The following is a 72,089-nucleotide window of genomic DNA, read 5'->3' as shown; positions in this document are numbered from 1 at the left end:
CATGTATATTAGGTTCGGGTGACCTTGATCGATATCAAAAAAACATCGATATTTTCAACGTGAATATCGTTATTAGATGTTTGATATTCCCGTATTCGATATTTTGATCTCGATATTGGCAAGGAACAATTTTTCTGCGTTTTTCCCGAAGCATGGAACGAAAAACGATTATAGCTCATCTTATTTATAAAAGTTATGTTCAAATTTCCCGGCAATGTATGAATATATGTAGCTGATAATTAATGCAAATGTCAGTATATAAATGTGAGTTTCGCACCTCTGTATCGATATCAGCAAAAACCAATATTTTCGTGTCAATATTTTCAGTCCTCCCGATAGTCAATGACACGATATTCGGCATTTCTCAATAATGCTCGAACCTAATTTTCATAGCCCAGACTCTATGTACAAATAGGTAATTTAGATTTGGTTATTTCCCACCTGTTCCTCCCTGTAGCATAATAATAATAATAATTATATTTATTTGCTATGGTTACAATACACATAAGAGCACAAATTTTACATTAGTGGTGAAAAAAGTACATATTACAAAATACATATTAATTATATACATACATTATATACATAAAACATATTAATTATAAGTGAATTGCATATAAAAATAAATAAATAGCATATTACAGAAGATAATTCAGTTTCGGTTTATCAAGTTGAATTTGATTGAAACATGAAAACGTGAATATGTCATTTAATAAGGTATTTTTATCATAATAATAAATAAAAAAATTGACACTTGATATCATTTTATAACATTTAATGAATAATAAACCAAGAAATGGTCAAGAAAAAAAGAGGAAAACCGTCGTAAATTCTATCGGGTATTAAATTTTGGATTACATGACTATGAATTATAGATTATTGAATTACGTTTTGCGGGATAGGTGAGAATGAAGTTTGGATTTGAAGGACTGCACAATTGAAATATTCTTTAAGTTGATGGGGAGGGAATTCCATAATTTTGTTGAGCTTACGAGGGAGAGGTGATGGCACAAGTCGAGCGTGATGTGGGAGAAAGAGGGTCGTACACAGGATCCGTTTTACCCAGCGTCTGGCGGCAGGTCGGGCGGTCGACGATCGCCGAGGGCCCCGACCTTAGAGGGCCCCTCGCATCGCTCAAGCATCTCTTGAAGCCTATATGAAAGGCGTAATGCAGAAAGACCCAGATTATCCTGAACCGAAGTTTTTTTTGCAGTTTTAAAATTCTGCGTTTATATTTGTTGCTTTATTTACAACATACGCAGTGTGAAAATTTTATTTAAAAAAAATAGAGGTGTCAGAAGATGAAAGATAGCCTGATGCTTTTTTGAAAAGGTCGTACGGAAAAAAATTTTCTTTTTTTTTATTTTTACGGAAAAAATTCACTAAATATATAATGGAGCCAAAATACATTATAAAATTTTGTAAGCAATGGAATTCTAATTTTTAAAGAGTCTATTGATTTGATCTGAGGTTTCCGTGGCGTTTCTTCATATGAGTCTTGGATTCCGGGCGTTCCTCCGCGTTTAGATGTCCATAAGTGACGACAGTTTCTCCAGCCATCCTGCTGGTGTCTTTAGGTCAGAAGTACCGATGCATAAAATTTGGTTAACCGAAATTTATATACATGATGATGTGATGTATTAGATTCATGACTTCTCAATGCTATTCCTCGCAATTACAAAACATTGAAATGCAAAATATTGGGATAAAATTGGATCGCATTGCACTCATCACCGCGCCGCGGACATTTTTGAGAACCGATAAAAATGCGACCGAAGTGACAGCAGAAATCAGCATCCTCTGAGATGGAATTGGGCCTCCTCTATGCAGTCCCTTTGCTTTCACCCAAGAGGCCGCGGTTCGATTCCCCGGTATGGTAACTTTTATGCCGGCCTCGGTGTCGGCGGGGTAAAGTCTTCACCTGCTAAACCGAAGATCGTGGGTTTGACTCCCGTCTACATAGGTTGCTCCCATCCAGGGCATGGATATTAGTGTATTTTCAATTGCTAAAAGTTATGAAAACCCTGATTTAAATGCCAAAGAGCGCTTTTCGGCAGTGTGGCAATAAATAAATAAAATGTAGCCTTATCTCAATTTTTAAACATTTATCTTAGTATTTTCCGTGAGGTAAAATTTCAAATTTGAGATACAGGATCGCCTTGGCAGGTTGGCGCTGTATATGCACTCGGAAAATTTCAAGACTCATCTTACCCCATAAAGTGTGTATCTAACTACATTCGGCACTTTCTTACATGAAAAAATAGGTATTGGGTAATATTTTGTTCAAATAGAAAAGGAGAAAAACCCTTCTTAATGATAAATGCAATTTATTGGTGGTAGTTTAAAAGTTGTAGAGCAAAGAATCTTCTTTCGAATTTGGGCTAAAATTGCCATAGTTTACGGTACTGGGTTCAAAGCCTTGTTGCAGCCTGTGGGCATCTCCAAACAAAAATCTTTAAGATGCAGGATAGCATAGGTAAAAGAGCTTGCTCACCTACCCTGTATGTATGTATTTCATATGTCTGTCTGTGGTGTACGCTACCCTCTTCGATAAAGTTTTAATTTTATCCCTTTACAGTTGACAAATTCAAAATCTGCCACCCAAAAGAGAAGGAATTCCAGAAGTGTTTCAAGTCCTCATTTGAAGATGCCCTGGCATTCATAGCCAAAGGTAAGGTATCAGAGTTATGAGGTAAGAACAATTCATTGGAGCAATGCAATTTTTTAATCAACTTCTTTTTAAGGGAGCCGCGAGTTCAACATAGTGCCATTGGAGCCTCTACATGTGCCCAAGTTGCATGTTGGAGATAGCAATGGACCTGTTGGTTTTGGCCTTACCTTTGATCGGTGCGATATTCATGGACTGAGTAACTTGAAGGATGTCTCTGCCAAGTAAGTTCCTATATGCCTATTTTTTTCATTACCAACAATGGTTCTCTGAAGAAAATTAACTGCTGAAATGGTTAAGTCACTTTAAAATTTGAAAATTTTCTTAAAAAAGGCTTCAGTAACTTAAGCCATCCTTATAGTTTTATCAGAAACTTTTAGAAATTATTTAAGTTACTTTAAGGTTTTAGAAGTAAGTACTTAAGATCGACAATTATGACAATGTGCATGAATTCAAATTCCCTAAATTTTTTCTGATCCTATCCTGATAACAATCTGCCATTTACCCTTCCCTTTTCTCACTTTGTTTCATTGTGATGCACTGTTTTTTAAGTTGAGTAATACAAAATTCTTTATAAATACATATTCAAATTCTTTTTTAAATACATTACTTTAAAATGAATACGTATAAAAACAGTAACTTGTAAACTTCATTTCAGCCAACTGAAAGAATAAAAAACAAAGACCCTCAGCCAACTGACAGCATATCAGTTGTTTTGATTCACACTCCATGGCAAAGATTGTTCTCTGACCTTATTGACGAGATTTCTTTGCTTTTCCCTGATTATCCTGATATTCTTCCAGTTAGTTCAGGAAGGCTTACATGAAAAAGGAAATGCTTTCATCACTAAAACGATTTTTTTTCTCACTATTAGGGCTGATCTTGAGAAGAACACTTTTGAAATTGTATTGACAGTTCCTCACATAATCATCACTGGAAAGTATCATATTGATGGAAGAATTTTGCTGCTTCCAATCAGAGGCCAAGGAGATATCAATATGACTTGTGGTAAGTATGGTGTTCACGGGAAAAAAGATGCAACACACCGTTATCCAAATCATTAGGATCTATCATCATTTTGATTGCAATAATTAGCTCAGCGTGTGAAAGGTTTTCATCTAATTAATTGTTTCTTTATATCCAATTCAAATGGATAAGTTAGAACAAAAAAAGAGAGAGTATAACGTTCAATAATGGTGAAGAACTCAAAGATATGAATGTGTGTTTCATTCAATACTCACATTCAACTATTTACATCATTACGGAGGAGGAAGGCCTTAGGCTGAGGTCAGAAGACAAACCAATAAATGTCGGCCTCAGTAGTGGCGGGGATTAAAGGTTGTGGGTTCGAGTCCTGCCTGGATAGGTCGCCCCTTCCAGGATAAGTAAACGTCCGTTGTTGATTGTTTAAACCCCCAAATTGTTTAAACCCTCATTGTGCTGTTTTTGGGGGTGATTGAGATAAATATATGTAATTGAAATAGTATATGTACTTGGAAAACAGTAATGGTTGAATTTATTGCTTTGTGAGCTTTCCCTGCTGTTTTTTCTCTCTCTACTAAGCTAGGCTTTTTAAACCAAATAAAAATACATCTATTGAAAACTCTGCACTCTCCCCACAGCTTCATTCGGTAAAACCTCAAATGATTTTAACACTCCTGCATCATTCTCAAGAAGAAATGCAACTTTTTTTCTCATGGAATATGTTTATGATGCTTTTCAAACAGCATGGCATATGTAACTACCTATTTCTAAATTCTCAATAAAATCTGGTTTAGCACCATTCATCATCATCATGAGTCAATAATCCTAAGATTTGTTTGATGTACGTAGTTCTCCTCTCAATTCTCCCATCACCTAATCTTTCTTGTCTACATATTTCTTCTCTTTCACATCCTTCTTTACCTGTTTCACATATGTATTACATTCGAGGTCTTCCTTTTCCATTCTCACCATCTACTTGTCCCTCAATGATTGTCTTCACCAGGACATCATGTCTCAAGTTTTTTCTGTTGTCTTGTCAAGGTTTTCTTGAGGTTTCTCTTCTCTCCTACTCTTCTTAGGACTTCCTCTTTACTTACTGGGTCATTGCATTACCTTTATCCATTGTTATTCCATTAACCTTTATCTATTACTTATAGAATACCTGCTTTAAAATCAGGCCTGAGTTGAATGTGACTTGCTAAAATGATAAAATTTAATGAATGAGTTTCAAAATGTGATTTATTGTGTCCATTGATTAAAGTTTCAAAATTTTCTTTTATCCTTGCACTAAAACTACTAATTAATATCTTTCCTCTTATCTTGACCTCGTTTAATTCATGGTAAAAATAGTTCTCGGAGGAACAATCAACTCTAACTATATATCGTAACATTTATTTATTTAAAAATATTGTATATCATTGTATTTTATATTGTTCTCGTGTTTTATTTCATAGCCCTGATGATAGTTAAAAATAAACAGAAACGTTGGCTGAAACTTTTTTGCATCACATTGACCTATACTCCGAGAACTATTTTTACTAAAACTACTTTAAATTTGTGCCACATTAAAACAATCACAGCCCCCTGTGTTACATGTTAGCATATACCTACACACCAAATTTTTCTTCATTTTCTAGACTACCTACAGAGCTGAAAAATAATTTACGCACCATTGACAAATTAAAGAAACTTACATTCATATATTGGCCTGTTTCAAAATATTATTTAACTGGACTTAAAAAATGTCTAAAAGAGAAACTTTCCTCCATTCCTTGAAGATATAAGTTATGGAATGTATTTTGAAAGAAAATTCCTAAAAAAAAGTTGAAGTTCGAAGAAAATTCAGTTTTTTCTGTGTTTATTTTTTAAAATTTGGTTATGACATCATGCAATTTTTTCTAGAAAAATAAATACAGTTTAAATCTTCTGAGTAATATTACCTGCATAATTTTCTTCAGATAACCCAGTAATTGAGTGGAAAATCATGGGAAAACTTATTGAAAAGGCTGGAAAAACATACTTTGATGTGCAAAACTTCAAGTTACATCACAAGATACCCGGTGGTTCCATTCATCTGAGCAACCTTTTTGATGGAGATGAACGATTAGGTAAGTTTGATAGGATTTTAAAATGTTCCATGCCTTTGAGGTATATGTATATGAATTATTGCTATTTCCAGAAAGAAAGAGTGGTAAATTTTTTTTAATATAAAAGAAATTTGCAATGAAAAACTGATTCTCCATCACCAAACTAAGTGTTTGTGTTACATATCATATGCCCATCACTTCCTTAGCCAATCTCCCAGGCTCCGACCTATAGCTGCAATAGAACCCAATAAGTTATTTTTCAAGAGGATATATAACTTTTTTGAAACTCGAGCTATCATTTTGAAATAGTCAGCATTGATAAAATTGTTTGCTAACATTTGCCTTAATCTCAAATTTGAAAATTTTACCTTTGTATTTTCTCAGATGTGAAACTTTACATTCGAAATACAGATGAATAGGTGTGCTCTGTACACCTTGAAAATTTCCCGATGGTATTTGAGTTTATGAACAGGAAATTCAAAGTGAAGAAATATGTCTGGTTGAGGTATCCATTGCTAGAGTCTTAAAGATATTTTTCAATTTATTTGTCTTCCTCCTCAATGCAATGTAAGCAAACTTGATTTTTTATGGAGACCTATTTTTAATTCAGAACGTAAGCTTATGTGGTTCTGATATCCGGTCAAAGAAGGGAAATATCTCTTCCTGATCCTTTTATCCTGTTGGTTATGCATGTTAATGCATGGCAATGTTTGATGAAATATACATCTTCAGAATACTTTGCCTACCCGAAAGGACTCGGGAAGTCTTCCATATCATGATTTCATGGAAAAAAACTATACGCATTTCTTTCCGACTTAGACAACAACACTTCTTGGTGTGAAAAGCTCGAGTTTCTCTTATTTTTCATGCATGTCTTATGTTTTAAATTCTCCCTAAATTACTTAAATAATTGTCGTAATACATATTTATGTAAATAACGAACCTTTTCCTCGTCATAAAAATATGTGTTGTCAAAAGTGCTACATTTCAAACATCTAAAGAGACTAATTTTCTATTGTCCACAGGAGAAACAATGAATAGGTTCCTCAACGAAAATTTCAATGAAGTCCTTGGAATACTGTTGAAAGACTTTGATGAAACTATGGGAGAAGTAATGAAAGGTCTGGCCAAGAGGATATTCGATCAGCTACCTTACAACGAAATTTTCCCAAATGCCTAGTCAATCATTTAATAAAATATTTATTTAATATTCTATTTATTTCTTATGTGTGTAACTTTTTTACTTTAAAGTATGCAATAACCGTGAAGTCAAACTTAATATTCATACGCATCTATGCCCTGGTTGCTGAAAACTCACCACTGAGCTCAGGCCCGTGCTGCGCCACTGGGACGCCAGGACGTATCCTGGTGCACAGCCTGGAAATCTTTGGCGCCCTCCTGTTCCAAAACTGAAAAATTTTATTGTCAGAATACCAACATGAAGCAGTTAACTTGATTTCAATGATATATTATTTAACAGCACAATTAACACCATCTTGAGTAAATAAAAAAATTTATAAATACCCCAACGCCATCTGGTACTCCTCCCCATTCATAGTGCTGCCACTCTCTGGCCATGGCCGTTCACCACCCTAAGAAAGGGTCCACCACGGCCTGCCTGAGCTCTTGGTTGGCAATCTGGCGTCACCTCGCTGCCTCGGAGGCTAGGTGGGGAGGTATGAGTGAGGAAGGAAAAGAAAGGAGTAAGGTAGATAGATTTTGTTGGCTATTCAAACACTTGCACATTTTTTTCTTGAAATTTGCCACCAAGCACTGTACCCACTTGACCACAATGCTTCAAGAAGTATTATTGAAGTATTCTACTGATTAACACATTCCTTGCTGACCGTTTTTTTGAAGAAAATGCCCTGTGGCTGACTTTTTGGCAAAAATTTGTATTTTTTTATTATTATTTTAACTTCGTGATCTTATGATTTGTGATGCCTGGTACATGTTTTTGCACTTTTTTTCCAAAAATAACCCTTCATTTGTTGAAAATTTGAAATTTAAATTTTCAAAGTATCCTGTCAAACTTTTGATACCTTCCCGCAGCACACCTATATTTTCCCATATTTCTTTGCTCTTTGTCAGTACTGTAGCGAAAACCCGTTCAGACTTTATCACTTTCTGAAAAAAACTAATGGAAATAGTAATGCAGGTAACATTATTTTTTTATCTGGAAATGATACATTTAAATACGATTTTTAATGTTTTATCGCTCTAAAGAAAATATTGCGAGTATTACCAATATTTCCAGCAAAATGTTGCTCCCTATGATGGAAAAATTATACTGAACGATATGATATCCTCAGGATAAGATTTTATAATGATATGCATTTGTCTATAAATGAAAAGGAAAATTTGTATAAACGAAGAATTATTGCTATGAATTATATTGTTTTACAAATCAGAAATTGACTAGCATGATTTGAATAATTTTTCATTTAATAATTATAATTAATAAATTTTCATTAAATAATTATTATGCGTCAAATAATATCATTTTTAAAAAGAAATATTTAAATAGAAAATATAAAAGGCATTAAAAAATATTTTTCTCCCGCTGAGTAAATAATTTTTTGCATAACAAATTCTTGTGATACTTCTGGAAACAGTCAAGACACAATCGAGGCTCAGCCAGGCAGGTGGGGCTATAATATGATGTGTCCTGGTGGACATTCTTCTTGAAGCACTGCCTACATCTCTTCTGTTTTCTGTCTTTTGTGTTTTTCATATAATCAGGGAAATGTCCAGATAAGCCCTTGGTTTTGGATCAGGCGGGCTAGGATGACGGTCTTTTCAAAGGAGCGGAAGGTCAAGAAAGCACAGATATTGCCATAAGAGATTCTATGATTTGAATTTGAAAGTCAATGAGAGGAATTTTCCAAAAATTTTCTTAGAATAAAAAATGGGAAAGTAAGACATTATTTGATCCCAATGATCGATGCCACAATTGTAATTGCTGTATTCAATCACCGCCTGAGGCTTTCTTGGCGTGCACCCTTGTCTTTTCGCGTATTCAATCATTTTTTTGCACTGAATTCAGCGCTGATCATCCGTTCTTCCCTCTAATCCTTTAACCTAAGGATACAGATTTCATCCTCTGAAAAGGCCTCCACCAACTCACCTTTCTTTATACCTGGCAGAGCACTGCAAGAGGATTACCTTTCTTGCTGCTCCTCAGTGTCCCCGCCACGTTAGTTTTCCCTTTTGGATGGAATCTAGAACTGGCTACACTGTTATAAAAGTTATTCATATAAAAGGATTGGCCACAGTCAAAATGATTCTCCTTCATTTGTTTACCTTCTTCTTTGAATGCCCTTTTCCAGACACTTCTGAGTTGGAAGATGCTTGGTATTCGAGGTCTTGCAGCACCAAACCCTTTGCTTTTGTCAACACACACAACAATTTTTTTGCGTACCTTTAGCGCTTTCCCATCATATATTTACTACATATATCCCAGCCTAGCTCTCCATGGAACTATAGAATCTTCCAAACTCAAGTCACGTGACGGGGTACTACTTTGTCCATTGTTTCCTTCAATGCGTCTATAACGGGGCTAATTTTGAATAATCAGTGGGTCAGAGGAGTGTTAGAGTCAGAGAACGTAGATAGGTTCTCGTTGATTTAAAGGGCTTGGAGAATTGACATGAATTGATCGCATGACTTCTCTCTCCTGAAGCAATGCAAGTCATATAAAGGATGAGCTTTTCAATTATTGGAAATATGGGAAATTTTGATAATTCTTGTATGAAAAATAAGGCCAAAAAGTGGGGATATTCTTCTATGGTTAAATATTTCCATCTAGTAATTTTCCTTCAGGACACGAATTGCCCATTTTATATCCTCGGATGTATATATCCTCGGGCCGGATCAGTTTCTCTGAGTTCGGGGGCATGAGACTGGGTGAGTGGAAATTGTTCTCTTAGGCATTTTTTTGTTGGGAAGGATGCCAAATAAAATGCTTGTAAGTATTTTGAATATTATGGAAATAATCAAGTAATGAGTCTCTAATTCAAATGCTAGTGAACATAAGGATGGGGAAGTCTAGCTATTGTGCATGAAATGTAAATAGTAAAAATAAATTGCAATGTGGAACCAGGACTTCACTGAAGTTATTGTAAAATTCATGCAAATATGGTTATTATTTCAAGCGTAGCAGCAAATAAACATAGGGATAGCAACAAATTTTGCCATGATGATATCAAGGCAAATAAAATTCACTCGGAAACTTTAAAGGCATAAGAACGGAAACATTTATTATTTATCGTAAGGATTAAAATACGCAAAACTGGAATATGTCCGAAATTAGGCAACCAGCTAAGCAATTTACCACGATAGCGTTAATTGACGCTAAAAATAAAAATAACAACAAGGGAAAAATATTTGTATTCCTTCTTGCAAAAACCAATTAAATAAACACAATTTAATCAATGCGTGAAACGTCATAAAGAAAGATAAAATACCTTGTAGTAAAGTATCTTACCTATCCTCGTCAACTACAAAAGGATCTTTTTTTATTTTGCTTTGAATATTTGTAAAAGTTTTTTTTTAAGATACAAGAACAATTCTGAAAATATGTTACTGTTTTCTGCATTATAAAATGAAAGTAATAATGAAATAGATTGTAAAAACCCACCCCCAAAGACATCCTTGCAGAGCAATACCAAGTAAAATAGAAAAACAGAAAAAATCGAAAAAAAAAATTTCTGAGCTTTCCGCATGGCAAACAGGCGAAGTGGTGACTGACCCTCTCCCATACCCTAACACCGGTGGCTGGAGCTCAGGACGGAATATAACGCAAAATTGAATTATGACGTAGCATCTACATCATCAGCCACTCGGTAGTGGCTGCCATGACGTAGACGCTACGTCATGAGCACGGAACGTGTTAAGGTAGGTTTCCATGGAGTACTTTAGATGCATTCCTGTAGCCTCCCATTCCTTCATTTACTTTTCTCTTCCATTCACAGTGATGCCTACCACCTTTCCTTTAATCTAAAAATCCTATTCTCTTCCTTCATGTCCCTTGTTTATCCAATATTCTATCCCCTCTAACACTGTTTGCAATATCTCCTCCCTGTTAAGTACTAGCTGTAGCCATACATTCTGTCTTCTCCATATGTCACCTAATGCCTCTCTGCACCCACCATGTCCAGCATTTTGTCGTTCCTCCTCCTTTCTGTCCTCTTCACCTTCTCCATTATTTGCCAAACCCACATCTCGAACGCCTTCATTCTTCCCACAACCTCCTCCCTAAGTGTCCACATCAGTAACCGATGCAGAAAAAACTCAAGGGGGGGCACGAAAGACATTGAGCTACCTATACTTTTATCATAAAGAAAAATAATCAAGTTACATGCAAAATTTAAGATACAAGACTATGCTATCTTATGATGTTATAATATTACAATTGCGGTTCTGCAATATTCAGCAATGCAGGTAGTCCTGCAAGGGGGGGGGGGCATTCACCCTGCACGCCCATATGTATATCTGCCACTGGTTGACGCTTACTCACCATGAAGTGCTACACTCCAGATCAGACTCTTAACGGCCCTTTTCTTTAACCTATTACGTAATGATCCTCCCAGAAGCTCCTTCCTGTTCATGAAATCCTGCTTTGCTTATGCAAATCTCTTCCTAATGTCCTTACTGCCATATGTATCTGTTTTTCTCTAATGTTGTAATGTTGTGCCGAAATAGTTGAATTTCCAATTGCTATGGCCAAATGATTCACAAAGCCTGATTTATTATTTAGCATTGGATGCTCCTGTCTCATTTAATTCAAACTGTTTTTGTTTGCTGTCCATGGTGTTCATTTATGCTCCTTCAGTGCTGCCTAAAAAATTCAAGTTTTCTGCAAAGAGATAGGGGGAGAATTCATACATAATACATTAATAGAAGTCCACTGCATATATATAGTCTGTTTCTTTTCTCAAGGCCCCTTATCCTGCAAGCTTGCTATGTTATTAAGGGAGGGTACAGTTTAAGGAGGAGAAGGCAACCCTCTCCTTACTGATGGTTCTGGGGAGAGGAAGGCAAAGGGTGCATTAGTTGACAGGAAGGCCAACGCCAACCGGAAAAGATACCATAATATGAAGATAGCCGAGAATTTCGCGTGGGTCTGCCATCTCACTCGAACTGGAAATAACAAAAGTGGTAAGGTTGGCAATGAAAGCAAGTGAACTGAGAATGGTCTTGAATGAGAGATTCAAGAAGGGAAGAGGAAGAACTATCAGCAAACTCCCACGGACAGCCATTCACTATAATGTACTTGCCCCCTGCAGAAAAGGGTTTCTGCACACAGGCCACATCAAAACAGGCTCAAAGCATTTGGTGGCTGAAAGAAAGTACTCCAATTCCAATCTTAATTAAGTATCTCAGGTGAAGTCTTCAAGCGCTTGGCCAAAAAATCCTTGAAGGGTGAGATGGCTTATGTAAAGAAACTGGTCCTCAGACCAGTCTGACGAGGGATGTGTTCATGAAATTAATATGCCTGTGGTTTAATCTGGGATGAGTTCTATCCTCACATATCCGAATCAAACTATGGGTTGAAGCATCAATATGAGTGTACAGGGACAGATCCAGGATTTCTTTCTGGGAGGGGCACAAGCAAGGCCGTATCCAGAATTTTGTTCAGGGGGGGGGCACAAGGATACCTTGTTATACAAAACGAACGAAATGATAATGGGTCCGTATTAAAAATCTAGCATATTTTTAAGGGTCTGGGGGGGGCACGTGCCCCCGTGCCCCCCCCCCCTGGATCCACCTATGTGAGTGTATAATGTTTTGGATAAATTTGGTGACACTAACACATGCCTCCTACTGGACACCAAATACAGGTTACCTCATCAAACTGGCTGAAGCTAGTTTTTTAATTGTAGGTATGCACTTAACCAGTTAAATAGCCAGTCAAATAATAAGAATTAGCTTTTTCATGCAGATGAAAGAATGTACATAATGCCGTTGGGTGAAAAATAAAAAGTTATATTGACCACACACCTAAGGCGGTCAGAGGCGGTCCTTCCAGAGTATAAATCCACTTCACTCGCTCAATGATACAACCGGAAGGTTGGTTTAGATAGGTAAGGGTGGAGCTCACTCCTCACTAAGCCACAGGTATGTGAATTTCACACCCTCATGGTAAGGGTGCCAGTTCCTCTCCTTGGGCCACCTTGCACTTCAAGGATTTTGTTAGCGGTTGTTGACCGAAGGCTTTATTGGGGATTTGAGCTTGGGATAGCTCTGCTCAGTAGGCTTACATGCTCCAAATTATTGCTGACTTCAGAAGTGGATTGGGGGGGGGAGGGGGGTGGGTTTACAGGGATCTTGACCCCCCCAAATGTTATCAAAAAATTTAATTTGTATTGATTTTGAATATTTTTTGTATCCTTGTAAAGGAGTATGGGGCGTGCGAGTATGTAGCGATGTATAAACACATCGCTAAAGTATTTGATAATGAATGAGTGACAATCCAGCATATAGATACTTAAACCCTATAAAATCCAAAGTAACTGTAAATTGGATTCCATAATTTTAGGAACCTTAGAAATTTCAAATGTAGAATAAACAATAATTAGGAAAACCTTCCAAATAGTTTAAAAGTTTTCCAGTTGCGCTATCTGCAAATATCTTCCTGCAGTATTTTCATACCATGTAGGCACGAATATTAAAAGAGAGGATTCTCAAATCGGTCTCCATATCTGTTGTCAACCACCACGAATTTAAATGGGTTTCAAAAGTCGCCACTGGCATCGCTGATTAAAAAGTTCTACATCTACATCTACATAATACCCTGCGAGCCACCTATAGGGTGTTTGGCAGGGGGTGACCAATCACCAACATGCAAGAGGACCGCCACATGCACACCACACAGTCAAAGAAATATTACGCACACTAGAAAAATGTACATGCTTATTCATAAAAAAAATTGCTAATGGTTAGTAATTCCTAGAGCAAATACATGCAAGGTTAGAACTACGAAAAAACATGCAATGGGTGATCCTAGCGAGCGTTGCCATTAATCCTTTCAATTGAGACAACATTGCTATCCTTAATAGTACGAGGGAAGAATGACATTTTAAATCTCTCTGTTTTGCAGTCGATTTCTTTTATTTTTTTCTCATGATCGCGTCTACTATAGTACGATGGTAAACGAAGGATATGCTTCACGTCGTCTGAGAAAATATTATCTTCGAGTTTCCTACGTAAGTTAAGCCTATACTTCGATCTACGCTCCTGTAAAGATTCCCATCCTAACTCGTTTAACATACTTGAAACGCTGCACTTTTTGTCGTAACAACTCATCACAAATCTGGCCGCCCTGCGCTGTACTCGATTAATTTCACCTATTAGTCCTACCTCGTAAGGGTCCCACACGCTAGCAGCATATTCCAAGTGAGGCCTCACTAGAGTCAGGTAGCTTATTTCTTTCACCTTTTTTGGGCATTTACCGAGAATTCTTTTTACAAATCCAAGTTTACGGTTAGCTTTCCCGCATACTTCACGTATGTGCTTACTCCACGAAAGATCCCGGGTAATGGTGACCCCCAAGTATTTAACGAATTCGGTATTTGGTAGCGGAATCCCGTTAGCGGTGTAGCTCCTTCTTGAAGATATATCCTTTTCCCAAAAATTCATCACCATACTCTTTTCAAGATTTAATTCTAACTCCCAAGTACTGCACCAGTCATTTACGGCAACGAGGTCCTTTTGTAATGCTAATCTATCGCTAAGGTCGTAAATTTCCCGGTATACCACTACATTATCTGCGAAGAGTCGGATTTTGCTCGTGACCACGGTGGTTATATCGTTAATGTAAAGAAGGAACAAAAGAGGGCCGATAACACTTCCTTGGGGGTACGCCTGAGGTAACTTGAATTGTATCCGAGCTAACTCCATCCAAAACAACTCTCTGTTCGCGATCCTTAAGGAAATCTTTTATCCAACCAATAACGTGTGTATCTATGCCGTATGCTTCCAACTTTTGAATCAGCTTTAAATGCGGAACCTTATCGAATGCTTTTCTGAAGTCTAAAAATATGGCGTCGACTTGAACATATCTGTCACCCGCGACATATCTGTCACCCGCGACCCATCCGTCCGTCCCCCGCAAGTTAATCCAAGTTTCGCGGGAAAATAGATGTCGAAATTTATATAGGTACAAGATGATATGATACAACAAATTCATAAAATCTAATGCTATTCCTAGTAATTGCCAACATTATGCTGCAAAAACTGTAAAAAAAATTGATATCATATCACTCACCACCGCGCTGCGGACATTTTTGAAAACAGATTTAATGCGACGAAAGTGGCAACAGAAATCAGCATCAATGATATGGAATCGAGCCTCCTTTATGCAGTCCCTTGGTGTGAAGGAATCAATTGTGGATTATTTTAAAATTTAATTTTGAAAAATATCGGTTATAAATTTTCAGTGTTCTTTTTATTCATTGAAAAAGGCTTTCGTGGTTACCTTTCTTGTTCAATCGTTACTCTAGGCTTGCAAAAATATTGCTTCGACCTATCTGTCTGTCTAACAAGTGAAAATGGCGGAATCTTTCAAGAGGAAGTCGTGACTGTTATTCTTATTAATATGTTTTCCTTGTGTACCAAGTTGTAATAGATTTTTAATGAGAATTATGCACTTATATTCATTATAAATTGACTGCACAAAGCATGTAATCTTGCGAATACCATGTGCTTTTCAAAAACATAATCTTTTGTGTGTCGACGTATGTTTTTCTAGTCTTGTTGTGGCGTAGTGTCTGACGGAGGTAATTTAAATTCTGCAATTATATTTCTTCAGTGCTGTGTCAGAGTATAAATTATCATGTCGAAGTTTAATCTTGGCGGATTGTACCTAATATCAGATCCCAGGTAGGTTGGAATTTTTTATACAGAGTATCTATATGAATTAGAAATAGTAGGTTAGAAATTGTCTTATAACTAATAACATAAAATGAAAAGGAGATTGTTTTGTTTTTGGTACTCATTTTTTAGGGAAATCATTATAGTGGTTTTATTCAGCAGGTACAAATGAAATAAACCACAGCCTTTAACCAGTGGTCACTCAAATGAGCAGGGTGATTCATAGATCTTATTATGCAAAAGAACAAACATTTTTTTGCAATGAAACCAATGTTTCCATCTTAAGAGACAAGATATTGCATTTTGAGGCAAAGCTTCATCTTTGCCTTTAAGCGAATGAATTGTTGCGTCTGGATATGGCTTAATATGGGGATAAGAGGTATGTACTTCAAAAAGTTAGGTTGATACCCATCACATGTTTCACAGCATACTAAAAAACCAGTGGGATACCAAGCTTAGCCATATGCCAATATTCTGCGAACAATAGAGTAAAATTGTGTCAAATTTTCAGAGGGAGAAATAGAATTTCTGAAAAGGTTTTTGCTAATGCTGTTTTCACTGGGTGTTCTGTTAGTTTTTTAAACCTTAGTACCTGATTTTACTGTATGAGTAGAAAACTTAAAATAATCGTATGTTTGGGTGTGATTTTTGTCTTCTGCAATGTTCAAATATTCCTAGAGGTCAGGGAACATTTCATTGTAAGGAAGTTTCTTGAAAAGTTGCTTGGCCAGGGCCAAAAATAGTTTGCTAAATGCATGGTTGAGGGCTGGCTCCATCTCTGATAAGAAGTCTTCTTGGTTCTCGTTCAAGAACTTCAGCATATTGCCACCTTTTTGGGAAGAGAAGAAAAAATTTTTACCACCCAAGTATCCAAAAAAACTGCAACAATGTACTATGTAATGGCTTGTATGAACATTGTGAAAAACATTTATTTGAAATGTAATTTAGGTGTTTATTTTCCTCACATGATGAATTACATGTCTAAAAATTTGATTGATTGGATAAAAACTGTTAAGTTATATTTATAATTGATGGACACCGTGGCAAAAAGCGACTATTATAAAAAAATTCTCTTGAGTTTTCACGTGGGTCAGAAAAAATAAGGTATGTAGCTTGATTTTTTTAGGATAATGGCCAAAAAAATCTGACTATATTCTGCAAACAAATATGTACCTGTTATTCCATTCGTTACCCAATGGTTTTCAGTAATTTTATTTTGCTTATTCTTCCTCGGTAATTATTGGTGTTGCAGAAGGCAAATGATTTTATGCATAGTTAATGAATGAATGTATCCTTCTGTATACATAGTACTTGCTTAGCCTCTTGTCTCCAATGAATAAGTTATTCCAATTCATTATTACCTATGCCATTAATTCAACTCAGAGCATTTCGGTGGCCTTAAATTTTCTTACCCGTACACAAACTCAAGAAAAGTTTATTCATTCTATTTGCCAGGAAAGTGTAAAATTTTACATTGACTGATAGCATTTATTTAAGAAGTGATATTTCTACGATACCATAGGCAGTTCCATATGTTATTGGGATGTTTGAGTCCTATTGCTGATATGTAAATACATTCGAGCTGAAAAGGTCGTTGATGTACAATGTATTGGTGGTGATGAATGGAATAGTAGGTATTCATTTGTAGAATATAGTCACATTTGTTTGGTCAATATTCTGTAAAATATTGTAATTTTAATGTGATAAAGTTCAATAGTTTTTATTATCATCACCACTGCACCACCAACAAGTACTTGATAAATCTCAATAAATTTCCCATTAGTATATTGTCGGATCCACTGTTGCTTGATTAGCCCAATCAAACCTGAATATTTTGATCTTGCAACTGGATAGAAAGATATTTTTTTCTGTCATTTTTTTTGCTTAATCTGCTATACAAATACAAATGCTTGGGTATCTTGGCAACACGAATTCATGTCCATTGGTTGGAAAATTTTGCAGTCCCCAGTCACATTACCAAGACTCCATTGTTATAGAATATATGTTACCTATTAATATTTGTGAAAAATGAGCAAAATTTCAAGTGCGTATAACTTAATAATCAAGGAGAACCTTACCATCAACCTTTGCAATGATAGATTAATGATGACACAAGCTTCTTAATTTTTTCATCCATGTAAATGTGACCATTACAACCAGATCTCAGGAGTGAGATAGTATTTAAAAGAGCAAATAAATTTTTTTTTAAATTTTCTCACGGGTATAGTGTTAATTTATGAGGCAGTGGCATTGCGAGGAATATCGTTCAGGGGAGTGGAGGGTCCAAAACCAGGGTTGGAAATTAAAAATAAAACTGGGCTATTAAGTAGAGGGTTGTAAAATAATTTTAACACTTTTTCATAATCGAAAAAAATTGATTTTACAAAGAAATATTGCAATTCATGATATTTCAATATGCTTTTTTCTTTTATGAAGCAAACTAATTGTGTTCAAATATATTTCGGGGGAGCGTGGGCGGTCTGGACCCCCAAGGGTGCACCTTACTACACCAGTGATATGAGTTCCTTAAGGGATGTTACATTTATCTTGATATGAAATTAAAATTTTAATTGTTTATAACAAACTGTTAGTAAAATGTCTGGTCATTCAGGTTATAACAGTGGATTTGTACCCGTAAAAACAGTCATACTGATAAGCAAAAAATTCAATTTAAAAAATTAATTAATAGCAATTGGTGCTGTGATTTTGTATTGATAATTCTTGTGTGGTAATTAGTGCTAATGAAGTAGGCAAATGGTTTTATAATAAAGGAGAAAATACCCTTTTCTTTAAAATGTACTTACTCAGAGTCTTATCTCCATTGAATAAGTTTGTCATGTCGATTGATGCTCGTTCAGAGTGGATTATAACGTCAAACTTAACTGGCTCCATGAACGTCTTTCCTTTGGCGTTGGTGTGAGGTTTGCCCTCAATATGCCATTTCACATCGACATCATCTAATTTTAGAAATGAAACAGTTAAGGTTTTGGTCAAATTCTTGAACATATTTATCTATTTACTTTTGAAAAATTAGTGAGCAATAATATACCATCTTATTGATGTCATCAATTTTTTTCTGAATGAAATTCGGAAAAATATTTGATATCATAAATATTGAAAAAATATTCATTGCATTTCTGAATATGAATGCCATTGGAAAAGTTTTGTTTTACTTTTATATGTGTACCCACAAAGCCCAGCACATGTATGTATTCAAAGACATTATTATTATTTTTTAGAGTATTTATTCTATTTTCGAAGGTAGGATTACATGTAAGTTTTGATGAACACCTCTGGTCAGTCAATCATTCCACACTGGCATGTATGCAAGGGGTCTTCAGTCCCCCGGGTAATTTTTTTGCCTTCTGTCGACTGTGCACTGCATACATCCGATAAGTCGAGATATTTTCCCAAACAGATAGATTTGAGGATTCTTTTCTCCTTCACTCAATAGAAGACTTAAGAAAATGTAGGGCATGATGTTAGAACATTTAATTTTTATGTGTAATCTGAATATGTCCTAACACCCCCCACAGTAACCACCCCTTAGTCCACATGGGTATTGAGGTGGCTTGGAGGGCAGAATGTTGATAAACCTGGAATTTTCCCTAAATAAAAGAATTTCATGTAGTCAGTTCATGGGGGGCCAATTACTTTCTCATTCTTGTAGAGCAAGCATAGTTCATTGGGTTGATCGAAGGCATCGTCTGGGCTTTGAACCCGGGCACATTTGGTCAGTAGGAAAGTGCTTTACCCATATGGCAGAGTGGCAGCCTGGTGGGCAAAAAAAGGGATCCCGTGCTCCACATGTGTAGTCTACATGCGCCCGTCGCCAAGGCCGTAACTAGGAGTTTTGTCATGGGGGGTCAAAGATCAGTTTGCCGACCCACCTACCCTTGATCAACAATCACTCCCTCCCCATTCCTCCCCAACAATAAAATATAATACATCCGTAAGCTATTTCTTTGAGATACAGAGAGATTAAACACATATTTTTACTATTAAGAATTTTTTAAATCCCTACTTTTGTACAATAAATTATAAATTAGTAATTATTGCCTAATAATTTAATAATAGAAATGAAATAACTTAAAAAAAATAAACTTCAAATTTTACTGCCCCTGATATCTGCAGCCCATGGCTCATGCCCCCTCTGCCCCATTCTAGTTTTGGGCCTTGACGATGTAGTCCAAGGTAAACTCTGCCGCATTTGACCAAACTCGAACTCAGGGTTATTAAACTCTGCGATTAATTAACATAATTATGTACTAGGTGTAAATCGCTGGGTTGTATATCATTCACGTAACTGCGGTAGAGTATAATTTTTTTATGGATTGCTGTGTTGAGGAGGTTGCGTTAACTTCCGTATTATAAAACTGCTTCAGTGTGTTATTAGAGCTTGTTCTTGGCCCATATTTTGATAAATTGAGTTTGTATACCTCGAAGTCTGATGGTTTCATAGTCTCAGCTTATGTTGAATGTCTGACACGCGTTTCACGTGGAAATACGGAATAAATAGGTGAATGCTTTCTGAGAAAAGTGAGTGTCCGGGAAAGAACTTGCTCGGAGAAATCAGAAAATTTTGACATGAACTCGAAAATAGAGGACGTATTTGCGTGCAATGAGGACACTCGCTCAATAGGGTGCTTTCCTATTATTTTTTTATTGACTAAATAAAAAGAATATTACTCCTGGAGTATGCATTTCACGCTCTTAGATTTTCGAATGACGATATCTATTTTTCGCGATTAAATGAAAAGTGAAAATTTTCAAGCACGCGAAAACGCGAGGGCTAAGTGGGAAAGCTAGGAAAAGTCCGCCTGACGTATTTCTGGTTCCAGATGTCTCCCTGTGAGGTGACCTTGGGGCGAGGCTTCGAGCGCTGATACGACGCAGGCTGCCAGCAGGTAGCAGAGTACCGTGCAGGCAGGTAGCGCTTGGCTTAAATAAGGATTATTATTACCATATCAAACGAAGGAAACTTTCCGAACTTTGGTAATTTTAATGGGTGATTATTAAGAGATGTTTCCCTGAGCTCTGTGCCTCATGCATGCATTGGTAATCTCAGACGATGTAAAACTCCTGTCTACTCGTATAGAAACTAGGCCTCTTTGACATCACGTGCAGTGGCATCGCATCGGCGCCAATCTGGTCTTTTTCAAATGCGGCTAAAATTGACCATTAACATTCGTCTTAACTGGGATTTCTAAAACCAAATAATTTGTATATTATGAATACACTCATGGAGGGTAACGAATCGCAATAAATGCGTTTCGTTTTCTTTGATGAAGGTAACTACCCTATTGTGGAAGCGTTTCGTCCTAAGAAACGAAGATAAGAAAAATCGTAGAGGTTCATCTGATCGCCCGAATCGTTTTCGCTCACTTATAAAACACACATTTTCTTGTTTTATAGTGATTACGTCACGAACTCATGCCACTATAAGCAATCGATTTACATTGTTGAACGAGCACATTGAAATCAATACTTACGGTACGTGAAGTTGCTGAGTCCTTTTCCTGTGATTGGCAGGAGGATTATTCTTCCGTTAGCTTCATAAGGTCCCGCCACGGTGTAGTGAGGCAGTTTGAACTCAAAGTCGAATTTGTAGTTTTTAGGATCAGCCCTGCGAAGAGGAGCGATGGAATAGGTAAGAATTAGCTGGCAACTAGGCATTTATGTTCGTGAGTGAAGTTACAACAATAATAGATGGTATTCCTTATCGAATCGATCAATTTTTCAAATGTGACTTACTTTAAGCCCTTGTCTTGTGGACATGTTAACTTGGGACGAAAGAGGACTTTTTACTGTTTCAGAGTGATTCTCATGATGAAAACAGTCTAAGTTATCAGAATAGTATCTCTTGTGGCTTTATCATGTTGTCTTCAAACAGTAGGGTCGATTTATTAGATTTTTTCTCAAAGTTACGTATTTTTGGCTGGTAAATTACGTAACTGTAAAATGTAAACAAAAAACCTACTACATTGCCCAAAGTTGTAATATTTTAGTTTTAATAAAGCACAGGTGAAGGTTAAATGGATATTTTACTTTTTATAAGGCACAGGGATTAAGAAAACACATATGTCCCAAATAAGGGGGAGGTATCTGGTATGTTTTTTTTGTGCTGTCCCAATTTAGGGATACCTCCCCCTAACTTGGGACAGCACAAAAAATAACTAAATAAAAATGTATGAAATAGAATTGTAACTTAACAATTACTTTTTTTCGAAGTCCAAGGGCTCTTCAGAGTATTAGTTTAAATTTACAGCTTGCGGTATTTCCATTTATGTTATACCATAAAATATACCCCAGGTATGGTCTAGTGAGTGTAGTAATTGTTTTGTTATTACAATAAATCGATTTAAAACTATTTTTCACGTCGTTTTAGAAAAATGAAGATATTGCGATAGTTGTTAACATACCCTTAATTGATAATGAAAGTTTGAAACGGACTGCAGTACAGAATCGGGGTTGTTGCAGGTCAGGGTAAACTGACAGGCATATTAGGGGATTTATTTATTGTATTTATTCATTTCTCACGTCCCCGCAAACAGCACAGAATGGCCTTTACAGCGTGGGTTGCAACATTAACAACAGACTATAACAAACATCCATGCCCTGGATGGGGACCACCTACCCAGGCGGGATTCGAACCCGTGACCTACGGATTGGCAGGTGAGGACTTTACCCCACCGCCACCGAGGCCGGCAAAATTTGAAATTCATCACAGAAATCTGGGAATCTCGCTAACGGCATTACTGAAAATGAATATTATGACGGGAAGGTCATTTGAATTGCCGTGCTCTCAGCTGGCGTCAAGTATTGTGTCTTTCATAAGTAAATGTGCTATAAGTTAGACTTTGAAGAAATGGAGTGAGCAAGTGGTGAAATCTTCTCGGGTCTTCCACCGGGTGAGTTGTCAGTAGGCCTGTAGAATACCCGAGGAGATATCACCAGTATCGAAATATCATTTTGAGTGTGCAATCACTCTTTTTTACCATGACTAAGTTAGCAAAGTAAGTAAAGTGAATATTTCTCAAGTGTGCATGATAGAATTTTTGTTTCATCAGTCAGTTCAAATTGATACCATATTTTGGGTTTCGACCACAATTAAGTTCATTAGTTATTGTTAGCCTGTGATACATTGATAGAAATACACTTTGTTGAAGAATTTAAATATAATTTAAGTGTTTTGTATTTTATTTGCGTTTTACAATATAAAAATATTAAGCATGTTACAATCTAAAGGAGAGTGTAAAAAGTCAGCGGATGTAAAGAGTAATGTCTAGAAAAGCAATAGTTTGCGGCATGACTTTTTGAAATAGATTCCTGTTGAAATGAAAATAGCTTTGTAAAATTATTATTGGGAAAAATACTATATTTCGTGGCTTTGACAAAGAGTAAGGGATCATGAAATTGCGAATCGTATGTAGACCCCGGTTATTTTTGACTGCGGCTTTACGACTACGGGTTGAATTTTAGGTGAATATAATGTCTTTATAAATTGAGTTTCTTTTTCTTTCTTTTGACCGCAAGTGTTGATTAGTGTCTTGTAGTGAGGGCTTCAAGAGTTAAATGAAAAAGTTTTGGCCAACGTATCGGTGTATTTTTATAACTTCATTAAGGATTTTTGCATAGAATATTATTTGATAAACATCTGCAATTAATTTCTGAATACTTACTCTCCAAGACACTGATGAACGTATAATTATTAGGATTGATACGTACTTGGCGGATATCGTTCGTGCAGTTCTCATTCCGGTGTGAGATGCGTTGTCGAATTGCAGCGTGAGGCCCACAGGTCCATCTCCCGTGGAGATGATCAGCTGAGGTACGACCAGCGGGTCAAGGGAAACCATCCCCCACTCGGGAACACCTGAAAAACGAGATAAAGCGGAGCAATTGAATCCATGCGAAGGGATTCAACCCTTATTGGTGTTATTACTGAACCACCGACGCCTTGCATACGTCAGAAGTCTCTCAAAATGTCTTTCAGTGAATGTGATGTTTCAACTGAATCGAAGGAGTGGATTACGCTGAAGTGGGCTCCCCACTCTTTCCGGCTCATCTCACGAGTAGAGGATTTGTTGGTTGCAACCGCTATAGATAGCTCCTGCGTCCATCTTCGTGGTAAACGTCGCGTCGGTTCTTGCTTCTGGTTCCGACCTGATCGAAAGGGTAGGGGACGAAACTGTGGTCACGAAGAAGTCAACCGACACGACGTTTACCCGGAAGATGGACGCTGATACTGGACATCGCGTAGAAAATAAAGCAATTTCCTGATCTCTCGCTTCTTTGGATGCTCTTTCAACAAGATCGGAGGAGCGGATTACTATAAAGCGAGGGAGTTAGCTCCCTCTCCCAATGTGAATAGACGGCAATGAATGCGCCTGTCTTCCCGCGCATCTTCATTTAATGATATTTACAAACTATTCCCTAATTCAACCGGAAAAGAAATTCCAGCCAGCTAAAAAACACAATGTATCTGTTTTTGATAATAAACTACAATTCTTGAGCTCAGTTTTTATAATAAATTTAAGATATTCCTTGCGAGGTGCCTTTTTCAACCTAAGTTCATACCCTGAGACATCACACATAGTATTTTAAGCGTATGAATCAATCAGATAATATTTCGTTTTTTACATATTATTTTCATTTTCACTATTTGCACTTGATAATGATTTAAATGCGGAAAGCCGTCGTACACAGGTTAAAGTTTGTGAAACAGTGATAGCGGTTTGATTTACATATAAAATATCGAATTACAAAAAAATTGTTTTCTTTCTAAATTTCATAATTCGAGTTAAGAACGCACAATAGGAAGTGCTTTTTTTAAAGAACGTGGATGAGTAAATTTTGCAAGGGTAAAAAATACATGTTTTAAGTTTACAGTAAAAGCTAACTGCTTAATGCTCGACCATTTGCATGGTATCTACAACAACTTACAAGCTCTACCAAATATTTATATAAGAATTCTCATGTGTAATAATGCCCATCTATGTATGGGCTGAAGTAATTAATGTAGGCGTTAAAAATCCTTGAATAATAATAATAATCAGAACTGACCGAGAAATTAAAAACAATAGACCGGACATAGTTATAACAGACTAAATAAAACGGCACACTACCCTCATAGACGTGACAATTCCCTTAAACCATAATGTACAGAAAGCACACTCCACCAAAATTAATTAATATGCAGAACCTACAGCAGAGATCAAAGCCTTGTGGAAGATGCAGTCAGTAGATATATGCCCAATAGTGATAACAACAACAGGAATCACACCGTGCGAAGTTCTACACCAGCTAAAGAAGCTAAACTTGGAGAAAATCAGTCAGAAATACAAAAATCAGTCATCCTGGACACCTGTCATATTGCCCGACGGTTCCTTTCAGTAGAATAATAACTGAACTAATAACAAAACATAGTTGAACTTGACCCGGTCCGTTCACTAATAACAAACCTTGAAAGATAGCAAGAGGGAAAAAGAAAATAATCATAATATCCATAAAGGTCTTAAAACTATTTGCTGCCGAAAAACTTGTTCATTACAATACAAAAAGCAGCAATTTTAAATACATGTCGATATGTCATAAAATTTGTCAACGCAGAGTAAAAAGACGAGAGTGGTTGGTGAATCCCGTACCTCGCTTATTTCTCGCAAAAATGTTGAGAAAAAATAATATTATTTCACTTACCGTCCATTAACACTGTATGGTGGGCTTTTACCGCACTATTTTTGAAGCATTCCTGAAAGTTTTTGTCCTTTGTCTTGCATATGGTGAATGTGTTTCCTGAAAGAAAATATTTAAATTTGGTTTTCATTATTAAAATAGCTGTGCAATACATTAATTCTATCCTTTTAATATACATATATGTATTTGGCTTCATAGAATATTTTTTATCCATCATTTGTTTTTATACCGTCATTTAATGGATATTTCACGATGAGTCGTAAAATGTTTGTATGTGCGTTCTCGATTAAATAGTGAATCGTTTGTTTGCATGAAACATTTTCGAGACGAATAATAAGTTATAGCTAATAAGTTGCTCTTCTCCACTTTCATTTTTATTCACTGCTGTACTTCGCGGATGAGACGTTGGTAGTCATGGTGTGGTATTCCAATTTTTAAGGTCATTTGCACCTTGAGGGAAGTGTAGGGAGGAAAGGGTGTGGAGAAACTCCCCACAAAAGGCGCCAAGGGGTCCTCAGGTTAACGTCCCATTCGACGGAAGGAGTGGTGCACTTGAGTTGCCCTCCGCAAGACATTGAAGCAGGGATCGGGCACCCTCTGAAAAATGTCTGCCACCGCCGGGATTTGAACCCTGACCGATTGGGTGGGAAACTATAGTCACCACATCAATCCGATCCCCTGGAAGCAAAGAGACGGTCGTCTTAGGAATAATAACTCACACTGGTAATGTTGATGTTCAGGGATTGAATTTGTACGTGGTAAGACGAATTACTGAATTATTCAGTGTTAACCATAGAGATGGAGAAAGGCCCCATCTATGTGTACATCAATAGTGTATTAAACAGCCAGATCATAACAATGAGAGCCCGGAATAATCTCAAACCAAATGAGTCTAGGAAGGAGCTATTTTTTTACTACAGACAATATATTGGACCTTTAGCAATGCATTTTTTATATTATAGTATTCTACCGATTTAGGTACGTTTCAATGGAGTACTAAAGAAGTGATCTAGGAGCCTCCCCTTCCTTCCAGCACTGCCTTCTTCAATTCACTGTAAGGTCTACTCCATTTCAATCTATCTAAAAAATTCTTTTCTTTTCCTTCCCCCCCCTCGTTTCCCTAACATTCTACCCTCCAACACCATTTTATACATCCCCTCCCCGCTAACTACTCCTCCCATCCATACCTTCTGTCTCCTCCGTATCTCATCTAAAAGCTGCCTCTCCTCGCCAACCATTTCCAACACTTGGCCGTTTCTATTCCTCTCCGTCCATTTCACCTTCTCCATTCTTCTCCACACCCACATCTCGAATGCTCTCGTCTTCTTTCCTCAGCGTCCACGTTTCCGCACCGTAGAGAGCTACACTCCAGATCAAACTCTCCACTAACCTTTTCTTTAAACTCTTACATAACGATCCACTCAGAAGCACTTTCCTGTTCATGAACGACTCCTTTGCCAGTGCAATTCGCTTCCTGATGTCCTTGCTACTGTGTCCGTTTTCCTCAAATGCGCTGCCTAAATACTTAAATTGCTCTACCTGCTCAAGTTTTTCCCCACCTACTTTTACCTTGAGTATCACATTCCTCGCTCGCGATACTTTACAAAACCGCATTACCTTAGTCTTCTTGTGATTAATCCTCATCCCATACTCCTCGCACTGCTCGTCTAACGCATCCACTAGATCCTGCAGTCCCCTCGCTGACTGGCTAATCAGCGCCTGATCATCCGCGGACCTTACCGATATCAACATCATTCCTCCCGCTTTCACTCCAGCTTCCAACGCGGCCCACGCTTCTCTTACCATCTCCTCAGCGTACCCATCTTCCCTTTTAATACTAAAGGTACCCCTCGTTGGCTTTCCTCCCCACCACTATATATAACCCTATAACTATCACCCCCATCCCTCCACCTCACCTCGTGTAATCCTAATATATCTATCCTCCCTTTAGCCATTTCCCTTTTGATATTTTCTAACTTCCCCGCCCTCATCATAGTCCTCACATTCCACGTCCCTACATTTATAGCTGACTTCTTCTTCTCTATCTTCTTGGTCTTCTTTTCTTCCTTCTTCATTGCTGCTGCTGCTGCTAATGATGATAAGTCTCTGCAAGGATTTCACATGTTGACGAGGACCTTGCCGACCTCGCTGCCGTGCCCGACACCCGCCCTTTGCGGACGGGTCCCGGATGATGAGATTCCGAGGCTCATTTGGTTGTACTACATGTTTTCAGGGAAAAGATAGTTGGTAGGGTTTCCCAAATCCATTCCAACAGTGTTTTTTACGTGACACCATCACGTGGACTACCTTTCGTCTGGCTCCTAACCTTCGTTCTATCTGGTATGGGTGGCCCTACCGGGAATAATTATTATTAATTCCGCCAGTGCAGCTCTAGGGGTCATAGGAACGCGCAAGCCTTTCCACCGCGACAAGGTTATCATCTTATATTTTATGTTATATTAATCCTTAAAAAAAAGGGGGGGTGAACAGTGTATTCATCCCTAAAAACTTTTCCATTGACTACCATATCATATGCAATGTAAAGCGAAGAAAAATGGTTATTTCCATGTTTTTTCAAGTTTTTTTTCCGATTTTCACCCCCTAAATCTTTTCAACCCCAGTCAAATTTGTCTCAGTCGTGACCCTGATAGCCTTAAAACGTCAGTTTTTTCAATCGGGAGCAGATAACACTAGTAAAAGTCCCTTGAAACGCGGTAAGTTTAGGTACGGGGTTGTTTTCCATAATGTAGGGGTTGCTCATAAAAATGGAGTGTGATAAAAAAAAACGGAGGTCATTTTCGGATTCAGCGACCCAAAATTAGCCAGAAACACCCTAGATTGTCGCCGGGCATTTTTTGAACTTTTTTTTGCAGAACGGTGTAAATCTTCGTCCTCACGTGGCACATTGACTCTCTGTCACCTCCGTAGCGGCCTTCTCAATAGCATGCGGAGCAAACGACTGCCGAATAGGCTTAAGGTATTTATTGCTCCCACCGGGAATAAACAACCACAGCTATCTGTACACAAGTAATAAATTGTAATTTGGCCACCGGAGATGAACGGAGTAAGCCTTATCACCCTTCACATGCGAATTTTCTCATTAAATGGCTATAAAATAATTACGAACCTCACCCTGTGCAAAACCCAAATTGCTTTTAGACATCGCTTGCCCGATTATTTCGTGTTAAATTTCAGTTTTACATAGGGGTTGCCCAAGGAAAGGCGTGAAAGTGAGTTGCTCCAAGCATGAGAAAGATCGAGAAATCTCATCGTTTGGTGAAGAAGACTGCAGAATTGATGAAGAGAAGCTGTAGAGTTTTGTCTATTCTTCTTTGGCTTATCTATTTGAGAGCAATTCTGTGATTGGAAATTCTGGAGCTCTTTACAATTCTGTGATTATTTTTGGTGTAGTAATGGCATTTAATTTAGCAGTCGTTGTTTTTACCTTAAAACCACTCGACTTAGATTTCAGTAGGTATGAAAAATTTCACGCGTTTTCAGAAAAAAACTTGAAAGTGGATAAGGATCTATATCCTTTACGAAACAATACGTATTGGACTACTTAAGCAACAAGTTAAAGTTAGATATTGACGTTAGTGGAGCAATTTACTTAAAAACCTTTGTGGAAAAGTGTTTAAATGTCTTCTCAGTACATGCAGTAAGTACACGATGTTGAATTTGTGATGAGTTTAGAATTATATCCGTATTCCTTAATTCAATATGTAAATAAAAACGCTATTTTTGAAGGTAAAACAGGGTTAGCTGAAATTCGTCGATCAACTAACTGTTTGAGGTGTATATTGAAAGGACAAAGAGAAGGAAAACTAGTACATGGATCAACCACCGCCAAAGAAGATGCCTTTCCTTATGACCACTTGTCCGAGGAAGCAACGAAGGCGAGGCTTTGCCAGATGATGATTCTGAGTGTATTTAGAAATTTTTCTTAACAATAACAGTGAAAGCTAAGGAAAATAGTCGATTTATTTATTCGACGGTGAAATAAACTGAAGTAAATGGAAATAGGGTGGCTTCCTATAATTTTTTATTGCCTAAATCGAAAGATTTTTACTCCGGGAGTACGCATTTCACGCTTTTAGATTTTTAAACGACGATAGACGATATCTATTTTTCGCGATTAAATGAAAAGTGAAAAATTTCAAGCGCGCGAAAACGCGACGGCTGAGTATGAATGCTTGGGAAAGCACGTGTGACTTCATTCTTGTTCCGGCTGCCGCTGTGTGAGGCCACCTTCCTGCGAGGCTATGAGCACCGATACGATGCAGGCTGCTAGCAGATAGCAGAGTACCCTGCTAGCAGGTAGCGCTTGGTTTAAATCAGGATTATTGATACCCTATCAAACGAAGGAAACTTTCCGACCATAGGCAATTTTAATAGGTGGTTATTAAGAAATGTTTCCCTAAGCTCTGAACCACATGCATTGGTAATCTCAGACGATATAAAACTCCTGTCTACTCGTATGGAAACCAGGCCTCTTTGACGTCACGTGCAGTGGCATCGCATCGGCGCTAATCTGGCCTTTTTCAAATGCGGATAAAATTGACCGTTAACATTCGTCTTAACTGGGATTTCTAAAGGCAAATAATTTGTATATTATGAATACACTCATGGAGGGTAACGAATCGCAATCAATGCCTTTCGTTTTCTTTGATGAAGGAAACTACCCTATTGCAGCAGGCGACTGGAGCGGCATCTTCAAACCTGAAAACGCCTGCTTCAACGCCGATAAAACTGTCGGCACGAAGATGAATGTACGCGGAGGACAACCAAGAAGGCCAGCCGAGCCTAATACACCACTCCGCGTAAGAGTGCATCACCAACTGTGGGTAACTCACCGACTGTTCTCGCGTGTCCGCACTCGATGAAGAGCGCGACCGCCGCTATCGCCAATAAAAACTTGCTCCCGTACATCCTTGAGTGGTAATCCTCTTTCTCTCCTCCTGAACACATCTGCTGCTCCACAATGCAACGAATACTTGGCGAATTCCAACCGGTCCCTCCTTATATGCCTTTTCCGGCCGCAGCTATATATATAAATACTGGTGCGGGAGTAGAAGTAGAAGATATGTGTTTCTCACCCTCTCGGAGGGTAGCGCTACGGGCGTATAAGTCTCCGACGGCCCACGACGGGAGTGGGGCCAAATTCCATTGAATTTTTTTTTCCAACTTGCGAAATGTTGTTCTTTCAGCGGGAAAGAAGAGACTCCATAGTGGCGGAGGCGATCATTAATAACCTTTCCGGATGTCGCAGCTGCGAGACACACTCGACCCGTTCCCCGAAGATCGCTTAGTTTTGAAAGGCTCGTCATCATTGTGGCGTCAGTAAATCGCTCCTCCCCCGCTTCTTCAAATCCACAATCCTCAAGGCCCTCCTTACAGCATCACTGAATCATTGTGCACTTTCCACAGATTTCATGTTGGAGTCCCATTTAATTTCTAGAAACGAAAGAAGCGTTGTATTAAGGTGGGTATTTTGCCGAGAGGATGTGTACGGGAAGTCGTTTTTCCCCCGAACCACAAAGGACTTTAATAAATACTAGTCGCATTTTTACTTGAGTTTTTGATTTTTACATAAAAATGACTAGGATCCTAACACCTTCAAACGCATTTTTAAGGTGGTCTTTGAGGTAGTACGTAGTTGTAGATGCCGCGTTCAGAGGGCGGAAATCGAATAAAATCTGGCCAAAATCTCAAAGATGTTTTTTGCTTATGGAACTTGAAATTTGCAAATTTGCTGTTATTACAAGATTTTGTTAATCGATAATGAGTGAGTGATTTTTTTAAATTTAAACCTGAAAATGATTTTCATTCATCGAAACCCGGGTCGCTTTCTTTGAAAAAGAAATTGTATTAGTAATAGTTATCCATCTCAGAAACTTTAAAATGGTAATACAAACCTTTAGTAAAAGGTTGGTGAATTTAGTTGTCAATAGATAAGTGCAGTTGTTGACAGGCAAAGCTATCCGAATATTAAAGATAATTAAGCTTTAATCAGGGTTGTTAAGAGATATTTCTGATGGTGTAATGTATCAAATTTATAACTTAGTGGTATATTCCTCACAATCGCAAACACAATACTACAAAAATTTAAATTATATGAATCGCTTTGCACTCAACGCTGCCCTGGGGCCGTATTCTGTAACTCCAAACCGATCGGTGCGGCACCGATTCGTCGGGTGCGACGTCACACCGACTCCCGGTAAGAAGTCGTGCGATTCTGTACGAACCCGGTCGGTGCGGCACCGACGAGAGGACGGGAGATCGTCGGTAGCCGTACCGACAGCAAAGAGGTGTCGGTACGGCCACCGACTAGTGGGTTTCATGAATTCCCCGGTGCGCATTGAACGTTTTATTTTGTTTTTACCTCATCACCGAGTAAATAATGAGGTTTTCTCCAATGTTATCTTTTTCTGCCCCTTCGAATACACATCTATAATTCACTGTGTCATCATCTATATTAATTACCTTGACAGAAATATAAGATAATGGTTAATAAAAATGAGGTTTGCTAACATATAATGACTTTCTCTCATTTATGTTACCGCACTTTCACTCGCTTGTAATAGGCTTAATTTCTCTCTATCATCATTTATTTACTCCTTTGACATAAAAAAAATATTTTTGATTAAATATGAGTTTTGCCGCAATGTTATCACTTTATATCACTCTGAATAGGCGACTGTTATTTCACTCAATCATCAATTTGGCGTTTCTCTCGGCATAGAAATAAGATCTTTTTATTTAAGTATGAAGTTTGCCACAACGGTATCAGTTTCTTTCATTTGTAACGGGCAACTATATTTCATTTCATCGTCAGCCATTGATTCCCTTGACGATAAAAGAAGATATTTGTTAATAAGTATGAGGTTTACAGCAATATTATCATTTTCTCTCACATGGAATGCGCAACTTATACATATGTTTTTCACCCAATCACAATTTATTCACTTCCTCGTCATTACACTTCTTTTAATTGCACCCAGCTCCATATTTTTATAACAATTTCCTAACTTGTTCCTCTAATATTACATTTGCATTTGAATCCTACGTTCACGTTCCATGGTATGCTATTTTCGTCTGCTACGGTGCCAATGGCATAACCTTCCGTTGATAACATTTATACGGAACTTACTTAATGACAACTTTATTACCAAGTCATGAATAAATAGCATTATACGGAACCAATATTTAAAAAAAGAAACTACGATCTCAAGGATAGTTTCAATAATTCATTCCAGCAACAACAATCTCCATCACATACAAACTTTATTGTGATGTTGTAATATTGTTTCCTTCGAATCTGTAGGTACAGCATTACTACCACACATTATATTACCATTGTTAACAACTTATGCAATATCGTTTATCTTAATCTAGCAATAAGTCGTAAGTTCCGCAAATAAAAAGATTGAGAATGACGACAATAAACTGTGCCAATGAGTCTTCACTTATTTTTACCCTTCTTTCATTGGTGGAAACACGTTAGATGACTTCTAACTTCGGATATATTCGGATTTTCCCTGTTTGAGGAGGAGGGGGATCCGTACCGACTGGTTTGATACCGACGACCATACTGAATCGCTGAATGAGCCATCGTCGGTATGGAAACCGTCGTCGGTACGGGATGATGTGCTGTCAGTGGGCTGGGAAGGGAAACCGACCGGTGCGGTACCGACGAAATACAGAATACGGCCCCTGAAGACGAAGACAATGTCCGCGACGGTACGAAAGCCTGCCTCCTTGGGGGTATCTTGGTGATGTATAAATCTGTGCTGAATATGTGGAGAGGATATCGAAAGGAGGTTAAGTTAAATAAATTCTTCTTGAACTTGAATTTTGCAATCGCTGTATGTATATTGCGAAAAAAATATTGCTAAAGTTTTCTTTATGATTACTTTTAAAATTAATTCTAAAAATTACTTTTAACGTAAAAGTCATTATTTTAAAATTGAACTTCAGTAAACTTCTCTTTCAGAAAGGTAACATTTAACTTTCCGTAATTATTTTCACCGAAATTAACTTTAATCAATTTATTGCTTGGTATTTTTACTAAATCTTCCAACCATTTCATTTCACCTTTCGTGATTGGTGGATGTTTATTTTCGTGTCAAGTTTGAGGTGGTTAGGAATTTGGCGTTTTTTCCCCGGATAATTTGCTCTGTTCGTCATTACCTTGTTCGATCGTAATGGCCTTGCGCTCAACCATAGATGGCAAACAATTAAAGAAGACAGCTTTTCAAGTCTTCGATTTACGTGCAACAGTATTTTGTGTTGCCATCACTTTTAGGCAGGAAATTATAAAACATCGCTGTTTCCACGAGTATAGCGTGCTTTTGGTGGTTTCTGGATGAATACCAATACACTTTGTATTTTCCCCGGGTGCACTCAAATTTCTTCATTTTCAGAAATGACGCTACATTTTTCGACTTTGGGCGTACTTCACGACCAAAACGTGATGCAGTATTGGTAAAGGCTTACTTCGGAGCGGTACGGGCCTAACGTATGACTATCACGGATGGCAAGTGAAGCGAAACGAAATGTTTCGTTTCACTTGCGATGCCTTTCGTTTCCCTTCCCAAGATGGAAGCGAAAATACGAGGCCTGGTTTTAGTTTCGTTCCTAAACGAAGTCTTAATCACCAAGGAGTTTAGTTTCGACCCGGGAGGAAACTTGACTCCCAGGAACGAAACTGAACTAAACGAAATTCGCTTCTCATATTTAAGTTTCAATGCCAGAAGTTGAGTGGAGGGGGATAAGAGGGAATAGTTTCGGCCCATTTCATGACAGAATATTGTGAGGTTAAAAAATTGAGCTTAAAAAAAGTCAGTTTGCGTTCACCGTTCTCCTGTTAGTGGTAAAAATATGAGTGCCCCGTGCATCTAATGGCGGTGGGCCGAACCTCTACTTCATTCGACCATACTTCGTTCTTGGTGCGTGGGCCGAAACTAAAATGTTCGAAGGTAAAGCACGTGGCCCATTCGGCGCGAAGCATAATCAGTGTTTCGTTTCGTCCTAGAGTTGTAGTTTAGTTTCGACCCGAAGAAGTTTTGACTCCGATTTAGTTTCGACCGTAACTTTTAGCTCCCCGGGTTCAAATCCATTTTGTTTCGTTTCTACATTTAGCTCCCGGGAACGAAACTACTGAAATTTTTTTTGTTTTGACTTTTCTTTATCTTCTATTGCCGTCCCTGATGACCATATGATTTGAATTTTTTGATTAAAGCTTTTGCGACTCATGGTGATTAAAAAGTCACGTACGGGTGTATGCCGCGTGGTATAAAGGACTTTTCCCCAACGTTTCCTCCACCATTCCCTTGAAGAAGTGATCAGCAGTTGGTCGCGAAACGTCATTGAAAAATCCGATATACCACGTGGCGTATGCAATGTCACTTTTAAATATTATTTTTTTCTTAAAAATGTTATTTTATCATCCTAATGCACATTTGGTTTAAAATAGTTCAAATATATATTATTTATTTTTAAAAACCCTCACACAGAGTACTTATCACTTTAGTTTTGAATCCTATGTTGTGTTTCTGTGAGCCTCCAAAATAATACTACATGTATAGAGATATAATGTTTTCCTTGAATTTCATGCATCTGTATATGCTAACTTTCTGCCGATAATTGAAAATATTTTATCAAAATCATACTGGAGTTAGCCTCTTTTAGTATTTCTGTTGATTAATACGACGTAACGTTAGGCACTCAATCAAAATTGAATCTTTTCGTCAGCACATTTAATTCTCCATCCCGGTACCGACTTCATTCCTCCAATTTTCCTATAGACGCTATGATTTTCTAAGCAACGCTTACATATTGTACTAAGACACTCAATTTTATGCAACTCACTCTGCAGGGTGGAGAAAATTATGTCACGAAATTTTAACCCTCTACAGCTGATGCTAGAGGGAGCCGAAATTACTAATGATGTTTAAATCGAAAACGCACCATTTATAAACTACAGAAATATTTTGCCAAGCGCTCTGATTAGCCTCGAGTTCGCCCAATTTCCGGATGCTGTGCACAACTCATGACTTAGTTTGATTTGCCTGCAGGAGATGGCGATGTATCCAAGGCAGCCCGATAGCTAGTGGGTGCGCGACAACAGGGCAAACTCGCGGCCAATGGGAACGATTGGCTCAAAGTTTCTGTGGTTTAAAAACGGTGCTTTTACGACCTCAAAATCATCAGTAATTTTGGTTCCGGCTGGCGTCAGCTATCTAGGGTCACAATTATGTGACAATTTTTACCCACCCTGTATTTATCCACTAACGTTTTGCATATCCCATTGCATGTTTTTTCGTAGTTCTAGCCTTGCATGTATTTGCTCTAGGAATTACTAACCATTAGCAATTTTTTTATGAATAAGCATGTACATTTTTCTAGTGTGCGTAATATTTCTTTGACTGTGTGGTGTGCATGTGGCGGTCCTCTTGCATGCTGCATGTTGGTGATTGGTCACCCCCTGCCAAACACCCTATAGGTGGCTCGCAGGGTATTATGTAGATGTAGATGTAGATATCCTTCGGCATAACGCATCGCTAAGCGATTTTTTATATGAGCGGGTTAGAAGCCAAGGGGTACAAGTGATTTCTTTTTTCCACACAGAGTTAGGTACATAAATTAGGCTTATAAAACAAACGAGATCAATTATATACTTACAATTAGTAGTGCATTTGATATTCCACTCGATGTCAGACCAGAACAGAGACTCACTAGTATCCCTTGGCAGTCATTTTTTGTGTATTTCTTCTAACAATTAACTTTACCCAACTCTGTTGAGAAAAGAATCACTAATACCCCTTGGTTTCGCAACCCTTCATATATCTATCTCATAGAGCATCTGGAGAGGGCGTTAGGTGAAAAAAGTGAAGCCAGCAGAAAGCTGTTTACCCGATGCGCTTTTGTTCGTCCGCCATATTCCGTTACCCCGCTCGCTCGTTTTCCCATAAAGGTACGTGTTAAGAAAATCACCTAATTTTCAGTATACCGAGGCTGCTGAAGCATTCTGAAGGTATGCTGATTTTCTAGAATTCATCTTAATACTGGTATATTATTATCTCCTTTAAAAAGTGAGTATTTAATCTAGAAAACGACATGTTTATTCAACCTTCGCAGATGGTTTGCTGCGCGGCTTACGGGTGCATCAATTGCCCTGGTAAAAAGATACCTGGACTCACATTCCACCGGTAAGTTGCAAAATGGTCAATTATTAGTAATATCTATATCATTGGCTTGAAGTGCATGGTCAACCTTGTTAATTGTCTATGTATGTGCCGCGTGCAGCAGGTGGACTCATGTGCGGCAGTGTACTGGTTATTTGTTACTTATCCTTGTCAGTGCTAAAATTGTATTATACTATGTTGAATTTTGTCATGAGTGATAATGCTTATCGTAATGAAGTAAGATATTTAAAAATATCCGTTCTTTTTCGGAACTCTTTTCATCCCTGCGTACCATCGCTGGTGAACATTTTTGTGTATTGACATAATGGTACAAAAATTTGTGTGCCAATTCGCGGTACAAGTTGTGCGATGTGAGTGAATTTCGTGCTTCATTGAACACTTGGTGTTCAGATATTAGGTCTATTTAGAGCGGAGATACGCATGGCACTCTTAGCCACCGAAATTCGACATTAGTTAAAAATCATAACACATGTACAGGAATTTGTGGTTCTCAACCAAGCATTGGCAAATTAATATTGTTTTCTACAAATTGTGGAAATTAGATCTAAAATGCAAAATTGTTAAGTTATTATACTGGCCTTACGTCTGGCCTGGCGTCTCATGTTGTGAAAGGAATGCTTAGCAATAATTCAATTATCGACCGAAAAGTTATTATGATCATTAGCGATGACCAGTAACAGCACTTACTCAGCAAAAAAAGAACACGAACTTCTTCCTCTGTTGATGGGTTGACATACACCTTAATTGATCTTATTTAGAAATAAAATGCTTAGTCATAAAAATATTGTTGTAAAAGCATAAGTTGATATGTATTAATGAACCACTTTACATGCCCAGAATGTGTTTTTTCTTGTTTCATAGCCCATCCATGTCAACTAATCTCTTAGAAAGTGGAGGGAACATTCTAATTAGTTTTTGCTGAGTTACAGAAATCTCTGGTTAATATCATTTTTCATTTTGCTCTTGTTCATTTTTTTTGCTCGTAGGTGTTTTTTATATTTGTTTTTGTGATTACAACTTTGCTGAAGCAACAGCTCCTTGCTATGCTGTGATCATGCTATGATCTATGCTATGATCAAGTTGGTGCCTCTTTCATTTTTTTTTTCAAGTTATTGCCCCTTTCATTGCTTCTTTGTGAATGTATTCATCATGATCAATCATGTGTTCGTCTTTTTTGCAATTTGAAAAAAATAAGTAATTACCCAGTATAAGGCGATGAAAGTTTGTGGCACATATGGTGGTTTCCTACTAACTACTCGCCCAGAACTCATGATCTGTCAATGAATTTCCCCCTTTGACTCAACATATCTGTTTTTCGTTACAATTATCACTTCAATTTTAATCAATGTGAATAACACTCATTAAGGTTATTGCTTACGATACAATAAACAATTTTTTAGGCTATATGTACACTAGGTGCACGCATATGTCACACCACTACAATACATAGCAAACAAAAGTATGCACCTATTTTGTACCACACATGTGCACCATAATGTCAAGTTACTCAAATACTAGCTTGCAAAAATTCAATTTCATTACTTTCATTGTTTTGGCATTAAAGGGTGACAAAAATATTGCATATTTTAGACAACATTAAATGGAATAGGATTATTTTGTATATGTGTAATAAATTGTTCCCAATTTGATAAGGACCAACTCTGTTTACCACCAGTGTGGAAGTGCGGTGGCCTAGTGGATAGACCATTGGGCTACTGCTTGAAGTGTGACACCTTTTGACACATCCAACAGAAATTCATGCATTTTGTGGTGGTCAAAGAAAGTAATCAGCCCTCCTATTCTGAATATCTTGCATTCAATCACTTGTTTAATTAGCGACGAACTTCAAAATGAACTCGAAATTGAAATTTCTCATTCATTGTTCTCCCGATGAAGTAGAAACTTAAGTGATAGCATTTTTCATAAATATCTAGAGGTTTATCTTGATTGGTGATGCTAAGCATTTGATATATCACACAGATTCTGCCCATTGAAATTGTCAAATAATTCCTATTTAGGTTTAATATAGCTAAAGAATTTATGCATATTTTTAATTGCAGGTTCAGCTAATCCAGTAGCCGATGTAATTGAGGTTGTATGAACGTACAAAAATTGGAAATGATCCCGGAGGTGTGGCGGCCTTCATCATGTATTCATAATGCTCTTGCCAATCTGAATATATCTTAATAGAATTTTACATCATGTCTGCCTGAGATTTATTGTGAATTTGGTTACTTTGCATTGATTGTATAAATAATCAGTTTCAATAGCATTGTTTAATTATTCTGCAAATCTGAAAATGTAACATTTGATGGGTGTGTACATTATATAAGTTGGAAAATGGGAATTTTTTTCTTTTTTAATACCTCCTACAACGATTCCATTTAACACAGCTGTTACCCACTGTGCATGTTCGTCTGATTTCGGGGAAGGAAAATAATTTCTGATTTGTCAGCACTTGAAATTCATCAGACCCATCCTCAATTTCTTAAGACAGTATTGCTTTCATGGCAGTTTACTCGGAATTGTAAGCGAAATCTCTTTCGAGCTTGTCTCTTAGATGACATTTTACTTTCCTAATGCTCAAATTTTTCCTTTGATGATGAAGCCCTTTTGATTAAATGGCCATGAGGTTATTAACAGTAGTTTCGGAAATGATTTACACTGTGTAACACTTAGATATTGAAGTTACATATCCGAAAAAAATGTCCGGCGCCAAGAATCGAAGCTTGACTTCGCTGTGTTTAAAATTTTCTCATCAATACTTTTTGTAGAGCATTCATAAGTAATGGTAGGCATGATTAGCGATGTAATGTTTTAAGTCTTGCTAAACCATATTATTTTCCTTGAATCACGATTTATGTATATTTTTGACGGATTGTTAGCCAAATAAAATCTTGTAGTGCACGCAATAGCAATTAAACGTGATTATTATCGTAGCAGTCAGTGTCCTCCCATTCCTCTCTCGTCCATTTATCCTTTTATATTTACTTTCATAATTGAATTTGGTTTAAAACATTCTATTGTAAATATCAGAAGTTATATACTTTAAGGGTTCACATGAATTCATCAGATATTTTTCAGCTTACAGCCGAAAATTAGTTGCTATTGTCGCAAGTGACTTGTCGTGCGTCATATTTTTAATTTGCCGCACCGTGGTTGAATCGTCTATTTCATCCAAAAGATGCATTTTTTCCGGTTTTATATTCAACAAATAATCTTCGCTCATCGGTGGGAACGGGTTTTTCCGGCTGTCAGTTGGGAAAATATTGAGTTTCCTTTGACGAATATCCCATAAGGAACCATGTATTTCTGCTTCACCCGGGGTAAAGGAATATGGCGGACGGGCTGAAGTGCCACGCCCCCCTGGCTTCACTTTCCTACCGTGGGAGGGGTAGCTAACGCCCTCTCCAGATGCTCTATGATCTATCTTCATCACCCCGACAACAGCGCATGTAAGGCCTTCTCAGCGGGGGTGCGTAACGAACGGCAACTTCAACGCCCATGCCTTGGGACAAACCAAGGTGATTTGGGGACGACCTACCCGAGTCGTCCCTCACTCTGATGCCCCGTTCACACTGCCATTATTCTCAACCAGCGTAAGATGACGTCAGAACTAGCTTGCGTTCAAACTTACCATGGTTAGACACTGGCGACATCTGATGAGGGGTAAAGTGAGTGCAAGTGAAAAATGAATCTACGAGAGCGAATAACCTGTTGGAAGGAAATAGAGAATGTGCAGGGAAAAGTTCTTGTGTTAATTGCAATGATTTTCACCGTACCCTAGTAGCACAAAAAGGATTATATCTAGATATAATACGTATCATTGTATACACTGTATACAGATTATATCTGTATAAAATCCATGCAAATGTCCTCTACCACGCATATAATATCTAGATATTATACGTATTATATCTGCTGCAATAATATGGATTTTATACAGATTAAATATGCGACATAATATAACCCTCCATAATATATATTCAAAATATAATCCATAATATATTATATATTAACCCTCCATATACCTACAAGATAATAGAGAGAGACTATACTTGCCACAAAGAACTATTAACAATGTAAATTCGCGAGAAAAATAATATTTTCAACTAAATATGTCTGAAAGGATTGTACTTCCACTATGCCAGCAAAAGCAAAGATCAATCTAAACCTCAACTACTAGTCCAACCTCAGCTACTAAAACGTACCAGTCCCAGGCGGATATGTATTTGAAATATTGTTTGGGATGAGCAAAAGTTTCAATGTCACTTCAGTAGATGTATCAATCTAATAAAAATTTGAAAGTCCTGCCAAACCACCAGCATAAAAATATGTATAAAGAATATGATATCTCTTAAATCACATCTCAGCTCTTACCAAGCATGAGGACATCACCATAGTGAATTTTAGTGGCAGGAAAGAAAAAAACAATTAAAATACAGATATTTTTTATTTTCATTATTCAATCACAATAATAGCTGCAATCCTCTCTTTTTACCATGAAATACTTTGCTGAAACAAATACTGTCATTCTCTTTTGAACAAAAATTATTTTTAAGTGCATTGACAGAAGCCATACTATCTTCAATAGTTTCTCCAACGAATGTCTATTGTCACATCATCCACTTTAAAAAAATCCACATCCACCATTCTATACGTCACTTATACCACTGTCTTTCTGTCTTCTGAATGATAGTTTGGTAACTGAAGAAATTGCACCTTCCTCCAGTCTCGGCACCTTTAATTCAACACGAATTATCTCCCCATCTTCTCGTGCAAGGCCACAGATTCTTTTCTGATATCAATCGATGTGAAGTGCAGCTCACACACCTAAAATTAATAAATAAGAAAATACCAAGTAAATTACTTAGTCATTTCATTTTCAATTCAAGGCATTTCTGAATGAGAAATATATCTAATGACTTGGCTGGTAAATACAGGAGATAACTATATACCTCAATGATTTTTTTATAAAAAACTAGATATAAGCATAAGATAATTTGAGATGATAAAAGCCGGACACAGTTAAATTCCGGTTCATTGCACCACTCACGATTGTAAGAGAAAAACGCATATTTCCATTCACGGCGGTTCATACACACTAATAGTATATAAGTTTCTGACGAGACTCAATGAATTTCTCAGCATTGCTTTCCATGCAACTTATTAAGTGAGTATCGCTGGTCTTGCGAAATGATACATAAGCTCAAATAAATTCGAAAGCATGAATACCTTAAAAGGTATGTGCTTTCCCCCGTAATATACGGTACTACGCCAAAAATACAATGACTCAGGAAGCCTCATCGAAAATACCCTAGTATATAACTTAGGGCGTAAATAATTCAAACAGCTTTTCAAATCTAAGTTAAATAAGTATTTTTAACTGAGTACTGAGTTTCAGACGCATAACACACCAAAGGGCAAGCTAAGAAATAATATTCGATACCATAAACTTGGCTGCTAAATTATAATTCCCACTAACTCCTTCAACCACACGTTTACTGAACGAAATAATACAAAAACAAAAGAATTTTCAGTCGAATTGCCGCTACAATATTTTAAATCACCACTTTTAATATTGGAGACATTCATCAACATCCCCAAGCCACATCTAGCTAGAAATTACATCCAAATATAATTACAGCGTGAAAGGGTACATACCTTACTGTTTGTCGTGGAGGTGAAATTGTCTCTTCTGATCGCCCGAATCCACTTGATCTCCAACTCAAGATATTTTGGAACGCTAAAAACTTAAACTTTGGGTCCACTCCTGGAGTTTTCTTCGCACCCCGGTACTGAACACATGAAAGGCGTTTTTAACAAAAATGTCTCACAAACACACGTTTCTTAAGCCCAGCGAATGAAATTCAAGAATAAAGGAAAATTCACTATCCTCAGAAACTTCAATTTTCAACTACTTACACCACAAAAATCCCTAAAAAGTGGTGAAACGTAACGTATATTCACTCGTAAACAACGTAGGAGTTTCAAGGATATCACTACTTCGCTCAAAGATGATCTTATGAGTGGACTCATTAAAACCGATAATGTGCAACTAGGCAATTATTAGTTTTCAGAGTGAATATTAATCCAAAAATATAATTTTCCTCGGCAGTGTACTCTCCTATATGTTACATTAATATTTTTGGTCGCTAATATGAACACAAAGGTTTATGCATTATACCGGTATGGATACACCAATATACATAATGTAAACCCCTACATATAATAACGCTGTAATACAGCAATAATACGTTAAAAAATACATTATGTATAGTATACATCAATTTCCTTGGTAAATACATTATGTACGCGAGTTCTTGTGCTGTGTGGGGATGTTTGAAAGAGAAGCAGAGATTTTAAAATATATGATAAATATATATATAATACAGATATGTGTATCTGTATATGATGTATACCAGAATCTTTAAAATATACAATTTATATCCTTATGGTGTAACCATGGATCATCAGACATGTATAAAATATGTATGATATACAGATTTGCAAATATGTATACTGATGTATTTCGAAATCTTAAAAATATACAGATTAAATCCTTTTTGTGCTACTAGGGTATGTGCATATTATGAGCTCCTTATGAAATAAAAATTGCATTCCATCGTCATCAAGCATTGTTCCTTGCTACGTAGAAGGTAATTCAAATGTGTTCGTCCAACTAATCATTTCATCGATAGTGTTGCTTGCATTTTTCTACTGCTCTATTTAATACGAATTAAAGCGACTATTAGAGATAATTAGGTTGATATCAACAACATATACTAGGTACTACTTGCTTACTTAAAAAATAACGGCCGTGTCCTCTTCGAATGCTTTACTTTCTGTTTTCTTTCCTCCTATCCCACTTCGTTGCTGCTTCGCCTTCTTCTCTTTCTAACCAGCTTTTAACCAGCTTGCGTTCACACACGCATGAACTACCGCCAACCATGGTCGGAAAACGGTGGTCAGAATCCCAACCACGGTTAACGGTAACTTGCGTTCACACCTCGTTTTGTAACCATGGTCGTGGCTAACCGGCGTAAAAAGAACGTAGTGTGAACGGGGCATGAGGGTTTTGTAGAGTAGCTTGGCGGGTGGTGTAATCCTCCGCCACAGTACCGGGAAAGACATCGGTCGATAGGAGCCTATGGTACCTTTGGGACAAATGGGCCCCGAGATATATAAAGCGGTGTTGTCCCGCAAGTATTGGGTATTTTTGTTTTGGTGAGGCTCTCGTCGAGTGTTCGACGCTGAAAGAGCTTCTCCCGAGAGACGGACCCACGCTACCTTCTTGAAGACCACCGCAACCTCCGCGGCCAAGGTAATAAAACATACCTAAAAAAAACTCCATATCTTCCCTCATATCTCAAGTCTGGTTGCCCTCCTTGATGCGATCACAATTCGGGCAGGGAGGGGGGGAGATGAATTAACGACCGTTCTTTTTTTTTAAACTCATATTTGTGTTTTAACCGGTTTTTCCTTCTTCCTCTTAACCGCCACCGCACTCCTTGTTTCTGTACGCCATACCCACATGGGATCTGCGACCTTCGGTTTGTCTGGCGAGAACCTCACCGCCACTGCCGGCTGGAAATATTTCTTTTGGTTTATAGTTTGAAGGCGGCCGCATTGGAGTACAAACGCGTTGATCGTACGTTCCGGTTTGTTAGTAAGCCCCAAATATGTACTTGCGTCAGTACATGGTATATTCTAACGTGGTATACTTGGATCGGAATTCGGCCTTATGCCTCGTTCACATTACGATTGTCTGAGCGATCGTCCTAACGATAGGTGGCCGAGCTAGCCGTGTGAATGCATGTCCTGACAATAGTTATCGTAGTTCCGAACGTTGCCGCTTTACGATGGTTAGGCGCTGGGAGACCGGAAACGGAAACGAGACCGAAACCGGAAGCGACAAGAGAAAGACGAAAAATTTCTGAAGCTCTCTTCGCTCTATTTTTTTCATGGGTTTGTCCTTGGAAAGAAGAATATGGGCGGAAGAAAAAATATACGTTAAATATACGTTGAATATATTACTTTTTTAACCCTCCATACCTCAGCAGCTTTGCTGTCAATTTCTCGTTCACTTTAGATGTCAGCACTAGAGGGCAGCCCAGGTTTTAACCATCATTGTGTGAATGCACGATAGTTCCAACGATAGCTGGAACAGTCGTAATCTCAACGAGGCACTAAAAAGGGACTTTCCACGCAGGCACGATATCGAAATTCATTGAAGAATTCGTTATGGATTGGGAAGGTAATTCACGGTGAAAAAATTCCTTCTTTTTTCAGTTATCTTTCATTATTTTCAATTACGAAAACCGCAAAGATTGCGGCACTCCTGACGATGAGTTGGTGACGTAATTACAGTTCCTGTTCATCACCTTGTTCTGGTAGAACTGCACATTGTGACATGGAATCGCCCACGGAAGTGAAACAAGTAAGGATCCTCGTGAGAGCGAACAGCTTGATCGAGGAGTTGTGGAGAAAAGAGGTTATACGCTCCGAAGGAGTTCCTGACGTAATCCACTTATCCTCGAAAGGGATAGGATCGTCTATTTTTTCCACAAACAGATCGATGCGTAGACAACCCGCTGTGGGATGAAATCGTAAACAGGTGACCAAAACCTCAAAAAGCTGTCTGCTCCCTACACCCATTTGAACCGCACATTCCCCCGCTTGCCTCGTCCCGCCCGAGCACCCTCAAGCGATCGCATAAACCGAATATGCGACCGGCGCGATGCCACGGTATCGCACACTTGCAGAGCGGTGAATTCGCCAAGGAGATAGCTGTAGCGTTCGGAGCTTCATATCACATCCACAAGTAGACAGGATTTTTATCCATTTCGTTGTAAAGGAATAGTTATCTTTCATTATTCATTCATCTTTGGGTGTGCACTTGCTAACATGCGTATATGCACGGGCCGCCACTGGCTGTAGGCTAATCCATGCAGTCGTTTAGTTATTGTGATAGGCTCTGCGCAATTCCAGGCGGTAACGAGATTCATGCAGATGTAGCTTAAAAGGGTTTTTTTCATCGAATTCAAGATCTCTCGCGTATTCGTTTTGATCCTGCCATTTCAAGGAATATGTATGAGATAGTCTCGTTTTTTCATTGTCTCGCCATTAAGCACTAAATATCCTACCGTTGATGCAAGGAAGAATGCAGTCATGGAACTTCAGAGACGGCGAATACATAAAAAAATGTTTTATGAATCCATCAGAAGAGCTATTTTGCAATTTTAAGAACAAAGCAAATATTCTGAAAAGAATTAAAGTTACCATTGTCTGCAAAAACCATTAAAGATAGAACAATTAAAATGTGTTCGAATATAACCACCCAGCATATCGAAGATCTGAAATTGGTTTCGCTCTTATCAATAGCAGTTGACGAGCCTTGTGATATAAATGATGCAGCGCAAGTTTCACTTTTTGCTAGATTTATGTCTCATTCAGGCCCTAAAGAAGACGTTTTTGGTTTATATTGCCACTCAAAGGTCAGACGCGTGGAGTTGATATCGCAAATGCTGTAATTGAGCGTATGGATAAACATCATATTCCCCTCGATAAAATTGTGTCGATTTCAAAAGATCGGGCCAAAAGTATGACCGGCGTAAGAAAAGGGTTTTTTGTTATTTTGAAAGAAAAAACAAATCACGAGAAACTTGTTATCATTTACGAAGAGGCGCTTTTTGCGCAAATATTTCCGGAGGAAATTTGTAAAGTTACGAAAGTAGTGATTACCATTATCAACTGCATTTTAGCTAAAGGCCTTAATCATCGCTAATTCAAAGAATTTCTCTTTGAATTGGCGATGGGAAATGAATTGAAATGAATTTCGATATTCTCGGTTTCCAAGTTCATAAACCAATCCCTTACACCTGCCATTGTTAATCACACAGCTTAATTTTCTCGTCTCATTAGTACACATTTTTTTGTCTCTTTAGAATTTGTCTTATAACTAGCGAAATACGATGAAAAGAAGATTGTCTTGTTTTTGGTACTCATTTATTATGAAAATGATTTAAATAGTTTTATTCAGCAGGTACAAATGGAATAAACCACAGCCTTCAACTAGAGGTCACTCAAAATTGCAGGGCGATAAAAACCTCTTATGCTAACAAAGCAAACAGTTTTGTTTTACAATAAAACCAATGTTTCCGTCTTAAGAGACAAGATATTGTATTTTGAGGCAAAGCTTCATTTTTGCCTTTAAGTATGAATTTTTGCATCTGGATATGGCTTAATATGGGGATAAGAGGTATGTACTTCAAAAAGTTAGGTTGATACCCATCACATTTTTCACAGAATACTAAAAAACCAGTGGGATACCAAGCTTAGCCATACGCCAATATTCTGCGAACAACATAGTAAAATTGTGTCAAATTTTCAGAGGGAGAAATAGGTTTTCTGAAAAGGTTTTTGCTAATGCTGTTTTCACTGGGTGTTCTGTTAGTTTTTTAAACCTTAGTACCTGATTTAACTGTATGAGTATATAACTTAAAATGAACGTATGTTTGGGTGTGATTTTTGTCTTCTGCAATGGTCAAATATTCCTAAAGGTCAGGGAACATTTCATTGTAAGGAAGTTTCTTGAAAAGTTGCTTGGCCAGGGCCAAAAATAGTTCGCTAAATGCTTGGTTGAGGGCTGGCTCGACTTCTGATAGGAACTCCTTTTGGTTCTCGTTCAAGAACTTCAGCATATTGTCACCTTTTTGGGAAGAGAAGATAAAATAATTAGCAACCGAGTTTCCAAAAATACTGCCAAAATGTAATATGTAGTGGTATATATGGACATAGTGAAAAACTTTTATTTGAAATGAAATTTAGGTGTTTATTTTCCTCACATGATGAACTAATTGTATAAAAATTTGATTGATTGGATGAAAACTTTATATTATATAATAATATAAAGTTTTCATTTAATTTCTTAGAGTTATAGTTATAATCAAAGAACACCCTGGTAAATAGCGACTATTATAAAAAACTTCTCTTGGGATTCACGCGTGTCAGATAAATTGAGGTAGCTTAATTTTCGCAGGAAAATGGCCAAACAAATCCGCCTATATTCTGTAAACAAACACCTGTTATTCCATTCGTTAACCAATAATTTTCAGCTATTTTATTATGCTAATTCTTCATCGGTAATTATTGGTTTTGCGTAAGGAAAATGGTTTTATGCATACTTAATGAATGAATGTACCCTTCTGTATACATACTTAGCGTCTTGTCTCAAATGAATAAGTTATTAATCATTATTACCTGTGCCATTCATTCCACTCAGATCATTTAGGCGACCTTTAAATATCTGAGCTGCACACAATCCCAAGAAAATTTCATTCATTCTATTTGCCAGGAGGGTGTAAAATCTTACATTGACTGATATAGTTAGCATTTATTTAAGAAGAGAAATTTCCACGATACCATTGGGAGTTTCATATGTTACTGGGACATTTGAATCCAATTGTTAATATGTAAATTTATTCTAGCCGAAAAGGTCGTTGATTTAAAACGTATTAGTAGACAAGGGTAGTGAATGGATTAGTAGGTATTCGTTTGCAGAATGTTGTCAGATTTGTGTGGCCAATATCCTGTAAAATATTCTGTTATTTTAATGTGATGAAGTTCAAATAGTTTTTATCATCATCGCCACTGCACCACCAAAAGGTACTTCAATCACACTAAATTTCCCATTTGTATTTCGTCAGAGCCACTATTACTTAGGTTGGCCCATTTAATCCTGAATATTTTCATCATGCAATCTTAAAATAGGGATGGTTATTTTCCGCCATATTTATTTAGTTTCTCTGCTATACAAATGCAAATCCTTGGGTATCTTGGCAACACAAATTCATATCTGTTGGGTTGAAAATTTTCCAGTCCCAAATCACATTGCTTAAATATGTTATTGATATTTGTGAAAAATGAGCAAATTTACTAGTACATATAACTTACTTATCGAATAGAACCTAACCATGGATTTTTGCAATGGCAGATTAATGATGACACGAGCCTCTTCATTATTTTTCATCCATGCAAATGTGACCATTACAACCATATATCTGGGTTAATAGGTATTTAAAAGAGCAAATTAAAAACTTTTTTATTTTATCACGGGTACAATGCTAGTATTTGCGGCTGTGACGTAGCCACGAATTTCTTCCCGAAGAAGGGGGGGGGGGGAGGGGAGGTCCAAAACCAGGGGTAGAGAATTTTTAAAAACATGGTACTAATTATAAATAGAGGGTTGTAAAAATGATCTAAAAATTTTAATAATCGAAAAAACATCATTTTACAAAGAAATCTGTGAATTCATGATATTTCAATGTGCTGTTTTCTTTTATGAAGCAAAGTAATTGTATTTAAATGTATCGGGGGGGTCTCCGGTCCCCCCAGGACCCCACCACCTTACCACGCTAATGGTATGACTCCATTAAAGACTGCTACATTTATCTTGGTATAAAATCAAAATTTTAATTGCTTGTAACAAACTTTTAGTAATTTTTCTGGTCAATCAGGTTAAAACTGTGGATTTGTACCAATAAAAACATTCATACTGATATGCAAAAAATTCAATGAATTAAAAGGAATTGTTTCTATGATTTTATTTTATAATTCTTCCATGGTAATTAGTGCTATTGAAGTAGGTAAATGAATAAATACCCCCTTGTTTGAATTGTACTTACTCAGTGTCTTGTCTCCATTGAATAAGTTTGTCATATCAATTGATGCTCGTTCAGAGTGGATATTGACGTCATACTTCACTGGCTCCATGAACGTCTTTCCTTTGGCGTTGGTGTGAGGTTTGCCCTCAATATGCCATTTCACATCGACATCATCTAATTTTAGAAATGAAAAAGTTAAGGTTTTGGTCAAATTCTTGAACATGTGTATCTATTTACTTTTGAAAAATTAGTGAGCAAACATATACCATCTCATTGATGTCATCAATTTTTTTCTGAATGAAATTAAGCAAAATATTTGAAATCACAAATATATACTTATTGAAAAATTAGCCGTTGGAGTACTTAATATGATTGCTATAGGAAAAGTTTTGCTTTACTGTTATATGTGTACCCGTAAAGCCCAGCACAGGTATATATTTAAAGAAATTATTATTATTATTATTATTTTTGAGATTATTTATTCTATTTTCGAAGTTAGGATTACATGTAAGTTTTTTTTAATACCTTCGGTCAGTCAACCCTTCCACTCTTGCATGTAGGATACGGGGCTTCATCTCCCATGTAATTTTTTTACCTTCTGTTGACAGTGCAGTATATCCGATAAGTTGAGATATTTCGCCAAAGGGTTAGGGGTGAGGATTCTTTTTTCCCTCACACAAGAAAAGACTTAAGTAAATGTGTAAAGAGTAAATTTTGTTAGAGCATTTAATTTTTAATGCGTAAACTGGAGGAGTCCTAACACCCCCCACAGTAACCACCCCTTATGGGTATTGAGGCGGCTTGTGGTACAGTATGTAGATGAACCTCAAAGTTGCCCTTAATAAAAGAATTTCATGTAGCCAGTGCATGGGCGGCCAATTCTTTTCCCAGAGTCACGTTGTAGATCAAGCATATTTTAGTGGGTTGATCACAGGCATCATCTGGGCTTTGAGCCCAGGAAACTTCGGTCAGTAGGTAAGTGCTCTACCCATACGGCAGAGTGGCGGCCTGGTGGGCACAAAATAGATCCCGTACTCTGCATGTGTGGTCTTCATGCGCCTGTTGCCAGGGCCGAAACAAGGAGTTTTGTCATCAGGGGGGTCAAAGATCATTTTAACGACCCACCTTCACATCATCCCCCATCACTCCCTCCCCATTCGTCCCCTAACAATAAAATATATACATCCGTAGGCTATTTTTTTGAGATACAGTAGCTGAAACTAAACACCATATGTTCCCTTTTAAGTTTGTTATTACTATACTCTACTGCTAAAACTCAGGGTTATTTTTAATAATTCAGATAACTCCGGTAGAGTATAATTTTTTAAGAACTGCTGTGTTGTGGAGGTTGCGATTACTTCCGTATTATGAAAATGCTTCTGTGTGTTATTAAATTTTGTCCTTGGCCCATATTCCGCTAAATTGAGTTCGTATGCCTCGAAGTCTCATGGTTTCATGGTCTCAGCTTATATTGAATGTCAGTCATGCGTTTCATCTGGAAAAACGGAATTAATTAGTAAATGCTGTCAGAGAAAAATGAGAGTCAGCCGTCCGAGAAAGAACTTCCTCGGAGAAATCAGAAAACTTCGACATGAACTAGAAAATAGAGAACGTATTCGCGTGCAATGAGGACACTGCTGCTCAAAGGTGGAAGCGATTCGCCCTAAGAAATATAGCTGAGAAAAATCGTTGATGTTTCATCTGATCGCCCGAATCGTTTTCGCTCACTTATATAACACATATTTTCTTGTTTTATAGTGATTACGTCACGAACTCATGCCACTATAAGCAATCGATTTACATTGTTGAACGAGCACATTGAAATTAATACTTACGGTAGGTGAAGTTGCTGAGTCCTTTTCCTGTGATTGGCAGGAGGATTATTCTTCCTTTAGCTTCATAAGGTCCCGCTACGGTGTAGTGAGGCAGTTTGAATACAAAGTCGAATTTGTAGTTTTTAGGATCAGCCCTGCGAAGAGGAACGATGGCATAGGTAAGAATTAGCTGTCATCTAGGAATTAAAATGGCATTATTTGTGGTAAAATCGGAAATAATGTCTTCTATTTTACGTTCGTGAGTGAAGTTACAATAATGAGATGGTATTCCTCATTGTATCTTTTATTTTTTCAAATTCGACTAAGTTTAAGTCCTTGAACTGAACACATGCTAACTTCGGAAGAAAAAGGACTTTTTACTTTGTCTGAGTGATTCTCATGATGTTAACATTGTCAGTGCTCAAAATGATATTTAGAATCGCGTAATCATATTTTCTCCAAAGAAATGTCGATTAGATTTTTTCTCAAGTCTATGTGCTTTTTGCTTGTAAATTTAGTAACTGTTAAATGTAAGTACAAATAAATTGATACATTGTCAGTGTACGACCAGCCTTCTCCTAAAGACCTACAGTCCAAGACACTGATGAACGTATAATTACTAGGATTGATACGTACTTGGCGGACATCATTCGTCCTGATCTCATTCCGGTGTGAGTGGCGTTGTCGAATTTCAGCGTGAGGCCCACAGGTCCATCACCCGTGGAGATGATCAGCTGAGGCACAAACAGCGGGTCAAGAGAAATCATCCCCCACTCAGGAATACCTGGAAAGCGATATGAAGCGGAGCGATTGAATTCATGCCAAGGGATTTAACCCTCATTGGTTTGGTTGCGTAGGGAACGTATTGACCCGACTGGATTTTCTTGGATGATTTTTTAAAGGAAATAACGTCGTTCGAAATTGGCATTATTTTCTGGTCCATTATTTCCTGTAATTCTACCGCTGAGTAAAGTTGGATTTTAAAAGTATTCGATCGATGTTTTGACCCGACTGCGACAGTGAGCTCATCAGATTTTTTCCCGCCTTAGATCCGACGCTTTATTCTGTTTTTGTCTCATATTAGTATGTCTTATGTTGCAGACTGGTTCCTTCAAATGTTGTAAAGCTCAATAAATTTCTCTCTTCTAATAAAATTCATGTTTATAATTATGTTCACTGCATAAATATTGATACTGTTTTCTATGTATCGGCCATAGATAATGTTATAGTTATCGTGTTTCTAACTGTAAATTACACAATAAAAATGTATAAACCTGTTTCGATCAAATTACTTATTGAGTAGCAGTAAAAAGATGCCAAATATATCGACAAAAATGTATTTTAATCGCAATAAATCCAACTCGAATCACAATAACTCTACGCCACCAGTTACATTAGTTTACTCCCGACACCAATTTAGGGTTAAGCAGGATTGCCGTAGAAGTCGACTGTTCGCTTATACTAGTGCGTGTGGACAACGGCGGGTAAGACAGCACGAATCGATTGAGGGTGGATGGAATCCCGGTTTTGGAGTATTTTATCATATAGCAATCAGTGGCGGAAGAATATGGGGGCAGGCACCCAGCCATTGCGGGGCCGCCGATCATTACATAACTGCAATTGTAACCTTTTCATATCATAAGATAACGTTGTCTTGTATGTTTGGATAATCAGTTGGAATAAAACTTTATTAAATTTTGAATGTGAGTTCATTATTTTTTTATTACGATAAAAGTAAAGGTAGCTTAATTTCCCCACCTCCTTAAGTTCTTTCTGTATCCGTCTCTGATTGCAGTCAATGTAAATGAAATGTTTTATGACGAGAGAAAAAAAAGAATTTTTGATAAACAGTCTATTTCGGTTTATGCGTGTAAAAATATGTATTTCGTCACAAGTAGATATTCGCCAAAAATCGATTGATTCGATTTATTAACGCAGTTGAAGCAGTTCGACCTCGAAAGCGATAGGGGTCGATAGCCATGGGTGTATCGCAAGCGGCGATGATATTGTTGATGTACCTTATACCTTGTTGATCTGCTGTGTATATGGCTGAAAAATTAGCATGAATTGCATGGTAAAAACTATCGTTGCCTGGAAATGTTTTCGTGTTGCAATTAATGTGTATTGCGATTTACGAAAGAGAGACAAATATGAAATTTCGGTGAATAGTCTGTCCATTTTGGTTTATATTTGCGAGTAAACTAAAATTTTGTATCAAGTAGACTGTCATTTAGACAAATCTAAAAAGATGTATGGCTGAATTAATATATTGACGATAAATTTCCTAAGGTTGTACACGATAAAGGTGTGACTTTAACTCAAAAATAATGTTACTACTTATTTATAACTTGGAAAAGGTTGCAAAAATTGAAAGGCATTAGTTGACAGATAACATACTATATTCTTCCTCGACGTCTAGTATCAGCGTCCAACTTCCGGGTAAACGTGGTGTCGGTTGACTTTTTCGTGACCACAGTTTCGTCCCCTGCCCTGTCGATCAGATCGGAACCAGAAGCAAGAACCGACGCGACGTTTACCTGGAAGAAAGACGCCGGAGCTACGTATAGCGGGTGCAACTAACAAATCCTCTACTCGTGAGATGAGTCAGATCACGGTGAAGTGGGAAACCCACTTCAGCGTACTCCACTCCTTCGATTCAGTTGATACATCACATTCACTGAAAGATATTTTGAGATACTTCTGTGGTGTTAAAGGCGTCAGTGGTGTAATGGTCAGCATAGTTGCCTTCCAAGCAGTTGATCCGGGTTCGATTCCCGGCTGACGCACTTTTTTCTACCGCGTAATCACTTTTCAACACTTTCTGCTTAATAGACACAATTTATGCCATTATTTTTGCCTCGAAAATCGTACTTCGATTCAAGGTAACGCATAATCGTATACGCATCCCTGTACGCTTATTCGATGAATTGCTTTTCCATCAACTAGGACAAATTGAAAAAAAGTAAAACGATTGAAAAATAGTAAAAAAGAGTGCTATCAGTTGTTACATTCATACTCCCGAAAGAGCTGTGCCATAAATTCAAAAATAAATTTCAGAATTTGGGAAAAATTAAAAAATTTAACACAAAAAATTTTAATCTCTCATTTGAACCGAGTAAGATTGGTTTCATTAGATTGATTGTTCAAGTCATCTGATTATTGTATTCGTTTCAGCCCCATTACATAATATTGCTGTCACTAATTAATTATCTAAAAGACACATTTTAACCATAATTATTAAAATATCCTATTGAAAAATAGTAAAAAAAAGAGTGATAAGAGAATAAATTTCTTAATGCCACTGGAATAATATTGAATGGAGATAAGAGTTAGGTAGTATTCAAGTGGCAAAAGAACTTGTTAGTTATAAAATGAATGTAATGTGAAATTTCATTCAAAATCTAGAAACGAAGTACTGTGAGTTGTTCTGTGGAAGTATGATGATGCTGCGTTTGAAGTTACAGCTGTTGAAAAAGGATAACGGGACATAAAAAAGTGCGTCGGCCGGGAATCGAACCCGGATCAACTGCTTGGAAGGCAACTATGCTGACCATTACACCACCGACGCCCTGTTGGAATACGGGTATTTCTCTAAAGCTGTATTCGTTCGTAAGCCCTTTCAACCGTATCGAAGGAATGGTTTACGGAGAAGTGAACACCCGCACGCCCACTAGCTCTTAGGGAATTTATTGGTTGGTTGCATCTACCACGAAAATCTTTGATGTGTGAAATCGAATTTCGCAAGTCGACTTTCAGTTAAGTATTAAAACGCAAGTAATTCCAGCACCACTAAATATTTTTCATTTATACGATGCAAATAAAATATTTGGGGCCTCACAGTAATCTGAACTTAGTTTGAAAAAGTTAGCATGAAAGAAATATTTGAAAGTAACTTATCAGGATAGATATGGTGGAAAAATATCAGAGTGTAAATCAAAAAGGAAGATATATTCTACAAACTTTGCTGCGGTACGACGCGGTTCGACTTTTATGTCGTTATTAAGTACAATCCTTGTCTTACTACTCGCATGTCATTTGCAATTATATGGTGTGTAATTGATAATGACGCAGACGCTGAAATGCTTCTTACATCAGTAAATATTAGTGGAAAGGGTGGTTTTTTTATTTACTCTATGTATTTCCACTCTACGATGATGTTGCGTATGAAGTTGAAAAAGAAGAAAGGGACATAAAATAAGTGCGTTGGCCGGGAATCGAACCTGGATCAACTGCTCAGACGGCAGCTATGCTGACCTTTGCATCACCGACGCCTTATGTTAAGGATTAAATTCTGGTAATGCCTTTTCCTTTGTGTGTTCTTTCAACCGGTAGTTGATATTGTAAAATTCGTCCAGCTGAAGTTATTATAAAATTCATATATTTATTGCAAGCTGCCATTTTCAACGGAAGTTCAGAATACCCTGAGATATCAAATATTACACATTCTACTTATAAGGTAGGTATCGATCTGAAAATATGTCGTGTTGTAGAAATACTTTCATTTTAATTATTTGTTCATGATAAGGACTTGAAATTCGTAACCCATCGTACATAAGTTTAACCTTGAGGAATATTGTTATATGTTCGATTTACATCTGAAACATCGAGTTAGAAATAGTTCTTTGTGAATGAACTTCATACCCCGAGTTAATAACGTACAGTAACGAAGTGAAATATTTTTACGGGGTGGATTAGTTAATTTTGCCGGGCATAAAATACATGTTCGAAGTTTGGAGTAAAAGCTAACTACGGATGACGTTAGACTTCATGCTCAGCCACTTGCATGGCATCTCCATCAACTTAATTGCTCTACTAAATAGTTCTTTACGAAACTCATGTGTAGTTATGCTCATCTATGTATGGGCTCAAATAGCGATAAAAGCATTGAAAAAAATTCTATAAAAATAATATTTCACTTACCGTCCGATAACACAGTATTCAGGGCTTTTTCTGCACTCTTTTTGAAGCATTCCTGAAAGTCTTTGTCCTTTGTCTTACATATGGTGAATGTGTTTCCTGAAATAATAGGTTTAAATTTGGTTTAGATTACTAGAGTAACAGTGCAATACATTAAATCTATCCTTGTAATATATATCTTTGGCACAATAGAATATTTTTTATCCAATTAATGTTTTTTTATACCGTCATTTAATGGATATTTCACGATGAGTCGTAAAATGTTTGAATGTGCGTTCTCGATTAAATAGTGAATCGTTTGTTTGTATGAAAAAATTTCGAGACAAATAATAAGTTATAGCTAATCAGTGGCGCCTATCCACTTTCATCTTTATTCACTGCTGTACTTCGCGGATGAGACGTTGGTAGTCATGGTGTGGTATTCCAATTTTTAAGGTCATTTGCACCTTGAGGGAAGTGTAGGGAGGAAAGGGTGTGGAGAAACTCCCCACAAAAGGCGCCAAGGGGTCCTCAGGTTAACGTCCCATTCGACGGAAGGAGTGGTGCACTTGAGTTGCCCTCCGCAAGTCATTCAAACAGGGATCGGGCACCCTCGGAAAAATGTCTGCCACCGCCGGGATTTGAACCCTGACCGATTGGGTGGGAAGCCAGCACTATGGCGACCACATCAACCCGATCCCCTGGAAGCAAAGAGACGGTCGTCTTAGGAATAATAACTCACACCCCCTGCGGATTGTAATGTTGAAGTTCAGGGATTGAATTTGTTCGTGGTAAGACGAATTACTGAATTATTCACTGTTAACCATAGAGGTGGAGAAAGGCCCCATCTATGTATACATCAATAGTGTATTAAACAGCCAGATCATAACAATAAGTGACCTAAATTAAATCTCAAACCAAATTCAAAGAGTAATTTTTACTGAAGACAATAATTTAGACCTTAAGCGATGAATAAACCTTAAAAAACGCCCGGGTTACTCTTAAAAGTCTGAGTGGGATAATTCTCACTGCTCACTGCTATCTCAAAGCCATTGCTCCTAGCTCGACGGAGGGCAGTTGAATCTAGTTCCCTTGTAGAATTTCCTCATCTAGTTTCCCTCCAGGTCAAGGCCTTTATCATGGTCGGCGTGTAGAACCTCGTCACAGAAATTAATTTATCTTTTATTGATCGGTGCATTAATTTATCAAGTTCTCCATCAGACTATAGAACTTATAGAACGTACATGATAGAGAGTTGCCTCAGACATTATATGCTTTCATGTGAATTTATCACTTACGTATTTTTCATGAAAATTTTCCGTTTCTAACTGTACAATTCAATTACATTGGTGCAAGTGGCAGTTAACAAAAGTTTAGTGTATAGAAATGGAACATTTATGGGTATAAGATGAGTTTTAACCAAGCGAAACGCCTGGAAATTGAACAAAAATAAATAATTTCGAAGACAAAGATTAGTTTGCAATTATTTTTCGATTGCACGTAACTGTGCGCTGTCGTTGGGGTGACTCGGGCCACCACTAGCAAAACCTGAGATTTAAGGTTCCCAGAGTAACGGAAGACCACCCTTTAAAATTGATGGTCCAGAATTTTTTCTTCAGATTGACAAAAAAGTAGCGCCAACTTTAAAACATGGAAATTATTTCAAGTTCCCCACTAGGCTGTATAACTTCCAATAGCTACATGATAGAGAGTTGCTTCTGGCATCGTTCACGTTCATGTGAATAAATCATTTTCATTTATGATTGGTTTCGGGGTTAATTACATCTCGACTCATTTTTGTCGGACGACAGTTTCGGACGCGTTCCAGCTCTCGTCATCGGGTCCAAAATTTCGGGTTTTGGACCCGAAGACGGGAGCTGTAACGCGCCCGAAACTGTCGTCCTCCAAAAATGAGTCGAGATGTAATTAACCTGGAAACCAATTATCAATTCAATGTCCGGGGAAGCCTCCATGATAATCAAATTATTTTCAATTTTTGTATGATAATGTTACTGTTGTAATCTGTACATATTCCAGTACCTCGGTACAGGTGACAATTAACTAGATTTTACTCTATATACTTTGAACAATTGAGGATTACAAGGTAAGTTTTAGAGCCTCGCCTACCTCGGTAGCTCGCAGTACCTCGGTACAGGTGATAATGAACTAGATTTTACTCTATATACTTTGAACATTTGAGGATTACAAGGTAATTTTTAGAACTTCGCCACGGAATTAAACTTACATTTTAATGTTTAGGGTATTAATCTGTTAAATCTCCCCATTAGGCTCTAGAACTTATAGTATTTACATTACATTGAATAACTTATTGTGGGGAATAATAAATTGGGATATGCAGGGTGGAGAGAAATTGTGTCGCGAAATGTTAACCGTAGACAGCTATTATTATAATGCTAGCAGAAAGGAATACCAAGGGCGGGCTCTTAGGGCTCCACTCCTGAGGGTCGGCCCGGAGGGTGGTAAGGCTGAGACTTACACGCCCTCACTCCTCGGAACGGGAAGACCAGAGAAAGAAAGAAAAGGAATGGAGGCGCCGCGTCGCTGCGAAGAGAGCCCGACGACGCCTCCAGAGAAAGGATAGGATGGGAAGGTGATGGGTAGACCACGCCGTCATCAGGGCAAGGTGAGCCACTATTAGCGAAACCAAGCTTTCCTATTTCCACAGAATTGAAATAATATTCTATAATTAAGAATACTTCTCCGATTTTTCTGTTGATAGGATAGCTGATGCTAGTAGGAACCAAAATTACTAATGACGTTTAATTCGAAAACGCACCATTTTTTAACAACTGAAACTTTCAGTTCGAGCACTTCGATTGGCCGAGAGTTTGCCCTGTTGCCGGATTCTCAGGGCAACTCATGAGTTGGAATGCTTTGTCCACCGGAAACCGCTATGTATCCAAGGCTTTTGGCAACAATGTAAACTCGCGGCCAATCGGAGCGCTTTGCTCAAAGTTTCTATTGTTAAAAAATGGTGCGTTTTCGACCTAAACATCGACATCACGAAAAATATAAAAGAAGGTACAGGTGACAATTAACTAGATTTTACTCTATATACTTTGAACAATTGAGGATTATAAGGTAAGTTTTAGAGCCTCGCCTACCTCGGTAGCTCGCAGTACCTCTTGTTAAAATTTCACTGGCCTCTAAGGATTCTTTCCTGGGATTTTAATGTCATTTTCAAGGCGGTAAAAAAACTTGAAAATGACTGTAGTTCAATTGTAACATTATTCGGCTTAATTTTGGTTCCTACTATGAACAACTATCGAGGATTAAAATTACACCCTCCTTTTTTTCCACCCTGATTATATATAGAGGATAACTTGGAGAATTTCCATGATTGCGAAAGTAACTTAAATCGTAAAATGTTTAAATATTTCACTTGTAGAGTAAAAGGTCAATTGAAATTAGGGGCATTTATTCTTCCGGGTTGTCCTTCGTGTCGATTCATCTTCGTTACGACAGTTTCGCTGGAATTGCAGCAGGCGTGTGGAGAGGCGTCTTCAAACCTGAGAACGCGTGTTTCTACGAAATGAATCGACGCAGAGGACCACCCGAAAGGCCAGCTGAGCCTAATACACCACTCCGCGTAAGAGTGCATCACCAACTGTGGGTAACTCACCAACTGTTCTCGCTTGTCCGCACTCGATGGAGAGCGCGACCGCCGCTATCGCCAATAAAAACTTGCTCCCGTACATCCTTGAGTGATAATCCTCTTTCTCTCCTCCTGAACACATCTGCTGTTCCACAACGCTACGAATAGCTGACGGATCCCCTATGGTCTCTCCTTATATACCTTTTCCGGCCGCAGTTTCCTTTTATATATATAGAGAGAGAGACGGAGACGTAATTCTCACCCTCTCGGAGGGTAGCGCTACAGGCATTGAAGTCACCGACAGTCTAGGACGTGTGTGGGGGCGATTGACATTGAATTTTTTCCCACTTGCTGGGGGGTTGTTTGCTCAGCGGGAAAGGAGAGACTCCATAGTGGCGGAGGCAATCATTAATAACCTTTCCGGATGTCGCAGCTGCGAGATACACTCGACCCGTTCCCTGAAGATCGCTTAATTTTGAAAGGCTCGTCATCATTGTGGCGTCCGTAAATAGCTCCTTCCCCGCTTCTTCAAATCCTAAATCCTCTAGGCAAGGTTGCTGTCATTACAATTTTTATTAATTGGTAATGATGAGTGATTTTTTTGTTTACACCTGATAATAGTTTTCATTCATCGAAACCCGGGCCCCTTTATTAGAAAAAGAAATTGAATAAGTAATAGTTATCCATTCCAGAAATCTTGAAATGGAATAACACACCGTTAGTAAAAGGTTGGTGAATTTTGTTGTCAGTAGAACACTGCAGTCGCTGACAGACAAAGCGATCCGAATAAAGGTAATGAATCAGTAATTAGGGCTGTTAAGCGATATTTCTGATGGTGTAAAAAATAAAATATATAACTTAGCGGTAATAGTCCTCACGATCGCATACACTACATTACAAAAATTGAAAATATCAACACTGCGCCACGTACGGTTTTTGAAAATTGGTTTCAAAGCATCTGAAGTGGCAACAAAACTTATCATCAACGGGATGATAGTATAGGAGAACAATGACTGACAATGTACGCGATGGTGCGGATGCCTGCCTCCTTTTGGACAATGTAGTCTTGTATATGTGTGTGCTGAATTAGTGAAGAGGGTATCAAAAAGGAGGTGAAGTTAAATAAATTCTTCTTGAACTTGAATTTCGCATAGGCTCTTTGTATATTGTGAAGAAATATTGCTAAAATTTACTTTCAAAATTACTTTTATCGTAAAAGTCATTATTTAAAACTTGAACTTCAGTAAAATACTCTTTCAGAAAGGTAGCTTTTAACTTTCCGTAATTATTTTTTACCGAAATTAACTTTAATCAATTAATTGATTGGTAGTTTTACTAACTCATCCAACGATATCATTTCGTCTTTCGTGATTGGTGGATGTTTATTTTCGTGTCAGGTTTGAGGCGGTTAGGAATTTGGAGTTTTTCCCGGAAAATTCGCTCTGTTCCTCAATGCCTTGTTCGATCGTAACGGCCTTGCGCCCAGCCATAGATGGCAACAAATTAAAGAAGACAGCTTTTCAAGAATCCCTATCACGTGCGGAAGAATTTTGTGATGCCAGCGTCTGAAGACAGGAAATTTGAAAAATTTCCTGTGTCTACGAGTATAGCTATATGGTTTGTTAAGAGTGTTTGGTCTCCATGCCCTGCAAAATAGAAGAATCATAAACGTAAAAACGAAGAAACATAAACATAAAATTCTGCATCACGTCATCAACAAGGGCCTATTTTATGAGTTAGGAATTAGTTAGGAAAAGGAACGACGAAGTGCTGGATATGGTTGGCGAGGAGAGGCAGCTTTTAGAAGGTACGGAGGAGACAGAATGCATGTATGGAGCGAATACCTAGCTGGGAGGGGATGTTGAAAATGGTGTTAGAGGGTAGAATGTTAGGGAAACGAGGGAGGGGACGGAAAAGAATAGGATTTACAGATAGATTGAAAGGGAGTAGGCCTTACATTGAATTGAAGAAGTTAGCGCTGGAAGGAAAGGGAGGCTCCCAGATCACTTCTTTAGTACTCCATGGAAACCTACCTTAATCGGTAGAATACTTTAATAATCATTTGGACCAAAAAGGGTATTTCATCATCCTTATATACATGGGTGGTTTAATAAAATTTTCAAATATATTTTATGTATGTTTAAAACCCTCACATAGAATACTTTTCACCTTAGTTTTGGATCCTATGTATTCTTGGTTCGTGTTTGTGTTAGCTTCCAAAACTATACTATATGCATAGAAATATGATATGTTAGCGCCTTTTAGTGTTTCTGCTGTTTAATGCATCAATAATGCAAAGTAGCGTTACTAAATCAAAATTGAAACTCCTTGTCGACGCGTTTCACTCTCCATCCCGTTGCCGAATAAATAACCTTTCTTTAGACGTAATAATTTTCTAAGCAACCCTTAGACAAATACTAAGACTGTCAGTTAAATGCCCTAAAGGGTGGAAAAAAATTTTTCACGAAATTTTAACCTAAGTTAGCTGATACCATCATGAAACAAAATTATGGATGATATTCAGGTGAAAAACGCACTTTCATTTTTCTACTACAGAAATTTTTCTTCAAGCGCTCTGATTGACCACGAATGTGCCCTGTTTCCGGATGCTGTAGAAAACTCATGACTTCGAATGTTCTGCATGCTAGAGATCACGATGCATCCAAGGCATATCAAGCTGGCTCAGTGGTAGCGCGGTAACAAGGTAAGCTCGCGGCCAGTCGGAGAGGTTGGCTCTTAGTTTATGTAGTTTGAAAATTGTACGTTTTCAACTTTACCACCAGTAGTAAATTTGGTCCACATTGGCATATTCTATCCAGGGTCAAAAATTCGTGATACAATTTTTCTATTTATCCATTCAGTTTTTGCGTATCCTTCGGCACAAAACAGCGCTAAGAGATTTATTTATAATTAAAATGAGACATTGCAATATTTCCACTTATAGTTTTATTCTTACACAACGCGTTTCGTCGTTACAAACGTCATTATCTAGTGTGACGTTTGTAACGACGAAACGCGTTGTGTAAGAATAAAACTATAAATGGTAATATTGCAATGTCTCATTTTAATAATATTACGAACTTTAACCACATCGTGCCTTACATCATACAAGATTTATTTATCTTCATCGCCCAAAAAATCAGTGCATTTGAGGCCTCTAGAACAGGGAAATCTAACATATAACTGCGTCGGACGATCACAAACGCCCATGCCTTGAATAGGGATAACCTAACTGAGCCGTACATCGCTCTGAGCGATGTCGGTGGAGAAGCTTGGTGGATGATGTAATCCTGCGCCGCAGTAACGGGCAAGACACCGGTCAATAGGGGCCTATGATACCTTTGGGACAAATGGGCCCAAGGCATACAAAGTGGCGTCGTCCCGCGAGCGCTGCGCATTATTTATTTTGGTGATGCTCTCGTCGAGTGTTCGACGCCGAAGGAGCTGCTCCCGGGAGACGGACACACGCCACCTTCTTGAAGACCGCCGCTACCTCAACAGCCAAGGTAATAAAATATAACCAAACTCCCTACCTTCCCTTAACTATGCAGTCTCGTTGCTTTCCATGAGATGGTCGAAAGTCGGGGTTGATGAATTAATGTCAGTTATTTTTCTGTTAGTAATATTTGTGGGACTCGAACCCGCGACCTATCGTTCGAAGGTAGCCGCAGAGGTGTACGAGCGCTTTGGTCGTGCATAAGTACGCCCTGGTTTGCTAACAAGCCCCGTAAATGTACTTGAGTCAGTACATACCATATTCTAATGTGGTAGGCTTGGAAATAAAGAAAAAAAACTTTGTAAGGTTCACTGTTATTTAATTATGGGCACGACCCGGGTTTCGTAACTTGCTTACAACCTTAGGTGACTGATATTGCATGCATCTTATATTTATACACATGTATGACAGTGAGAACATCTATCGCTTTTCCCTTTCTAATATGGAGAGGTTTCACAAAGTAAAGCCTGAAGTTATCAGTGATATGTTTGGATTGGAATTCGGCCTCAGGAAAGGAGTTTCTACTCAGACACGAAATATAAATTTATTGAAGAATTCGGTATGAGTGGGGAAGATAATTTACGGAAAAAATATTTTCCTTGTTCAACAAAATATCCGTATTATCAAATATATGTACTTCCTAAAATACAATCAATATCCACCTGCAATACATTGGAAAATAAATTCTTTTGACTCAGATGCTTACGAAGGGCCTTAAGCTATAATTGCCTAAGCAATTTTTTCAATTTTAATTGTTTTTTTATCATGTGGATAAATAGTGCAGTTTAGGGAGTTGTTTTGAAAGTATGAAGATTATGAAGATGGATCTATCTCCTGTCATAGGTAGCCCAAGTGTTTGCTCGGTCTGGGTTGATCCTTTCGATTTTCATTATTCTTCTTAAATATAAATCAATACATGGATGTGGTAATGCGTACGTTTTCTTCCTAAATTACTTTTATTCATTTCCACGATTGGCGAGCCGTTGGTCATGTTAGCTATCAACCGTGACATTCATTACGGAGGTCAAATGGAAACACACGAGACAAAAATAACACTTGAATTGGCTTCATGCAGCTTAAGGCTAATCCATACAGTCGTTTAGTGATTGCGATAGGCTCTGCGCAATTCCAGACGGTAACGAGAATAACGAATGCAGCTTAAAGGTGTATTTTCTAAGAATTCATCGTCTCTCGCGTATTCTTATTTGGATCCCGCCATTTCGAGGAACATTTATGAGACAGTCTCGTTAATTTCTTGCATCATTGAGGAATAATTTTTTTTTCACGCGGTCGAGTCGTAATTACCCTGTCTCGATCTGCCGGAAAGAATTATTCCTCCTTGACTTTGCTTTGCACCCTATCATTGTGCCGTGAAGGGTATGTGTAGATGTAAGGTAGCGCATGAAGGCAGCTCGAGAAAATGCTATTTCATTTATCACCTTCTCTCCAGGAAGTCCTTCCGTGGCTTGACATTTATTATTTTTCAGGCACATTGGCCCCGAAACAGGAGTATTAATATGTAGAGCTGTTTCATGATAAACATATGAGAATCACTTAGATAAACCCCTACACTTAAATTGAATTCAACGACTAAGGTTCATATGGAATCATTTCAAGCTTCACTTAGTGGAAATGCATTGCATTAATGATAAAGTATAAAATTATTACGGCGGCTTCCGCCGTGATTAAATTGATGATTGGTTTCCGGGTTAATAACTTCCAATCATTACATGATAGAGAGTTGCTTCTGGCATTATTCATGTTCATGTGAATAAAAAATTTTCATTTATGATTGTTTTTCGGGTTAATTCCGCGTCTACTCATATTTTGCGGACGACAGTTTCGGGCGCATTTCAGCTCCCGTCTTCGGGTCCACATGGTTTACAGAGCTGCAATAGGGTAGTTTCCTTCATCAAAGTAAACGAAAGGCATTATTTGTGATTCGTTACCCACCATTAGTGTATTCATAATATACAAATTATTTGGTTTCAGAAATACTGGTTTAGACGAATGGCAATGGTCAATTTTATTTTATCCTCATTTGAAGAAGGCCAGATTCGCGCCCATGCGATGCCACTCCTAGTGGCGTCAAAGGGACTTAGATTCTATACGAGTGGTAGAGGAGTTTTACATCGTCTGAGATTACCAATGCATGCATGAGGCACAGAGCTCAGGGAAACATGTCTTAATAATCACCCATTAAAATTGGCTAAGGTCGAATGTTTCTTTCATTTGATAGGGCATTAAAAATCCTTATTTAAGCCAAGCGCTACCTGCTAGCAGGGTACTCTACGCTACCGCCATGCTCGGCAGCAAGCAGTCTGCATCACACATAGCTTCGCACCCAAGTGGCCTCACACAGCAGCAGCCAGACGTCACACGGGCTTTTCCCAGCATTCATACTTAGCCGTCGCGTTTTCGCGCGCTTGAAAATTTTCACTTTTCAATTAATTGCGAAAAATAGATATCGTCATTTAAAAATCTAAAAGCGTGAAATACGTACTCCAGGAGTAATTATCTTTCTATTTAGGCAATAGAAAATAATACGAAACCACCCTATTCTTTATATAATGTATTAAGTCTAGTCAGGCGCACGCTGATTTGCTAGTTTTGAATTCCATTGTTGGAAGAGCCGTTTGAATGATGAATCTAAAGTATAGCCGTCCTCACTATTGAAATTCTTTTCGTGACTCACTATTTCTACCGCCTCCCATGTCAGCCGAGGGAAATATTTCTTTTCCCTGGCGATGATTATTGATTCTTCTAATGGCATGACGTGCCCAGGTTCCGACCATGCATGCTCCGCAACCGCAGAAAGGCGAATAGTTTTCTTTTCGGTTGTCTTACGATGCTCATCTATTCTGCATTTGAGGGATCTAGATGTTTGCCAGATGTATGATAGACCACAGGTAAACGATACTTCATACACTCCTTCATAAATATCAGATGGATGAGGATATTTTTCACTCCGGAGGAGGTCAGAGGTCTTCTTTAAGCTTTTTGAATCTCGTCAAAACGTCGTGTTTGGCGAGAACTCCTGCGATTCTTTCCGAAGTTCCTGCGACGTGTGGCAGAAGAGCATGCGACTTTGTCTTTTGCTGGTCTTTTCGTGCAGTCTCCAAGGCCACTTCTCCTTTCTCATCTTCCTTACGCGCGATTTTCCGTATCAGTTCCCGATCGTAGCCATTCCCTTGGACTGTGGTAAGGTGTAGTTTTTCTATAGCGGGCGAATCGGCATCCTAGTTGGCATACGCCCTAAGATATTGGGTTTTCATTGCTGGTGCTTTTTGCCTCGGATGATTGTTTGATTTAGCATTCAAATAGCGATAAGTACGCATTTATTACGATAAACTGAATGTCCTAATGTGCCATCAGACTTCTTCTCGACGAGAACGTCCAAGAAGGGAAGTTGGTTATTTTCTTCCATTTCCATTGGGAACTGAATGGAACTATTTTTGCTATTAAAATATTCCTAAAACCTAATATAATGTCGAAACAATGTTCGGGATGGAAGTTGTTATTTTTATATTAATGTGTGGAAAATACCATTTGCATTTTATATTTTACGATGGACGTACGTTCAACTGTGGACTCTTTGGATTAATCATTTGTATATAAGTCATTTATTACTTCATCGATTTATTTAATTGAAGTTTTTATTCAGTATCTGCTGTAGTACTCACTTAGGAAAAGGAAATGAAATTGGTCCTTATATCAATGTATTTTGCCCGGTACCAAAAATCATTTAGGGCCTATTTCCTTAAGACAAATCCTGCGTTTACGATCATATTGGAACAGCTTAAAATTAAATTTTGCGCCTTCAATGAAATAGCGTAAATTTTTCGAGACGGATTTTTTTCGATTTTATAGTTTTTTAAACGAAATTTGATTCAGAAATTGAAATCTCTGGTTTTTGCAGCCGTTCAAACAAACTCGAAGACGATGTCGTTTAAGGTAGTTAGAGATTCGCGGTAAAGGTAAAGAATTTGATGAAACTTTAGTCATATATTTTTTTGAAAGACGCACTTTCAATAATAAAAAAGGTATTCCCATATGCTGTTTCTTTAGATATTTTACGGTTGGATAATTTAACATGGGAGAAATACGTTTTTTTCGAGCCGTTTTTAGCTAGATGTTTTTGAGATGGCACACATCTGAAGCAAAATTTCGTGAAATATATAAATATTTAATGGGAAGAATAAATCCATGATAAATAAGGAAGATATTTGCGAAAAAACTGCCTGAAACTGGTTAGATGGTCGCCAGGGTCTCTGGTACCAGCATCGAAGAACGAAAACCACTGTACCGACTTTCAAAGAATTAGAATATCTTTAGGTACTGCTTTTGGTTATTCATGGCGACGCCGTTGAAGATCAAAATCGTTTGCAGTGCTAATCCTATCGGATGTAATCAACGTTATCGAAGTTTTCCTTTAAAAATGCAATCAAAGGCGATAGAGTGATACTCTATCATCTATGAAGAGACGAATGGATAGGAGAGCTGCGTCGAACCAATCTTAGGATCGTCGACTTATGATAAAGATGTGATGATTAACCGTTACTCGTTTTCCAACATGGTGGAATAACGTCAAGAGAATTGATATATACTTCGTAATTTTAATGTCTGCTTTGGAAGTAAATGCAAGTACGGCGAGTGAACATATTGCTGCGTTAACGAGCTTCAAGGGCGCGGCCTTAGACTAAAATGCAGCTATTTAGAAGGCATAATTTATCCGAAGAACATTAATGACCCCGTTCCATTTTTTGAGAAACGTTTTTCGATCCATAGTACTTGGAAGGTTCTCACAAACCAATGGGAGAGAAACCATGTTGCTCTACTGGGGAGTTGTCTTTTTCAGTCCCTTCGGTTCGCCCTGAGATCAAGTCTTGCTTCAAGATTATTTCTAGGAATGAGTCGATTACACTTTTTTTTCTGATTCTATTTCCAATTCCGATTCTTTCAAGTCGATTCCGATTCGATTGATTCGTATTCATACTAATAGCTGGAATATAGATTTCTCAGTAGCATTGGTGTATTTAAATTGAAAAATTGAGCGGAATGAAATAATATTTAAGTATAAAAATAACATTTTTATAAAATTCATGTTTTTTTAAAGAAAATAACTACCTAGGGCCCCTTAAATTATTGAAAATTTCAAATATGATCGATGGGAAAGTAAAATGAGTTTAATAAAAACATTTCAGACATCAAAAACGAAAAACGTGGTACGCATGTACAGTTAGCTACATTTGCTTTCGCTAGAGAACAAGGCTGATATAAAGCGACCTGCAATTGTTGATTATATAATATCACATGCGCATCACGTTTTTCGTTTTTGATATGTGAAATGTTCTTCGAAAACATAGTTTACTTTCTCATCAATCATATTTGAAATTTACGATAAACTAAGGGGCCTTCGGTTTTAATTTTTCCTTTTCAACAAAACGTGGATTTAATGACAATGTCATTTGTACACTTTAATATTATATTAGACTTTTTACTTCTGTTAGAGAGGAATTTGGCATCGATTAAAATTTTTAGTACAGCCACTAAGTGGTTGTCTCAAATATTGTCTTTTATACCCGACAGTGATAACTATTATTATAAATTCAAGCAGAAAGAAAAGTTTTCTAATATATTTAAAACAAAATGCCAAAGCCTACTTGGTTGGCAAGAAATGATGATCTTTAATGATACAAGCACTTCAAATCGAGTAGGACAATTATTATTGTTATAATTACTCCATTTACTTCTGCTCTCCTCATTTTTTGAATCAAGTATAAGAACATTCGTTTCTATTTAACTTTAAAAATTGATAGATTTCTATTCGCTTTCATATATCATTTATCGGACTGTAAAATTGGAAGTATTGTTAAAATTTCTATTTTTTTAAATCGACAAGAAAAATAAAGAGCTGATGCAAGAGTTTCATCAAGAGCTATCATGTGTTTCGTAATGGACATTCTGGTAAAGAAACACCATGGACTGTATTTGTTATGGCAAAATTAATTAAAACATATAGGCCTGAGATCGCGATTATGATTTCATTTTCTAATTAGACCTTTCATCTTGCCAAGCTGCCTTGTCCTGATGTCCTGAAATCAATGTCTAAACACAATGTATTATTATACTGCTCCTCACTTTCTCTTTGCTTTCTTTCATTTCACTGTATATTTTGCACTTCTTACCTATTTATTTATGGACTCATTTAATTCCCATTATTTTAAATCAACATGATATCTCAAGAGAAAATGCAATGCAAGAGCTTTGTCATCCAGTTCTGGGTTATCCTGAAAACTTCAGCGCTCTAGTTAATCAGGTAGTGGTCGAAAATTAAGTTGCGAGATTTTTCCTGGAAGGACAAACAAGAAAGCCAGTATAATTAAACGTGGTTATTAAATAGCAAAGACAATGAAGTGGCCCAAAAGGTGCATTTATAAAAAAAAACGAATTAGTACTTATAATAATGATATAACGTAAGCTTTAGTAAAGCAATAAACTTTTTAACTGTTTAAGGAATAAATTTTTAACTTACTTAATAATATGAATTGCGTTACAGCTCGTGTGTATGGTGGCATTTTTTCGCCAAGCTTATAGTCTATTTTCATAATATTCATCTTCATGGGATCGATGGAATCGTTATCGACTTTTGGCGATCGATTCTCGATTCCGATTCCGTGCCCGAGAATCGGTAGAATCGAGAGTCAACATTTGGGATCGGCTCATCCCTAATCTTTGCCAACAGCCATTCCCATGGACTCCGCAATCGATGAGAACATCAAGGAAATGTTTTCCCACTTCGTTCAGGGAGAATAGAATTTGGCTTGCCGCGCTGGTTTTTGTTGTCCGCTCAAGAGAAAATTTACGCCCTTCCAGGCCGAAGGCACTCTAACGAAGCCGACCTTCAAATATTTAAATCGGTGAAGCATGGCATAGTTTGGCGATGGTGCATTTCTTCACTGTTTCGTCACGTATCCAATTTAAAAATATTGCCTCACTTCCAAAGCATTTGGCCATTATTTTCTCAATCTCCCCGCGTCCTTTTTTTCTGGCTTCGAAGTCTTCCGCGGCGTTGAGAGTACGAATATTACAAAAGTGGAAAATCTAATCGCATGCATAATATGCTTTCACTGTCACCCTGTGGTTGTATAAAGTCGTGTTAATCGCCCTATTTTTAGCATATTCCTTCGTGCAATTCTGATCACTTTGACCGTCTGCGACGCGAGAGGCAACTTCAATGAACCAATTTTAATGCGCGGTGGGTGACAACATATTTTGAGGTCAACTTGAGAATCCTCTACCATGGTAATGTTAGTGGTAGCGCTGCATGCATGCTTAAAAACCGATTTTTAAAGCGCCCGGACCGGTGGCATGAATAAAACTTGTATCGAACCAACTGGGGATTCGAATAATATGCTGTCAGTCAGTGGGGTCAGTTTCTTTCCTTATGCTGTGCGCAGTGGCATAAGGAAAGAAACTAGGCCCTGTTTCTGTGTGATATTCATTCACGCCAAAATCTAAGTTTGAGGTGACCCCTGTCCCCACCCATCCAGGTACACCTCCAGTTTGAATCTTCGAGTGAGTAAGTTAGGCATAGGTGTATTTGACTTCGATATTTGAGCATCCCAATGATTTGCTGATTGAAATTTCGATTCCTCTGATTAACTTTCTCCCAGTTATTGAGCTAACAAAGAGCATATATACTCACTGCCGACACTCAGAATGACAATCGTGTTTCCTCCTGAGTTTATTTGCATTTCATACAGTTCTGCAACTATTTCCAATTATACTGAATGCTCTTCCATTCAAACGATGCTCCATATCCATGATAACGCATTTCATTCTGTAATTAAACTAAATTTATATTTTATGGCTAATTTTCATCGTTGCTGAACCATATCCTTCCTCTGTATGGCTCCCTTAGTTGTAAAGGTTGGGACGCCAAACTCAAGTCAAATTTTGTTTGCTGGTCAATTTTTTATTCATTATTCCCACTTTACTCGATATTTTTATTGCAGTGGGATTATTAATTCAAATATTTTAGTGCGTATTTCATGTAGACAATGGACTCCTGTTAAGAAAAATCATTTGCTTACGTTGATTATCTACCAAGTTTCGGAATGAGCGAATAGTTTTAATTTTGTTATCGTTAACATTCACTTATTTTCCAGAAAGTAGGTTGGCTAGATGCTAGAGATAAATCAGCACTTAGCTCTTTTGACTCAATATTCACCGGCATTGACTCTAGTATTATTATAACTGTTGTTGTTGGAAAGATGTGTACAAGAGTTCGCTGAGCGGTTATGGAATTGAGAGAAAAATAGTTGGGAAAACCAAACGACGAGGCGATTCTAGATCAACAGTTGTGCTGAGTGAATTATTCTGTTCTTTTCACTACTACATAGGTCAGACGAGAGCTGAATAACGTTTACAGTTGCGACGAAGTGCTCGAGAATTTAATCTTTGGTATCGTTCGCAATATAAACCAAGCTTATGTCCTTCTGGAGAAATGCAAGCTGGATTATGAATTGATGTTTTCCACTTCAGCATAACGCTTTTTTCCTTCTTTAATCCTATCGTGGCCTTGTATTATTTTGCTTTTTTCTATACTACAGTACATGCGTGAATGGCATGTTATTATGTCCGCGGAGTCTGAAATTATATTCGTTGAGTGAACGTGTACTGCTCGACCATTTCACGCACTACTGTGGAGGTAGTGGAATAATGCCCTTATGTGCCTTCTCATTGATCCTAAGCGCGAAGGAATGTGTCGAGAGATTTGCTCATTGCCTGATTTATTTTATTATTACCAAAGATAAGGAATCGATATTTAGTAAGGCCCTTGATCAAGCATTAGATTAGATTTTTAAATTCATGATTATTTAAGGATAACACTGTCTTCATTGCTTGGGGAAATCACCAAAATGTACCCTTAGTGTTCAGTGTGAATTTGGGAGATTAAAATTGAACTTTGTGGAACTTCCTCATAGTTACAAAAAATCACTTGTAATTATATTTCTCAAATGTTTTTGATGAATTTTATTTAAAACACGTGTAGTGGCATCAACGTGCGTGGGCTTACATAAT

The 72,089-nt window shown here is 37.6% G+C and overlaps 2 protein-coding genes, 1 long non-coding RNA gene and 2 other non-coding genes across 5 annotated transcripts in view; 3 read left to right on the top strand and 2 right to left on the bottom strand.

Annotated features, from left to right (window-relative positions):
• Nucleotides 1-7,039, top strand: part of LOC124160358 (protein takeout-like) — a 16,072-nt gene extending 9,033 nt beyond the window's left edge. The window contains exons 2-6 of the mRNA XM_046536199.1: nucleotides 2,579-2,671; nucleotides 2,745-2,892; nucleotides 3,543-3,676; nucleotides 5,611-5,760; nucleotides 6,765-7,039. Of these exons, the coding sequence (XP_046392155.1) occupies nucleotides 2,579-2,671; nucleotides 2,745-2,892; nucleotides 3,543-3,676; nucleotides 5,611-5,760; nucleotides 6,765-6,919 (680 nt within the window). The 3' untranslated portion in view covers nucleotides 6,920-7,039. The remainder of the gene's footprint in view (nucleotides 1-2,578; nucleotides 2,672-2,744; nucleotides 2,893-3,542; nucleotides 3,677-5,610; nucleotides 5,761-6,764) is intronic.
• Nucleotides 7,040-16,271: 9,232 nt separating this feature from the next.
• Nucleotides 16,272-59,692, bottom strand: LOC124161502 (protein takeout-like). The gene is made up of 6 exons (XM_046537840.1): nucleotides 59,534-59,692; nucleotides 25,312-25,407; nucleotides 23,341-23,488; nucleotides 21,105-21,238; nucleotides 18,417-18,569; nucleotides 16,272-16,441 (listed from the first exon to the last, which is right to left on the bottom strand). The coding sequence occupies exons 1-6, from the start codon at nucleotides 59,646-59,648 to the stop codon at nucleotides 16,287-16,289; spliced, it is 801 nt and encodes a 266-aa protein (XP_046393796.1). The 5' UTR covers nucleotides 59,649-59,692; the 3' UTR covers nucleotides 16,272-16,286.
• Nucleotides 36,180-38,696, top strand: LOC124161506. Its single transcript, XR_006865368.1, has 3 exons — nucleotides 36,180-36,343; nucleotides 36,448-36,518; nucleotides 38,576-38,696. It is a non-coding gene; the product is annotated as an uncharacterized LOC124161506 (long non-coding RNA).
• Nucleotides 53,709-53,780, top strand: Trnag-ucc. Its single transcript has one exon. It is a non-coding gene; the product is annotated as a tRNA-Gly (tRNA).
• Trnag-ucc lies at nucleotides 54,491-54,562 on the bottom strand. The gene has a single exon. It is a non-coding gene; the product is annotated as a tRNA-Gly (tRNA).
• Nucleotides 59,693-72,089: the final 12,397 nt, after the last annotated feature.

This window comes from Ischnura elegans, chromosome 6, assembly GCF_921293095.1.
Source record: "Ischnura elegans chromosome 6, ioIscEleg1.1, whole genome shotgun sequence".
In the NCBI taxonomy this organism is placed as follows: Eukaryota; Metazoa; Arthropoda; class Insecta; order Odonata; family Coenagrionidae; genus Ischnura; species Ischnura elegans.
This window is presented reverse-complemented; position numbering and strand designations above follow the sequence as displayed.

Bases quoted from the DNA above. Each gene is read 5' to 3' on its own strand.
- LOC124161502 (XM_046537840.1), bottom strand. From the start codon at position 59,648: ATGTGTTCAGGAGGAGAGAAAGAGGATTATCACTCAAGGATGTACGGG. The intron at 23,489-25,311 runs GTAAGTGAAATA...CTCGTTTTTCAG, and splicing joins CCATACAGTGTTAATGGACG to GTGTTCCCGAGTGGGGGATG. The intron at 16,442-18,416 runs GTAAGTACATTT...CTTCCCAAAAAG, and splicing joins CAATGGAGATAAGACTCTGA to GTGGCAATATGCTGAAGTTC.